Source organism: Vicugna pacos, chromosome 13 (genome assembly GCF_048564905.1).
Source record: "Vicugna pacos chromosome 13, VicPac4, whole genome shotgun sequence".
In the NCBI taxonomy this organism is placed as follows: Eukaryota; Metazoa; Chordata; class Mammalia; order Artiodactyla; family Camelidae; genus Vicugna; species Vicugna pacos.
Window position 1 is genome coordinate 45,918,750 of NC_132999.1, and position 70,259 is coordinate 45,989,008.

The 70,259-nt window shown below is 53.9% G+C and overlaps 1 protein-coding gene across 1 annotated transcript; it reads left to right on the top strand.

Moving 5' to 3' along the window:
* The first annotated feature begins 9,351 nt into the window (after positions 1 to 9,351).
* SDC3 (syndecan 3) lies at positions 9,352 to 46,707 on the top strand. Its single transcript, XM_072974926.1, has 5 exons — positions 9,352 to 9,676; positions 37,324 to 37,441; positions 39,026 to 39,639; positions 41,522 to 41,813; positions 42,758 to 46,707. The coding sequence occupies exons 1-5, from the start codon at positions 9,539 to 9,541 to the stop codon at positions 42,922 to 42,924; spliced, it is 1,329 nt and encodes a 442-aa protein (XP_072831027.1). The 5' UTR covers positions 9,352 to 9,538; the 3' UTR covers positions 42,925 to 46,707.
* Positions 46,708 to 70,259: the final 23,552 nt, after the last annotated feature.

The following is a 70,259-nucleotide window of genomic DNA, read 5'->3' on the forward strand; positions in this document are numbered from 1 at the left end:
GATTCCTCACACAGTTTATGTAATAATCCTTCACCTGGTCACCGTGCTTGACCGTTTACAGAGCACATTCATATTTGTGATTCCTCTGATGCTCATGAAAACCTTAGGGAGGAAGTTATGGTAGACATTATCAGTCTATCATTCAGATGAGAAGTTTGAGACCCAAGCTACACAATGAGTCAATAACCAAGGAAGGATTTTATCTGACGTTTCCTGACTCCAAGTCCAGTGCTCTGTCCATGCCATCTTGCTCTTGCCACCTTCCATCAGCCTGTGCTCTCTCTTCTAGGTGTGTTTCAGGAGAAGCACGAGGCCCTGGAGAGGGAAGCATTTTGCAGTGTAGGAAACCTGTGACTTCATGTATTACCAGTTGTGGCCACACGAGGGTGCTACTGCCCAAAGAAAGCACTATAGAGGCAGAAGCGCTCAAGACTTCAAGACTGGGGCTGGGATAGCTTTCCCCTAGCCTGAAGGGCTCTGGAGAGAAAAGTCCACCCAGAGACCAGAGGTCTGGCTTCTGCCCTGAGACTAAGCTTCCCTGTTTCTTCCCTCCCTTACCAGCTTCTCCTGGGCAGAGGGCTAGTCCCTCAGTCTGGCTTGGGATGGCAGGGTAAGGTCCCAGGTCTGGCTCCCAGACCTTGCTTTGTCTTTGATTCATCGTGTTGTCTCTGGCAAATCAGTTTTCCCAACTGTCACCTGGCGTGGCTACCCAGCCCCGCCACCCTCACAGGGCTGATACGAGGTCAGATGGTTGAGGTTGAGGAAGCTGGCCCCATGCCTCTGTTAATGTGACCCGAGGCCCTGGTGACTCTTTCGGAGCCACATCTCTGGCATATGCAGCAAGCTTTCAGACAACGAAAACTTTCAAGTCCTTTTATGACCCAGGGCTGCCTAGCTACAAACCCCAGGGCACTGGTCCTCTGTGACCTTTTACCCTTTTATTCCTCCCTTTCCTTATCTGGAAAATGAGGATGCTTATAGTCCTACTTCACTGGGTACCTAGGAAACACTGGGCACAGGGCTGGACACACAGCAAGACGTGTATAACAGTGATGATGATGATGACGATGATCTCTGATTTTCCCCTGCTGTATGGGGGCCCTTGCAATTTTCACTAAGGGTGACTGTTTAACTTATCCTCCAAACTGGGACCCTTTTAAGCATGAAAGCAGTTGCACTGAATCAGTCCTGCATGTGGCAGCCAGCCTCCCAGTGGCCCCGCTTCCTGTTGTCCTTACCCTCATGTAATTCCAGCTTGCTCTCGCTGGGAGCACTGGCTCACTGTCTAGAACCCTCTCTGGCAAGGCCCACGTGGTGAGGAATGGAGTCTCCTGCTGTTGGCTGGGCTAAAATTGTCATCTCGCGAGCAGAGACACCAGCCTCCATCCAGCCTCCGAGGACTGCACACCTGGTGACCTGCCTGACTGCAGCCTCGTAAGAGACCCCAAAGCGGAATCACCCAGCTCAGCTGCTCCCCAACTCCTGACCCACAGAAACTGGCAAGAAAGTTGATGTTTCTTGCTGTTTCCAAATGCTGTGTTTGAGGGTGGTTTGTTATGCAGCTACGGATAACTAATACATAGCAGAAAACCTGGTATAGCCCAGACCGTGCCGGGCAAATCAGAAGGCCTGTTTCTCACTTCTCCTGTGAGACACATGCTGCCTCACTCTGTCCTGGCCTTGGAGAGCCTGTCTCTGTCCCTACCCACCCCACCCCCTACCAGCTGCCCCTCACCAGGACTCCAGGAAACTTCCTGGTGCTCCTTGGAGCCCAGGGTGGAGATATGTCTTTGGGAGAAAGGGGCTGGAACAGGGACTCTCAGGAGGCCACAGCTGTCCTGTTCCAGAGCTGCCTCCATCTCTGTCTCTCAGGCCCAGTGGAGAGTCCCCCGTTTCACCTCCCTCAAGCCTGGAGTGTACAAAGCCGGAAATCACCAGAACGTAGTGGCCAAATCAGTTGTGACTGTGGGTCTTGCCCTGAGCTGTGTGCTGCCTGCCCTGCGTTACCTCGTTCACCTCCCTCGAACCCTGGGAGGGGGATCAGTTATTCGCTCTAACTTCCACAGGAGGAAAGTGGCCCCAGGTCCCTGGCCAGGAAGTGGCAGACCCAGGATTTGACACCAGAGTCCCCCAGGCCTCTCCTTAGAACCCAGGGGCCGGAATCCCTCCCTGCTCTTGCCCTGTGCCCTGCCCTGTCCCTGGGGCACTTGCAGGGAGCTGGGAGTTTGGTCTCCACAGATCTGATCCATTTACAGATGGGAAGACAGAGGCCCCGGGTAGGGGAGTGATGTGCTCAGGGCCACACACCTGGTGAGGGCCTGAGCAGGGACCCATCTGTCCCACAAAGATGCACAGTTGTCCCTCAGTATCTGAGAAGGACCAGGACCTGCGTGGATAACAGGATCCATCTATGCTCAAGTCCCTCACATCAAATGGTGCAATATTTGCATATAACCTGCACATCCTCCTGTGCACTTTATTGTATTTATTTATTTTTTATTGAATTACAGACGGTTTACAATATTATGTTAATTTCTGATGTACAGCATAGTCATTCATTTATACATACTATATATATTTCTTTTCACATTCTTTTTCATTATAGGCCATTAGAAGTTTTTTTTTAGTCTTTTCAAATTCTTTTTATTTATTGATTTATTTATATTTAAATTGAAGTATAGTCAGTTCACAATGTTGTGTCAGTTTCTGGTGTACAGCATAATGTTTCAGTCATACATAGACATACATTTGTTTTCATATTCTTTTTCACTATATGTAACTACAAGGTATTGAATATAGTTCCCCATGCTGCGCAGTAGAAACTTGTTGTTTATCTATTTCATATGTAGTAGTATCTGCAAATCTCGAACTCCCAATTTATCCCTCCCCAACCCCTCCCCCCACTGGTAATCATAAGTTTGTTTTTTATGTTTGTGAATTTGTTGCTGTTTCATTACAAGGCATTAAGTATAGTTCCCTGTGCTATACAGTAGGACCTTGTTGTTTATCTATATTATATATAGTAGTTAGTATCTGCAAATCCCAAATTCCCAGTTCATCCCTCCATGCCCCTTACCCCTCTGGTAACCATAAGTCTGTCTCTGTTTTGTAAATAAGTTCATTTGTGTCCTTTTTAATTTTTTTTTTAAGATTCCACCTATGAGTGATATCATATGGTATTTTTCTTTCTCTTTGTGGCTTACTTCACTTAGTGTGACAATTTCCAGGCTGAACCAGGTTGCTGCAAATGGCATTATTTTATTCTGTTTTATGGCTGAGTACTCCCATATACTTTAAATCATCTCTAGATTATTTATAATACCGAATACAGTGTAAATGCTATGTAAATAGTTGCTGCGTGCAGCAAATTCAAGTTTTGCTTTTTGGAACTTTCTGGAATTTTTTTTTCTGAGTGTTTTCCATCTGAGATTGGTTGCATCCGTGGATACGGAGGGTGGACTGTCCTCGTTCCTCTCCCACCTACTGCCCTGCGGTGGCAGCCCCCTCTGCACCCAGATCTGTGCCTGCCGTGCCCACAGCAGGGGCTCAGTAGCCCGGGGCATGGTTTGCCAGTCTCTAGGAGTCTCAAAGACTTAAAAAAACCAACAAGACACATTAAATAGCTCAGTGACAATCCTGCTCACCTGGATTCCATGGTCTTGCGGCAGAGGGGTCTCTCCGGCCCCCTCAGTCCTTTTCCCTCCCCCTCACTCCCGTCTCCCCAGTTCCAGGTCACTCCTCCTCTGGCTTTTTTAGTTGTCACCCAGCTGGGCCGCTCTCGCCCAGGATGAGGTGAGAAAGAAAAAATATTTTTAGAGAGGCTTTTTTTCTTGTCCAGGAAAATGACTCCCAATGTGCAATTTATTCCCAGGAACGGGGGTGTGCTAGTGCAATGGCTTCTGGAATGGCAGTGCCCTCGTCCCCTCCTGCTGCCTCCTCTTCCCCTCTCTCCCTCCCCTCCCCTCTCAGAGGGAGGCGGGCAGGTGTGTGAACACCGCCCCTGGCCCTGGGCTCCCCCGACTCCCCTCGACAGAGCCACTTCCTAGCCCTGTGACCTTGGACTGGCTAGAGTGGGCTACACGGGTCAGTCTTGGGCTTGAATGAGGTCCTGGCTGTCTGGTTGGTCCTACCCTAGGAGTTTTTGCAAACAATAGGGCAACCAATCTAGGGTGCGGGGTGGGGTGGGGCAGGTGAGAGCAAGCCCCCAGGGCAGGGAACGAAGCAGCCTGAATTCTAGTCCCAGTTCTGCCACAGACTGATGGTGTGACCTTGGGTTATTCACTTCCGTTTGGGGGCCTCAGTTTTCTCACTTCTGAAAGGGGCACATGAAGTGGGTGGGGTGAGGAGGGCAACTCAAGGCCCCACATACTGTCCATCTAGGTCACAGTAACCAAACCTCCAGAATGTTCTCAGCCTCATCCAGGTATTTGACATCTGAAGCCTCCAACTTGAGCTCAAGATTTCAGAAGCCCTCCTCCTGGGTAGGGCACACCCTCCAAGTGACCATTTCAGAGGACCCACTCCCCAAGGGCGGCCCGACATGGCTCAGTGGAGAGGTCACCACCACCAGGAAGCCTTCCCATATTCCCTCCACGACACCCAGACCCTCAGAGCGGGGTGAGCCCTCCCTGACCAGTCCCCTGCTGATTCTGCTGGACTCAGCCGATGGTCTCTGGCTGGGCTATGGGCTTCTGTTCAGAGGCAACCTTACTGTAAAGTTAATAAAGGTTAAAGTTTAGGATCCCTTACCAGCCCACCCCCTTCCAAAGCCTTGTTCCTGATGTATTCATGATCCTCTCAAACTGTAGCAGCTTCAGGCTGCACAGAACCAGACCCACCCGTTTCCACCCCTACCCAACTTGAAGTCCCCGAGACCACCTCTCCCCTTGAACAGTTGTTTTAAGCAGCCGCCCACCACTGCCCAGGCTCGGGGTCTCCCCTCCTGCACTGTCAGCCCATGCCCTGCTCTGGGGCGCACAGGTCACTCAGCTCAAACATAATCGGGTTTACTTCCTCCCCCTCCCCCACACCTGCCCCGATGGGCCTCCCAGGAACCCTTTGGTCTCCATCGTTTGCAGATCTACGGCTCACAGACCTAGGAGACGCCTGGGTTCAAATCCCGGCCCCACGCCTGACAGCTGTGTTCCTGGTGGGCATCACCCACCTTTCATTTTGAAAGGACTTGCCTGGCACACAAGCGGCTTAGAAAAGGCTCTCAGCTTGGCTCTTTGAGACCCTCACACAGGCAGGATCCTTGGTGGGCAAGAGGCTCCCACAGAAGGAGTCCAAGCCCTCCCACTGCTGGCCCAGGCCCTGCGGGCTCCCCCCGCAGCTGTTCAGCTTATCCCACGAGACTCCTACTTGCTGGGGAAGCAGACAGCCTGTCTCCCAAGTTCCCTCTGTGGGCTCTCGATCAGGAGCCGTCTTGCCAGAATCCTGTTTCGGTTCCTGATTTCGGGGTCAAGGACCTCAGGACTGCTGTCATTCAGACTTTTCTCAGAAGCAAACCCGTGCTCTGGCCTCCAGCCTGAGTCCTGGGCAAGACTGGAAGTTGTGATGGGAGAAGAGGGTGGAGAGAGGGCCAGGCGGAGGCGGGGGAGGCCCGGGAGGGGCAAAGACTGGTTTTTCTCAGGCTGGTGAGTGTCTCGAGCCGGAGTGGGAGGGCTGGTTAGGATCACAAAGTCCCCTGTGGCCACAGCAAGTCTCCCTCAGCACACCCACTTCCTGGCTGTGGAACCGGGGGCCAGTCATCTGGCATCTCAGGGCCCCCGTTTCCCCAACTGTAAAATGGGGACCAAATAAGGAGCCAACGCAGGCATCACGCTGCCGTGTGCCAAGCTCTGCTAGAGGGCTCCCTGGGGCTAGTGTGTTTGGTCCTTGTGGCAGCATCAACCCTGGGAGGCAAGTGTTTTTGCTGTGCACAAATCACAGGGCTAGAGCGTTTCTGGTAGGTGTCCTGAACAGTACCTGGCAAAGAGCAAGCCCTCAGTAGGTCCTGGCTCTTATTATTGGGCAATGTGAGTTCCAAAGAGCCAGTCTGTTTAAGCCAAACCTCTCGGGGCAGGTGGGTCAGGCAATGACTACTGAGCACCCACTGTGTCCCAGGCCCTGAGATGCAACTTCGAATAAAGTGGCTCAGGCCTGGAGCTCAGAGATGCTGGCTGAGGCCTCCACTGCCCTTTTGCAGCCTTGTTGGAGCCAGGAGGCCCTGCCAAGGGCAGAGAAAGGGCTGCCCGGGTTGGGTGGTGAGGCCTGGCTGTTTGGTGTGCCTATGGAAGGTTTATCTGGTTTCCAGACACATCTGAGTGTGTCCAGGAGTTGGTGGTATCCATGGGACAGTGTGAATGCCCTCATTGACTAACTCATTCAGCAAATGCTCCCTGACATCCTCCGGAGCTGGCATTACAGTGTAAATTTTAAGAGCCTGTGTCAAGGCCTTAGCTCTCACTCACTAGCTTTGTGAACTTGGGCACATCTCCTAACCTCTCTGTGCCTTAGCTCGTCACCTGTAAAGTGGGGATAATGTCAGCGTGCACTCTGGGGAGCAGTGTCTGGCGGATTGTCGGCTCTGCTTGAGTTCCATGACTGTTGTCCATTAGGAATACTGAGGGGCTCCCACTTTAGGGGGGAGATGGACAGTGGAGAATGAAAAATGGAGGAGGGCAAGGATGGACTTGCCCAGGAAGTCGGGAAGGCTCCCTGGAGGGGCCAAGTGGGTGGTGGGAGTTATACTCAGAGAGGGGCAGCAGCAGATGCCTGGGTGGGTGGTGATGGCAGGGGGGAAGACCCTGAGATGCTGGGATGCATACCCAATGCACAGGCAGGCATCGGGGAGGGCAACTCTGCAGAGCACTGGGGGCTGGGACGTGGTGAATGTGCAGCTGGGAACCCCAAGGAGAGCAGAGCGGGGCTGGTGGGATGAAGAGGAGGATGAGACCCTCTGGGGCCCAGCCTGGGCTTAGGTAGGGCTGTGACCTGTATCTCTGAGGACCAGCAGGTGGCGCTCCTGGCCTGCCCAGCCCAAAGGCCCTCCTCCTCAGGGTATCAGGGAAGAGAGCTGAGGCTTCCAGAAGTCTCAGAACTGGCAGAAACCTCTGAAGGTGGGCCGTACTCACCGCCCACCCTGCACACGGAGACTGTCTTAATGGCCTCCCTGATGGCTACTTTTCTGAGCCTTGTATGCCTGTCAAGTCAGAGCACTCACTACCTCTCAGAGTCACCGCTGCCATCTGTGGCCAGCTCCAACTGTTCCAAAGTCCTTCCCTACACGGCGCTGACATCTGGCTTCTCATACTCCCTACCCTAACATTGTTGGCCCCAACTCTGCCATTTGGCAGAACCAACCTTGTTCCCTGGGTCTGTGGCAGTCCTTCTGGGAGGTGACTATCCTTACATCCAGGTCCCTTATTTTATAAGCATCGTCCCAGCTATCTTTACTGAACCCCCAGTACAATGGCAGAAGAGCTCATTTTACCCCCACGACCTGGCATCTGGCACTGGGCCTGGCACACACTGGCACTCACCGTATCTTTGGAGAGTGAATGAGTGAATGAATAAATGCACCCCATGGGGTCATTATTTCCATATTATAGTTGGGAAACTGAGGCTTAAAGAGGGGGTAAAGTCACTCATCTGGGGTAAGGCAGATCACAACTGGCAGAACTGAGATCGGAACCCAGGTATTTGCCCAACCCAGAGCGAGATCTCTCCGACCCCACGCTGTGCTGCCTTGACCAGAGCCAGCTCCCCACCTCCTGGACCCCCCTGGCCCCTCTCCATCCATCTTCCCAAGATGCCCATGGGTCAGAATTCCTGAAGATCTGAGAATAGATGGGATTCCCACAGGCTGAGACCTCAGAATTCCAAGGGATTTTTGAATCTTCCTTCCTCTCCTAATCTCTACCAAAGGGCAGCTGGCCTGGCCTTGCATACCCTTTAGGGATGGGGCTCTCACTTCCTGTCAAGGGCCACCTAATGCAGATCCACCTAATGTCAAGCTGACCTTCGTCCTCTGGATCTCCTCCTGAGGTCCCTGAAGCACGGGTCCAGGTCCCTTTGACACCCCAAAATCATGGCTGGTGCCCGAATCTGTTCCTCCGACTCACCCGGCACTCTCCCCTACTGGCTCCATTTGTCCTCATTTCAGTTCCCTTTTCTTTAGGGGAATTGTTCCAGTTTCAGCTCAGTGATTTCCCATTTCCTGACTGCAGGCCCTGCACTGGGTGTGGGGACACAGGGTCTGAGGGCAACGACCTCCAGCCTGCCAGTGCTGACAAATAACCTCCCCTCTCGGCCTCGGTTTCCCCCCTAGGAAGTGAAGATACTGACAGGACCTGCTTTGTGGAGACACTGAGAGGATGAGATGAGATAAGCCCTGTAAAGTACTTGGCGCCAAGCCTAGCACAGGTCAGGGCTTAAGAAATATTTACCCCTTTCTCCCCCTAAAACACGTGGGTAGGGGTGAGTGGGAGGTGAGTGGGAAACATTCATCGATTCAACAAGTTTGTACTGAGCCACTGCTATGCACCAGGCCCTGTGCTAGTGTTGGGGACACAGCTGTGAACAAGATGACCCACACCCCTGCCCTCCTGGGCCTCACACACCAGTGGCAGAAGACCTCAGTGTGGAAGTGAAGGGTATGGCATGTCAGGTGGGGATAAAGGCACCAGAGAAATGATCGCACAAGGGGAAAAGACCATGGCGAGAGCACTTCCAGTCTGGGACTCACTTCTCACACCACCTACCCTGGGGGTGGGGGGACTGCATCCTAGGTGAGGAATTTGAGTATCAGAGAGATGGGGGCGCCTGCCTGAGGTCACACAGCTGGTAGGGAGGCAGCACCAAGCCAGGAGTGCCCACACGTGGACAAGGTCCAGATGTCAACACCCTCGCGCGGAGGGGAGACGGGTCCCCAAGGGGCCATGTCTGCTCTGCGGTCCCGCTGCCCACCCCTGTCCTGTAGACATCAAAGTCCAGTGGACTCAGATGACCTCTGGCCCCCGCTGTGGACCGACTTGGGGGTGGTGATGGGGGAGAGCCAGTGAACTGAGCCTTTAGCCGGAGGCTGCTAACGGTCACGCGGCTGTGACCCATCTACCCAGGCCCTGCAACGAGCCAGGCCGACCGCCTGCATCCCCACGCGAGGTCCTTCCCCTCCAAGCCCCGCGACGGCCCGGGGAGGCGTGCGCTGCGGGACCCGGTCCCCAGAGCTAGGATCTGCGAGGCCTGCCGCGCGTTCTGGGTCGCACGGGCCGCGCGGGGACCCCGGCGGCGGGGGGCGCTCGGCGGCCGGCCCCGCCCCTCCCCGCCCCGCCCCCCGCGTTGGGGGCGGCCCGGCGGCGGCGGCGGCGGCGCACGCTTCCTGCGGGCGCGGCGGCCGTGGGCGCGGAGCTGCCGGGCGGAGCCGGGCCGCCGAGCCGGAGCCCCGACCGAGAGCGCGCCGGGCCAGCCGCCGGGCCGCGCCGCCGCCGCCGCCGCCGCCGCCGCCGAGCCGCCGCCTCGGGAACAAAGGCGCCCGCCCGCCGCCGCCACCGCCGCCATGAAGCCGGGGCCGCCGCACCGCGCCGGGGCCGCCCACGGGGCTGGCGCCGGGACCGGGGCCGCTACCGGGCCCGGGGCCCGCGGGCTGCTCCTGCCTCCGCTGCTGCTGCTGCTGCTGGCGGGGCGCGCCGCGGGGGTGAGTGCCACCCGTTCCCGCGCCCCATGTCGGCCTCGGCGGGGACCCCGCGGCTGGCCGCCCGCGCCTCCCGGGCGTTCGTCTCCCCGCCGGCGGGACCCCTCCTTGCGGGCGGCCTGGGGTCCGGGCTGGGGTCCGGACGCGGGGCCGCGCTGGGCGTGTCTCGGTCTGAGCCGACGTGGCTTTTGCTTCGTGGGTGTGCCCGGACCGCGGCCACTTTTAGGGAATCGGGTCGCCTCCCACTGTTGGGGGAGGGTGTGCGTTCGGTTCCCCACTCCGAGGGTCGCTGCGGGGGGACCAAAGAGGGGGAGGGGTGGAGGGTGACTTGCATGAAGGTGACCTGAGGGGGTGGGTGAGGGTGACCGCGTGTGTGGCCGCCCCCGTGGAGGGTGCTGGGACCTGTGGGGTGTGTACGGCTGGAGGATGAGGCTGGAGGATGAGGCTTGAGGACGAGTCCGCCCCCGTGGGTGGGAGCCCTGTGCCCCACCTGCGTGTGGTCGTGCCAGGGTGACCCATTGTGCACGGTGTGTACCGGGCACGGGGCTGGGGAGTGTTAGCCCTGCCGGCTGTGCCTGCAGGAGGTGTGTGTGTGGGAGAGACCTCTGTGGTGGGTGTGTGCTCCGACCCATGGGAGTGTGTGTGCGTGTGTACATGCGTGTGCAGGCAGGTGCGTGGGTGACCCTGTGCGTGGGGCATGCAGCCCTGAGGGGGGCTGAGTGTGTGCAGGTAGTGGTGAGTGTGTATGTATGAGGTGACCCCTGAGTGTCCCTTTGAGTGACCGCAGCAGCCTTGGGGTTGAGATGATTCCCAGCTCCATCAGGGGGAGCAGGAGAAGGAGGGAATGGGGAGGAAAGGCCACCTCATCCCCTTTGAGGGACCCAGGTCCCCAGCGAGTTCCCTTGGGCATGTATCTGGAGCCTGGCCTGGGGATGAACTGGTGCATTTCTAGGCCCTATCCTCTTGCTTAGTTCTGTGTCTGTCTCATATTCACTAGGCTGAGAGGGACCCAGGCCTCTCAGGCAATCCCCCAAGTGCTTACTCTGCCCCTGCAAGTGTCTTTGGGCCTCAGTTAGCCAGTCTGTAAAATGGGAGGATGATAAGCGGTGGCTCAGCTGTTACTTCCCAGACAGACAGGCTACTCCTCAGCCTTCCCCACTTTGGGGCTGTCAGCTGGAGGTTGGGGGAGTGTTGAATGCCAGGCCAAGTGCCAGGGTGACCCATTGTGCACAGTGTGTACCGGGGATGGGGCTGGGGACTGTTGGCTATACCTCATCTCCAGTGCCTCATCTCCAGTTCAGACTCAGATTGGGTGAGGAGAAGAGGTCCCTGGGAGGGACAGGGACCCACCCCATCCTAGAAGCTGGGTCACTTTCTAACCTACACTTCTGGGCGACCATCTTTGAAATCAAAGACTTGGAAATCACACAGCCTTGGGTTCAAATCCTGCTCCTGACCCTGATTTGTGATGTGACCTTGGACAAGTTGTCTCACCTCTCTGAGCCTCCATTTTCCTTTTGTGAAATGGAACTAAGAACACCCTCCTGCGAGATCAGAGGAGATGATGTGTGTGATCGCACACAGGAGGGGCTCAGGAAATGTTTGGTGTATAGATGAATGGAAAGGGCGTCAGGCATTGTGCTTTTGACTTGGTACCCAGCAGGAACCCCAAGCTGTATGTTCACCTAGCTGAACAGCTGTTCCTCATGCATAAAAAAGTCCCCTAATCCACACCCCATGAGGTGGTGGAATGAGCACGTGTAAGGTGAAAGGTCTCGATAAGGCAGGGTGCCCCTGGATCTGAGGGTGAGGTAGAGTGGGTATGGCTCAGATCCAATGCTGGGTGGCAGATAAAGCAAACCGCTGCGGTCTAGGCTTTGAGGTAGGTTGACCCGAAGGAGAGAAGAGATGGCACTCCAGATACAGCAGGGGAACCCCTCTCTAGGCTTCACACCTTCCCAGGGGTCAGGCTGCCCAGGACGGATATCACCTCATCTGGCCTGGGAGGCAAAGGGCTAATGAGTGGTGCCAATGACCAGGGGACACCACACCAGAAGGAGAAGGTGATGCCTGCAGCAGGAGGGACCGAGGTTAGACCAGAAGAGCCCCGACCCGAATGGTTCCAGGAGTGGCCTCCAGGGCAGGGTCCTCTAAGGACATCACTGGGATGGGCAGTGGCTGGCTCAGGGCAGGGGAGAGACACAATGACTCCCAGGTCTGTCCACCAGCATGAAAGGGTGTATGTGTGTGTTGGGGGGGCGGGGGGTCCAGGGGCAGCTTCCAGGATGGCCTAAGTGGGAAAGGCAGGTCTCATTCAGATGAGATGTGGTGTGTGCATGTGCGTCCCGGCATCCGCTCTGGGGAGTCCTGTCTCCTGAGACTTGCTGACTATGAGTCTGAGGGACCTCTGCTTCCAGGGCCACTTCAGTTGCTGTACTTAAGTCACCACTCAGAAGGCCCGGAGTGTGGGCCTCCTGGAAATTTTAACTTTGAAACATGTTCCTTAGATGCTCAGGGCTGAAAGGAATTTAGGTACCACTTAGTCTTGTTTGAATATGCCCAGTGATGGGAGTTCACTACTTTGTGTGACCTTGAGAAAATTACTTAACTTCTCTGTGCCTTTGCTTCCACCTCTGAAAAATGGGGAGACTATGAGGATGAAAGGGGTTAATATGTAAAACTCTCAGCACAGTGCCTGGTGCATAGTAAACACTCAGCAAATGTTGACTTCTTGTTCTTTTATAAGGTTGCCATTCTGTGGCTTGGAATGTGGTCAGGATGGGGAATAGAGGGAGGAGGGACCATGGGAAGGGGACATCAATCAGGAAATTCTTTTGAAGCCCCATTCAGGCCTGGTGGTTCCTGCTCCTTCCCCATCCCCACAATTTCAGGCATCTAGAAGCTCCCCACTTCCTTCCAACAACTCAGGTTGGCAGTGAACATTGGGTTGCTAGGGCAAGATTGTGCTCATTGTAAAAATTAAGTGTTAGGGACCCCTGGGCTGTTTCAGGCCAGACCCTGGCGTGGGGATACCACAGGGATCTGTTGTAGTTAGCATCCAAGGTGGCAGGAGCTCTGGGGGCAGAGACTTTGGGGAAAGGATTTCTCTGTTTCAACTTCCTCATATATAAAATGAGGACAGTAACAGAGCCAGCCTCACAGGGATGTTGTGATGAGAAAACGAGCTCCTTGGGTAGACTGAGCATAGACTGCCAGTGAGCTCTAAGGAGTTGGGGCCTTTCCAGGAGGCAACCTGGAGAGGTCAGGGAGGGCTTCCTGGAGGAGGAGGTTTTGAGCTAAGCTATTAAAGTGGTTGCCATGTGACACTGGGCAAGCTGTAGCTTCCCTAGACCTGTCAACTGGGGCCAAATACTTGACCTGTGAAACTGTCTTGGGGTCATAACATTCTCATGGCTGAGCTGGGACTGGAACCTGGTACCTTCTGCTCCCTGGGGAGCAGCACAATGCCCCCCGCTGCAAATTCAGTGTGTTTCTTGCTCCCTTGTCTTGGGGGTTGTTGTGGGGTTGAGCTCTGCTGGACAGAAAAGTAGTTTTGGCCTTTTAAAAACAATTGGCTTCTCCCACCCCGTGGGTTGGGACATGGTGTCCCTGGGACAGGAGCATCTCTGGGCTTGGGATCTGGAAATGCTGGGGCAGCGGTGGGGTAGGTGAGAGGGGTCATTCTGAAGGGGAGGCGGTTGAGACAGAGCTCCGCCTGGAAGCCAGGTCCTGCTGCAGGCCTCCCTCCTGGTCCTCCCATTGGAACTGGGACCATCCCCCAAAGGGATGAGGGATGAGTCATTCTAGAAGGGGCTGCAGTAGGATTCCTGAAGGCTGGAGCCGACTGAGGCAGCTGGGGATGGGGTGGTGGGGAGACCATGCTTTGGGAGGCAGGTTCCATACCTCGGAGGGCTTTATGATCCTATCTGGTGCTTACTGAGAGCCCTGCCTGTGGAGCACTTTGTGTGTATTGGCTCATTTAATCCTCATAATAATCTTTGGAGGTGGGAATTGTTAGAACCGCCCATTTTTCAGATGAGGAAACAGGTACAGAGAGGTTAAGTGACTTGCTTAGTGTCACACAGCTGGGAAGTGGCAGAGCTGGATTGAGCCAGGGCCGGCAGGCTGGTAGAACTGGGCTGCAGTCCTAATTTCACCCTCTCTTGCTGGGTGATCCTGGGCAAGATACCTCACCTCTCTGGGCCCTTCCTACCCTCCGAATTATGCCCACATTACCTGTTTCCTGAATGCCTGAAACATTCATGTCCCATATCTTTTTTTCACTTAATTTTCACCGTAGCCTTGGAGGTGGGCGATGCTACACATGTTGCAGATGGGGGAGGGCTTGCCTAGGGCCTGGCCCTGCAGCCCTTGCTCCTCCATCGCCTCACAAGGCTCTGTCATCTGTAAATGAGCTATTCTGAGTGTCATGGGGAATGGATCGAGGGAGAACTTTATAAACTGTGCAGGGCAATCAACAAAATTGGGGGTGGGTGGGGCTCGTGTCTGGGTCATGCAGTCATGGCACAGGAAAGGGGAAATGTTTAGAATCTTAGGATGAAAGAAGTTTAGAAAGCCACCATTCCCCCTGGACGTGCGTTCGATGCCCCCATTGTTGGGGCTCACTCTGCATAGGTGACCAAGGCAGGCCTGTCTTTAATTCTCTCTGACCCTTAGAATTGTGTGGAGCTCAGATGTACATCTCTACCACCCAGTCCCTGAGTCCTGGCCCCATTGCTCCTAAGGTTCTCTCTGGGCTGAGTTACTGAGGCTCAGAGAGGGACAGTGACTTGGTGGAGGTCACACAGCAGTCAGGAGAAGTGTCAGAAAACTTTCCTGATAGACCATGAGCGCCTTGAGAAAGCTCTGTGCTTGCCCTACTCTTTGCTGAATCTGCAAGGCCAACTTTGTGTCTGGCCCAGGATTGAATGCTTTGAATGAATGAATGAGAGAATGAAGGAAGGAGAGAAGCCAGGACTGTGAGCTTTGGAGCCCAGGCTGGGGCTTTGTGTTCTCTCCTGTGGAGGTGAGTTGGGGTGACAGTGAGGGACAGTGAGGCTGGCAGAGTCCTACTGGGTCCAAAGCATGTGCCCGTGGGCTGGGAGGCGCCAGGGGGCCGCATGGGGTGGGCCTGCGGTCTGAGCGCCAAGGCGTGGTCACCACGTCTGGGTGGGACAGAGGCCCTGTGGCTCTGGGCTGCAGCCCAGCTGCTTGGAGCCCTGTGATTTTGTGTCTGTGGGGGGCAGGGTGGCTGAGCCAGGAGCTGTCCTGGGGCCTAGCCCTGTGCTCACCTCCAAACTGCCCCCTCAAGCAGGGAGCAGGATCTGGGCTGGTCCCAGACCACCTGGCTTGTTTTGCTGTCCTCCTAATGTTCCACCATGTCCTGGGAACATCAGGCCAGCGCCTGGTAAATATTTGTTGACTTACAGCCCCTTCCTTGCCTTGGCTCCCAGCCTCCCAAGATTCCAGGAGTCTGGGTAGCCCTCACTTCCCGCCCCACTCCCTCCAGAGCAGGCCCTGGCCAGTGGGGTGGCCGTTCCCCTCCCCCCACTGACTAGGCCGAGTCTCAGCGCCAAACAGGAAGTCGTGATTACAGGGGGAGTCTGAGCAGCGATGGCTGAAGGCCCAGCTGGGGGAGGGGGCGAGGGTGGCCCCTGACAGAGGATCTGGCCCCTCCCCTACCTGGCTGCTGAGGGTGGAGGGCAGGGAGTGCCTGTATTGGACTTGTATACCAGGTTGAGAAGGTTTTCCAGCCTCCAGGACCCAGCTGGCCGAGGTCTGCCTTCTCCCACCCTTGGGTCCCCACCTGGGCCTTGGTGCTTTGTCTGTCTGGGGCCTCCAAACCCGAGGGCGCAGCTGAGGTAGTAAAAGGAGCAGGGGCCCCAGAGCCAACCGGACCAGGGTTGAAATCCTGATTCTGCCAATTTCTTGCTGTGTGATCTTGGCAAGTTCACTTACCCTCTCTACACCTTAGTTTCTGCTTCTTTAAAATGAACTAAGACTACTTCTGCCTCAGAGTTTTTTGAGAATGAACAGCGCAGAATAATGAAGTGCCTGATAAGAAGCGGGCTGCTCCTACAAACAGCGATCTCTTCTGTTGTTTTACCTGCTTTGGCTTTGCTCTTTTCCTGTCCCTTTCTTGGTCTCACTGAGGAATTACCTTTAGGGGATGAGGGTAAGATTTTCCCTTGGCGAGTGTTGGGAACCAAGTTGGAATGATCATGCATGACCCAAAGCCGGACGCTGGGGGTGAGGGCTACCCTCAGAGGGAGAACTTGGGCTGGGACTGCCAAGTGCAGCAGGCGGGATTTGGGCCAGATTAGAGGAAGCACTTTCCAGGGCCTCGTGGTGCTGGGTTCATGGGGAATTTGGTTCTTTGGAGCGGTTGGCAGCCTGTGGTCCAATCTGAAGGCAGAAGATTGGACTTGACTGTTTAGGCCCTTCCAGCCCCAGAACCCCAGAGAGACCTTGCTGTTCATAGTATTGGCCCAGTACATGGTGACATCGGGTTCTTTCCATTTTCCTCCAAGCTGGGCAGCACCTCAGCTGTGTTCCGTTCATCATCCAGGTCCTGGCCCAGAGTCGGTGACTGTTGATGTTTGCCTAGGACCTCAGAGGTGGGAGAGCGTTAAAGTGACAATCAGCCCGCAGCCTGCCATCTCACAGATGGGAGTCCTGAAGCCTGGAGATGGCCTGGGGCCTTGCCCAAGGACTGGGGCTGGTCCTCCAGCCTTGGGTGGTCTCACGGAGCCTTCTGATGCTGGTGGCATTCCACTCGTTTAGAAGAAGGCTCAGAGATGTCAAGCCACCGGCCAGAGCTCACGCGACCGGGCGCTGGTGGAGCTGGATGTCCAGTTGCTTTTTGCCTCCTCTGGGTTCTGTCTGTCCCATTGCTGACCTTGTCATCCTACCCCTTCAGGGCTGGGGTTTCCTGATGTTGGGGGGTGGGGTGCTGGAAAGGAATCTGAGGCGTGGGGGCAAGGAATACCGCTGACTAGATCCTGTATCCTGCTTCTGGGATGGGCCGTGGGCTTGCTTCACCGTTGGGTCAGCCTTAGCCCAAGCCCTCCTAGAACCCCCTGCGTCCTCCTGCACCACCAGCCAGGCCCCACCTATTCTCCCCCAACCCCTCAAGCCCTGATCACCAGCCCAGACTTTAATAAGGGTAATTTAGAATCAATCACCAGCAGGATCTGGGAAATCTAATTGCAGAAAACTGATTGCCAATTCTGTTGCAGGCACCAGGGGGCTGTGGGTGGCTCATTAGGCCTGTCTCCCTCCCTGGGCTGGGGTTTGGGGGGTGGTGTGGGGGGCTGAGCAGGCAAGGCTCCTGGAGAGGTTGGGAGCTGTTATGCTGGGAGCCGGGGAAGGATATTTTTGCTTCTCGGGGTGCCTGGTGGAACCCATATACTGTCCAGGGCCCATGGCCAGGGCGGGTACCCATGTCTGTTTCGACCCTTCACTCACCTACCACACATTTCCTGCCACCTCCTCCCAGCCAGGCTGCCGTTGAGGGTGGGGTGGGGGTGCCCGCAGCTGAATCCTGCCTGGTTCTGGCCCTCTAGTTCCTCCCTGTATCAGGGAAACAGGTGTGATGATGGTGGTGATGGCAGAGATAATGGCCAGCACTTCCAGAGTGCGGGCTGTGTACCAGGCACAGTCCAAAGTGCTCAGTGTGTTTTGTCTCGGTTCTTACCATGACCCTTTGAGGTAGCCATTGCTACCCATTTTGCACATGGGGACACAGAAGCCCGAGAGATGAGGCAGTTAGCACGCAGCTGGAGTCTGCTTGCCAAGATGCCGTGCTGTTTGTGGGCATCGGGCAGATCGAGGCGGCTCGGGGCAGTGAGGGCTCAGGCACTGGGGCCTGTCTTTTTTTTTTTTTTTTCTCTTCTAATTGAAATATAGTTGATTTACAGTGTTAACGTTGGGGCCTGTCTTTTGATGGATTAGTTTGTTCATTCTGCAAGCATTTACTGAGCACTTGCAGTACGCTCGGCCTTGTGCTCGGGGCCGTGCATGTGCAGGTGTATCTTGCGTGTGTCCTGTGAGTGGACCTTGCTTGGGTGGGGTGCGTGTTTGTGGCGGGTGTGTTGTGCCTGTGTGAGGGGAGGCCCTACCTCCCTCCTGAGACAGGTTCCAATCCCAGCTCTGTCCCAGAAGCAGTGTGAACTTGGACAAGCGACTCCTTGACTCAGCCTTACTCTCCCCCTCTGTCAAATGGGCCCATAGTGCCTCACTCACTAGGCTGGGGTGAGAAACAGGGTTGGGGGCGGTGCATCTAGTTAACTGGTTGGCAGCTAGTTAAGAGGAAGCTGCTGCTGGATAGTTACTTTTATTTTACTTATTTTAATGATTATACTTTCCCTAAGGTTGTTCTGTCTCAGAGGTGCATCTGCTACTGTCTTGTCCGGTGACTGTGGGCAGCTTTTCCCTCCTCTGAGTCTCTACTTCCACATCTATAAAATGGGGAAGTTGGACTGGGTGACACAGGGGTCCTTCTAGTCTTCACATCTGAGGAGCCATCAGAACAACCAGAGACCAGAGAGGGCAGGGCCTGACCTGGGGTGGCCCAGGTGGGAAGGGAGGGTAGGCCTGCTGGGCTGTGGGGAGGATGGGAGGCCTGCTTCCTTCAAGGGGCCTGTCTGTGGTTCCTCCCTGCCCGTCATGCTGAGTGCCACTTTTCCTTCCAGCCTCTGGAACATGATCCCGGCCAGTTGGAGGTGGGGATGCGAGTCTGGTTTCCTGGGCAGAGAGAGCACTGGGTAGGGAGTCCAGTACCTGGCTTCTTGTCCCTACTCTGCTGCTGACCTGCCAGTCAGTTCAGCCACTGTTTACTGATGTCCCCTCTGGGTCTGGCCTGTGCTGAGCACTAGGAACCCCGAGGGGGCTCAACCTGGTCCTTGACCTCAGGAACCCCGCAGTTAGGTGAAGGGCTGAGGAGGTGAGTCAGGGGAACTAGAGGTTGGCTTTGGCTCTGGAGAATCAGGGAGGGCTCCACGGAGGAGGTGTTCTTTGTACCAGGCCTTGAAGGATGGCAGCACATTGACGGGCAGAGGGTGGACAAAGGCTCAGAGATGGGAAAGGTCATGGTATATTAGGGAACTAAAGTGTGGTTAAAAGCAATTCCCAGCTGGGGGCTGAGAGCCACATGTAGAGGTAAGAACAAACTGCCCTTGGGGTGGAGGAGCCATTGCTGTAGGGGTGCTCTTGCCAACAAGAGTGTGTTGCTTCTTGCATTTAAAAGACATTCGCTGGGTACCTCCTGGATGCCTGGCCCCATACCAGTTGAACACCACGGGGCCTCGGCATGGAAGACTTCAATGGGCTTTGAGTCCAAACCAAGACATTGGGTTCCATCCTTGTGATAGAGGATGTTGGTCTGTAAAATGGGTGCATCCCCACGCTGCCCTGAGGGGCTGGCCTGGGATGCCAACAAGAGCGTGGATGCAATGATACTAATATTGAATTATGCCTGTTGAGTGCCTGCCATGCACAAGATATCCTGCCAAATAAATATCTTACATATAAAAGCACACTTAACTCCTTACAATCTTGTGAAGGAGGCACTATTATCACCTTGATTTTATGCTAGAGGAAATTGAAGCACAGAGAGGTTAAGAAACTTGTCCAAGGTCACAGAGCTAGTCAGTAGCACATTTACTAGGATTTGAACCCAAGCAGTCTGGCCTCAGGGTCGTACCTGGTGCACAAGTGCTGCTTCCTGCTACTGCGTGCACTGCAAACTGGGAAGTGTGGTACCCTGAGAGGATGGATTTAAGACTGAGCCTGTGTGGCTGCTGTGGGGAAGCCATGACCCAGGCCCAGGTACTCTTGGCTTCCACACGGGTCTTCTCTGCTACATGTTTTCTGTTCAGGTTGGGCCGTGGGCTGAGGCTGGGGAAAGATTAGAGGACTGAAAATAATTTCAGCTGGAAGGGCCCTTGGAAACACTCTTGTCCACCTTGTTCATTGTTCTGAAAGGGAAATTGAGGCCAAAGAAGTGATCGTGAGTCATGGTGAGGGTCTTCTGAGAGCTGCTGGTTCAGCCTTTTTATTTTACATATGGGGAAATTGAGGCTCAGAGAGGTACAGTGGCTTGCCCAAGTAACACAGCAAGTTGGTGGCTGAGCTAAATGATGTCTTCTGGCTCCTAGGCAGGGCACTGTCCCTTGTACCATGTTTCTTCTCTTTACTTTTCTTTTTCTGCCTAGGCTGCATCCCGGCTCCCACCCACCTCTCTCTCCCAGGAAGCCTTTCCTGACCCAGTCCCAACTGCCTTCATGCCCAAGACTCTGCCAGATTGATTCCCTTCAGTGCACCCAGTGTGCTTCTCCAGTCTTATCCCTTTGCCCCACTACTACCACCTGAGACTCCTGGCTCTTCCCTGTCTCTCTTGCTTTCATGTCTACCCACATGCTCTTCACTCTCCATGGACTGTCCTCTTCTCCAGCAAACTCCTCCTCATCCTCCAAAACCCAGCAGAGATATCTCCTCCCCTGGGAATCCTCTGCCGACCTCTCCACCCAGCTCACAAGCATAGTGAGCCCTTCTTCAGCCCCTTCTCTCCTGCCTCCCTGTCCTAGATTCCCAGGCACTGCTCTTTTACATGTTAGGATTCTTCGCTAGGCCCCAGTTCTGTTCCTTTGCTTCACAGTGTCTGGCTCCCCACAGGGTTACATCCTTACCTCCTTGGAGCCCTCACTTGGATACATTGTTGCAGCAGCTACTCCCCCATTACATCATCTCCCTGATCAGTCTCACACATATTACTTTGTTTCATTTCTGCAGTTTCTGACATTGCTACATTGTTTCTTCTGCATGCTTTTGCGCATCCTCAGTCTGTTTGCTTCTAGTTCTCCCCTTTTGTCACACCTTATCCTTTCTCTCTAGCCCTCTGCTCCTGTGATCCTCAGTCTTGGAGAAGAGGAGAGTCGAGGCTGGAGCAGGCAGGGGTTAGGGGTGGGGAGTGAGGACACATTTCCTGCTTTATTACCAGAGGCTTGGGCTTTGTTACAAGATTCTTCCCCCTCTGCGCTCTTTCTCCCTCCCTGGCCATCTTCCTGCCCACCTCCTCCTCTGCTCACTGTTCCTCTTCTTCCCTCCCAGCCTTTTCTCTCTCCCCTGAGGCCTCTGCCTCACTCACTCCCTGGCTGTGTGGAACCTCTTGTGTCCCTGGCTGCGACTCAGTGGGGCCAGGACCTGAAGGGTCCCCTGGGTAACGGGTCTTGAGGGCCGAAGGGGTGTTTACAGTCAGGGCTAGAGGGGCTCTTCTTTATGCCTCACTCTCTGGGCCCAGCATCCCCCATCTCTTTATCCGCCCCTCCAGAAGTATAGTTTCTAGGGCTAAGAGCCACAGAAAATCAGCCCCACGCTTTCCTGTTCAGATGAGGACACTGAGCCCAAAGACAGAGCTTGGCTGTTCAGGGTCCCCAGCGGGGAGAGGCAGAACAGGTCCCCCAGGGCAGTGGCCCCTGGGTGGCCTCTGGGAACTGATCCCTGGCTTGGCTGAATCCTTTTCTCACTGAGACTTGGGGAGCCGAGAGGCCTGTCTGGGACACTCTCAGATCCAGAAGAAGGGGTCCTGGCTCTGTGTTTGGGGGACAGCCTGTGAGGCTATGGTTGTGACCAGGATGACCCTTCATCTGTGTGGAGCTAAGGCCATGTTTCTGTTTAGGTTTGGGTGAGGGGCTGGGTTTGTGTATGCACATATGTGTGTGGTGGTGTGTTGCTGTGGGTCTGTGCTGCTGCCCAGGGGCACTGGGGTCTGTGTTGGGAAGGACATTTGTGGCCTGCTCCTTTGCCGTCAGCTGTTTTAGTGGCTCAAGGTGAGGCCAGGGGATCAGGAGGCCCCAGCTAGCTGTCTCTCCCCCTTTTCAGCTTGCTTCCAACACCTGGGGTGGCCCTGAGTATTAACAGCTCCTGGGAGGATAGCAGAAGGAGTTGGGAGACACTCCTACCTCGGGGTTGGGTGGGGAGGTCGATGGACAGAAATATGTGCACTTGCGGACCCATTTGTGTACATAAGGAGCACACAGACCTGAGCACACACCCTGTCCTGTGCACATACATGGAGACACAGACCCATGTACACCCCCAAACACACGCAGGCACTCAGAGACAGGGACCGCCCCCCTCCAGGTGCGCATGGACCACTCACAGAGATGCAGCCTTTGCACTCACACAAACACCCACACAGACCTACACAAGCATCTAAGCCCACCTAAGATGACCCGCAGGTGTACACACATGAGTGCACCTGCACGCAGGCCCAGAAACACCCCTGGTGTGCTTGCAGGTGTGCACCTGTGTGGCTGCATGTACGCACGCGCATTGCTAGGGCTCTAAGCTACCAGGAACGTGTCCGTCTTTAATCCCAGCTCTTAATCCCAGAGTTGATGAAGCCCAGGCCAAAGGGGCAGCTGGTCATCTGGCCTCCTTAGAGGTGATTAAGGCAAGGGCGGGGGCGGGGGCGGGGGCGGAGAGGGACTCAGGGCTTTGTCTGCCTCCAGGGACACTGCAAACTCAAAACTTGGGTTCCTTCTGAGATTTGGTTTCATGTAATTTACCAAGCCCTGGATGCAGATGTGCTGGAAAGGGGGGAGGGAGGTATGGCTGTGTGTCCCTGAGGACAGTGACAGCTGGATCAGAGAGGCCAGGGGAGGCGGTCCCCTCATTTAACCATCTGCCTGCTGTGGGCCCTGAGTCAGAATCCTCAGTATGAGGCAACCTGGGGATTCTGATCTCTGGGAATCCTGGGTCTGGCCAGAACATTTCTGAACTAAATGGGAAAATGAGGCCCAACCAGGACATGCTGAATTCAGGGCCCTAAGCAGGGAGGGGGTGGTCACTGGGACAAGGGTGGGATGGGGATGCTTCTAGGTGAAAATAAAGGCTGAGCTGGGCACTGAAGGTGTCAGCACCTGGGGCATTTGGAAATGCACAAGGACACTTTTGGTTGTCACAATAATGATGGTGCTGCTGGCATTTCCTGGGTGGGTGTCAAGGCCGCTGAATGGCCGCAGTGCCTGGAGAACTGTCCTGCCCAGATGCCCGCAGTGCTCCTTGCTGTTAGGTCGTGCAGCATGGCCAGGGTGTGCCTGGTGGGAGGAGTCAGCATGGACCACCGCTCAAGGGGAGACTGTCCCCAGCACGCCATGGGAGGGAAGACATCCACCCCACCCAGAGCGCTGCAGAGATGCGCCGAGGTTGTGCGGGCTGAGTCCTCCCCATCTGGATGCATGTCTGTGTCTGTAAGGACTGTGATAAATGGGGAAAATAGGATGGTTTGAGCAGCAGCTCTGCTTGAGCTCTGACTTTGACCTCTGCTCATCAGCTGGGTAGCCTTGGCCAGCTCACCCGTGTCGCCTTGGCCAGCTCACCCATGTCCTCCGCAAGCTGGTCGGTAACCATGGTGCTGTGGGGTAGTTTTGAGAGCCCAGCGTGTTGTAGTGCCCAGGGCTGCTGACAGTAGTGGTCAGAGTAGGGTCAGTGGTTGTGAGAGGCCTCTGTCACTGCAAAGGTGACTACCACCACCCCTGCCTTTTTCCCAGGATTTGGGGAACAAGACTGGGTCCCAGGAACAGCCCTTTGCTGCATGTCCATCTTTGAGCCCTGCTTTTCCAGCCCAGGTCCTTCTCTCCACAGGCACTGTCTGCTCTAGTTCTGGGGCTGGATCTCTTGGGGCTCATTCATCTGGACATCCCTGGGGTCCTGCTTTGGCTGGGGCTGGCTCTGGTGGAGCCCCCTCTGGGGGAGGGACAGGCTGGTGTGACTGGGGCTCACACCTTTGGGGTGATGGCAGAAGCCCAGGGCAGGGACTTCTCACCTTGCCTGCAGAGGGTCTGGTGGTGGGTTAGCTGAAGGAGTTTTGGGTCAGAAAATCCATGTTCAAGTGACAGGAGAGTAGGGTGTGCCTCATCCCCAGGCTACAGGGCGCATGGAGGCCAGGAGCTCAGGGTCCCTAAAGCCCTGTGGGCGTTTGGACTCCATCTGAGCTGGGTAGGGGTCAGGGGGAGGGAAAACCTATGGCAGTGGGCTGAGGATGGACTGGCTGGACACAAGGATGTGCTGGACCTGCAGGAAGCTGGTGAGGATGCCAGGAAGAGGAGGTGGGGTGCTGGGGTTTTCTCTGGTTCCCTCCACCCATTGCTGGGATTGAGGGGCAGGTGGGGGGTTCCTCATGGCGTTCTTGGCTTCCCCCTCCTCAGGATTCGTTGCGGCCCATGCACTGCAGTCTGTGCTGAGAGGCTCTGTGAGGTCACCTCTTCCTCTCTTAGCGAACAGATGGGAGGCGAGAGCCAGGGCCAGCGAGACTTGCTGAGGTGGTGGCCTGGAGGCAGGGAGCTAAGGTGGTGCAGGCTTCATACCTGGATTCAGCCCGGCAGAGGTGTCAGGGGTACAGAACACCTGTCGGAAGCCTGGCCACTCATGCCTAGGCCCAGGCCTTGGGACAGACGGGCCTCCATGCAGAAAATAGGGAACGGAAACCAGCCTGGGGCTCTGCGGCTGCCAGCTGGCCTGAGTGGAGGCTGTTGCCCCGGAGCCAAGTGGAGGCGGGTGGGGCATGGGGGGTGGGCCCCAGTGACGTCTCTGTCCTCAAGGCTGTCCTAGGTAGCCATGGTGGGGGAAGGGCGGGGGGAGATGGACTTGTCTTCAAACTTGGATGTGGTTCACCACTGGGGCCCTGCCATCCTCCTGGCCCCTTCCCTGGCAGGGACAGATCCTCATGTCTCCTCCTAAGGGCAGCCAGTGGCCAGCCACATGGACAGAGGGCCTGGGTGGGGACATCCTGGAGCCACTGAGGGCTGGAGCTGGGGACTCTGGGGTCTAGCAACGGAGATAGCAGCCAGTCTGAGTGTGGAGTTGCCTCCCTTCTCTTGGGTTGCTCTGGGCCATGCCTGCCCCCTGCAGTGGTCCCACCTGACAAAGTAACCTTTGACAAACACAGGGGAAGCAGTTGTGCTACGGGCCCACTTGTGGTCTTCGAGTCATTGTTTGCCCTTCACAGATGGGGGCTAGGCAGGCTTCTCCTGGGGCTTGAGTGGGGTTACTCAAGGTGAGGTGAGGAGATGAGGACAGATAAGGCTCACCTTTACTCCTATCTGAGAATTGAAGTCCAGGGTCTGCTGTGTGACCCTGGGCAAATATCTAACCCTCTCTGAGCCTCAGTCACACATTCATTCATTTTCCCACCTAAATAACAGCTTTATTGAGATTAAACTCATATGCCATACAATCTACCCATCTAAAGCATATAATTAAATGGTTTTTATTTTTAAATTTTTATTTATTTAATTGAGGTATATTCAGTTTACAATGTTGTGTTAATTTCTGGTGTGCAGAAAATACATACACATATGTATATATATATATTCCTTTTCATATTCTTTTTCATTATAGGCTATTACAAGGTATTGAATATAGTTCCCTGTGCTACACAGTAGGATTAAATGGCTTTTAGCATATTTACAGAGTTGTGCAACCCTCACCAATTTTATTCATTTTTATTGCCCCAAAAAGAAACTCGATACACATTAGCAGTCACTCTCCATTTCCCCCCAGTCACCCTGCCCTAAGCAACCGCCAGTCTACTTTCTATCTCTGTGGCCTTGCCTATCTTGGACATTTCATGTAAGTGAAATCATACAAAGTGTGGTCTTTTGTGACTGACTTCTTGCACTTAGCACAGTATTTTCAAGGGCACCCATGCAGTGACATGTATCAGTACCTCATTTCTTTTTTTTTTTGTCAAATAATACTCCATGGTAGGGACATACCACCTTTTATTTATCTATCAGTTGATAGATGTTTGGGTTATTTCTACTTTTTGGCTGTTATGAATAATGCTATTTTTAAATGTGTGGACATATGTTTTCACTTCCCTTAGATAAATATACCCTAGGGGTAGAATTATTGGACCATGTGTAACTATTTGAGGGCCTGCCAGACTTTTCCAGGATGGCTGCACTGTTGTCCATCCCCACCAGTGGTATATGAGGGTTCCGGTTTCTCCACATCCTCCCCACTATTTGTTATTTTCTGACTTTCTCATCACATTCATCCTTGCATCCCTTCATCCCTCAGGTATTTATAGAACACCTGTGTATTTGACAAGGCAGGGTGCTCACTGCAAAACCGGGAAGAGAATTTATCCCTTGAGGTGTTGTTTAGAAGATTCAGTGGCACTGTATCTACACTTAGTGACAGGAGATAAAGCTTCTCAAGGGGAGAGGCAGAGGGTGGTCAGAAGTCATGGGGCCCCATGGGAGCAGAGGAAAAGAGAAAGGAATCTGTGTGTTTTGACCACCTGCTCTGTGTCAGAATATTGCCTTCAGTCCTCATGACCCTCTGGGCTGTAGTGTGGCCCCATTTGCAGATGGGAGAACTGAGGCTTAGGCCAGGCAACTTGCCCCAAGGTTGCCTAGTCAGGAAGTAGTCAGGCTTTGAGCTGACAGCCTGTCTGGATAATCTGATTTCATCTTGCTAACCTTTTGAGGTTGGTACTATTATTATGCCCATTTAGTAGGAGAAGAAAAAGAGGCTCAGAGAGGTGGACCTGCTTGCTCAGGTCACACAGCTGCTGAGGGCCAGTGATGGGATTTGGACCCAGGCAATCTAGCTTCAAAGCCCCTGCTCATTGCAAGGCCCCGCCTGAGTCCCAGGACTCAGGAGATGAGGGTAACAGCTGGGGTATCCATCCGCCCCTCCCTCTCCGGGTCCCTCCCATGTCTCACAGAGCACCAGCTTGGGCTGGATGGGTCCTGGAGGCAAGTGTGGTCCTAGGCAGGCCTCTGGGGCCTCTGCCAGCCCCTCCTCCAGTCTTTTGTCTGACTCCTTGCTCTGCACCTCAGTTTCCCATCTAGGCGATGGTGGTGGTGGCCCCGGAGGCCCCCATGACTCGCATGGAGTCTGGCTTGTTCTACCCCTTGAAGCCAGTGGGATGGTCCTGGGCTGGGGGTGGGGAGTCGCATCTCCACTGTGCGTGAATTTGTGCTAGTTATAAATAACTTAGCAAATGGGAGGGTGAGGGAGACTGCAGCCGGACTTCTCAGGAGGCTGGGCCTGGATACGCACTGGCACACACACAGATGGACACGTTTTGGGTATGTGTGTGTGTTGAGTGTTCTCGGGTTGTGTGCATAGCATGTGCCTGGGGAGGCTTCAGGGAGGATGTCAGAGATGTGCTGTGTCCCCGCACAGCTAAAAGGGCTGGGCCAGCCTGGTTTGCTGGAGGCCCAGCGGAGCTCCGGGGCTGGCGAGGTCCCTGGAGCCCCCTCTCCTGGCTTAAGGTGGCCACTGTGATCTGGCAGATGCCCCCTGTGCCCTTTGGTCCTGCCTTTCCTTAGGTTCTGTCCTGTGGGATGAGAACCAGACACACCACACTGGGGTCTCTGTCTGCTCTCCCAGCCTCTTCCCCCTTAGCAGGCCCCACTCTCCCCAGCCTTGCCCCTCTTAGCTCCATCCTGACTCACCAACCGAGTTCTCTATAACCTCCAGAAAGGCGCCCTGCCAGAGTGTACAGAGTAAGAAGGCCCTTGCACCCGGTCCCATCAGTAAGGGGCCTGGCGCTTAGTAAACGCTTCTCTCCTCCCAGCCCGAGGCCTGGTTGTAAAGTGGCCAGAACTGTACGCTCCACCAGGAACCTGCTCACCTGCATGCTTCTGCATATAATTTGCATTTGTCGTTTTATGAAAAACTGCTGGAACCGGTCACAGTCTCTGTTCCCTCCTCCCAGGTCAGTTGGAGTCCTCCTGGTTGGATTTTGGAGGCACCAGAGAGAACCTTGGTCCAACTGCCTAGTTTTACAGATGGGGAGACTAAGGCCAGAGGTCAGGGCCCTGCCGAGGATCACGCAGTGATTAGAGGCAGGATGTAGGTGATGTGGGTCTCTAGTGGGTGATCCCATTCACAGTGTTCACTGAACAAACATTGATGGAGGCCGACTGTGTCCCAGTCCCTGCCCCCAGGAGCTATTGGAAGGAGCGAGGCATCAGACAAGGAAGTAAGTGAACATGCTAATTTCAGGCAGCGGTGAGCTGTGAGGAGTAAGCCCAGTGTTGACAGGGCGATGGGGTGTGTGGATGGATTTTGTGGTCAGGGAGGGCCTCTCGGAGGGGGTGAGCTGTGAGTAGGGACACTGTGCCCCACGCAACTGCTCAGCATATCACTGCTGCTGTCTTGATGTGTTGGGAATCATTCCCATTTTGTGGGAGGGCAAACTGAGGCCCCGTGAGGTATAGGAACTGGACCAGGGCTGTCTGGAAGCCAGGACCAGAGCACTTACCCCCATACTGAGTTGTTCCTGGAGACCCGGGCCCCCGGAGGGCAGGGGCTATTACAGAGCCTGAGACTCCGTTCCAGAGGCACCTGCTGGTGAGCGCACGGGGTGGCGGGTGGGGCTGCTCACCTGAGCTGGGTCCCCTGTCATGGGAGCAGGGCTTGTCCTCCATTTCTACTCATCCTCAGGCACTCGGTCACTCTGTCTGCCTGTCTGTCTCCTCATCAGTAGATGGGGACAGCAGTACCCACTGCCCGGGGCGGCCAGGTGGGTTCCGTGAGATCTGGTGGAAGGGCCCACTGGAGTGATGGGAGATGGTTGGGGCCCCATCCTGCCCCAGCAAATGACAACACGGTGGAGGTAGAGTCCCCAAGAAGGGACTTCTTAATTCAGACCAGGCAGGTGGTTGGTGTGTGGAGGCCTCACAGGGGAGGCAACGTTTGAACTGCCTGAGTTTCCTGAGCACATATCTGCCTTGCTGACTGTGGGACCCTGGGTGTCTAGAACAGTGCCTGGTACACAGTAGGTGCTTAATAAATTACTGCTTGTTCTGGCTTACTGGTCGAGTGGGTGCTGGCCAGGCAGAGAGATGCGGAAGTGGGTTCCAGGAAGCAGGAACAGCTTGTGCAAGGCCTGGAAGAGAACTATAAAGGATTCAGTGTGGGAGGAGCGTGGAGGGGTGGGCAGCGAGAGGGCCTCCAGTGGGTGGTCCTGCTCTCAAACATAAGCCTGGGGACAGGAATAAATGAACAGTATGACTCAGGGTGGCCAGGAGGGTGACGCTAGAGGACAGGTGGCTGGGATGAATGGAGTGGGGATGGGCTGTCTCAGCCTTGGGTCTAGGAGGGGGCTGGTTTTCCCAGTGCTGCCCTGTCATCCTCTGTCCAGGTGTAGGTGACACGGGTGAGCAGCTGAGGAGTGGCTAGCCTGCACTCCGGGAGTGGCGGGGCTGGCGGGGCTGGGAACTAGGCTGACGGATGAAGACGGCGGGTGGGCGGGCAGGCGAGGTGTCTGGACACTGTAAGCCAACTGTGGCCGCCAGCCGGTGATGCCAGGGGAGGGAGCCAGGCCCGGCCAGTCCCGCCTGTCTGCAGGGAGGCGCGGCTACGTGGGCACTGGGCCACCGGGGCTGCCAGCTCCCTCGGACGCTTTCGTGTTTATTTCCTTTCTGCTGGTGCCTCTGCTTGCTCATAACCAGCCCCAGTGGGGTCTCAGCAGAAGGAAGGGGTCAAGGAGTTCCACAGACCAAGGCAGGCAAGGTGACTCAGAAAGAGTGTGCTATTTCTAACAACAAAAGTCCTCTGAGTTTATTGTAGAAAATTGGGAAAATATAGATGGATCCTGAGTAAAAAATAAAAAACTGTCTGTAATCCCACCACTCAGAGAGAGCTTCTGAGAACCTTTAGTAGAATTCAGTGTTTAGAAATACACTTTGGTATTGAGTTCAATAAAACAGGATCAAGTTCTACATATTTTTGGGTAACTTATTTTTTAAACGTAATGATGATAATAGTATTAACAGCCAGCATTTATTGAGCAGTTCATCAATATGTGGGCACCCAGCATCTCCTACAGTGAACCCCATGGGGTGGTTATTATTTGTTTACAAGAAAACCAGGCTGAGAGTTAAGACCTGCCAAGGTCAGCCAGGTGGTAAGAGGCAGAACCGTCTGTGTGATCCTATCAGCAGTCGTGCAGCGCTGCCTCCTGACAGCCAGTGTGTCCATTTCCCTGTGTCCTTGCGGATTCTTTGAAACAAGTTAAAAGAAAAAGCCTTTTGTTATGCATTTATGCCTTTTAATGACCTGATTAGACAGTGTGGATTTGTGAAAACTCAGTTGTCGACAGCTGAGTAATATTCCTTGTTGTGGTTGTGCCCTAATTTACTTACCTGGTCCCCTGATGCTGGGAAGGTAGGGTACTTCCCCCCTTTTCTCTCTTGTAAATAACACCACCCTGGCTCTCTTTGACCTGAGGGCTGAATTTCTTGGATGCCCAGAGTGTCCGATTCAGAAAGGGGCTTAAAGCACCAAGCTGACTGTTCGTTTCCAAATGGGGCAACGGAAGTGCAGAGAGGTGGGGTGGGCTTGTCTGGGTCTCCCAAGCCGGGATGCTGCCAGCTCTCTCGTCCAGGGTAGATGAGGGCAGTGCCACCGTGAGGAAGGGGGTTCTGGGGAGGATGGAGGGAGCACAGGGGTGGGTGGTGGAGAAGCTGATAGAGGGGGCGGGCTGGAGCTGATGGAGTACGGGTGTGGGATGGGGGGGCTCTGCTGTCAAGATGTCTTTTGCAGAGTAGTTGGCTGGACCCAAAAGGGTGTTTCCTGCCCTCTCAGCTGCCCTTGTGGAAGATCTGAGGGTGGGTATTTGGAATAAGGGTGACAGGAGGGTGTGTCAGTGACAGTGTGTGTGTCTGGGCTCTGCTAATATTTTTGGGGGGGAAGGCTGGTCAAGTGGGTCCTCTCAGCCCTTCCTCTCCCTGCTCCTCCCCCAGGCCCCTCTGCTCTCTGGGGCTTGGGCTCTGTGGCCCCCTCCTAGCCGATGCAGCCTTTGTGCCCCACCCCCACCCCCAGCAGCCAGTGAATGTGACGGGTGCTGGGTTCCCAGCCAGGGCAGCTGTGGACGGCTAGGGGGTGGAGACCGAGGCGTCCCCCTTCCCGGTCCAGGCTCTCCATTGTGTAGCCCCCTTGGCTGTCCTGCTGCCCGGAGCCTGGCCCCAGCCCACATTCCTGTGGTGACGCTCTGGGTCTCCGGGTTGGAGCTGGTGAGCGTGAGGGGCACTGAGTTCTCACAGGGCTGAGGGCCTTTGGGGATGGGGACCGGCAGGGATAGAGCCTGTGGGGAGACGGGGCTCTGCTGAGCTCCCTAGCTTCCAGAAGCTGGTGTTAAGTTGCTGTGTGTCTTTGGAGAAATCACTTTACCTCTCTGAGTGCTGCTTGACAGGCTAATTCCCTACCACCTACCCTTCTCATTCTCCCTCTGAGCCTCAGTTTCCTCCTTTGTGAGAAGGGAGAGCTGAATTCAGTAATCACTAAGGCCTTAAGGTGAGGCCCAAGGTGGGAGAAATGTTCCATGGTAATACCGACAAATGGTTCTCGGGCGCCGACTGTGTGCTCGGCAGCGGGAGTACTTTTAGTGCATCATCTCACTGATTGTTACAACAGCTCCCTGAAGTATAGATTATTATTTAACCAAACAGGGGCTCAGAGAGGTTAACTAACTTGCCCAGAGTCACCCAGCAAGTAAGCAGAGCTAGACTTGAACCCAAGACTGTCTGAACCAAAATGTGGGCTCCTAGCCGCTGCTCACAAGCCTCCAGTCGCCAGGAGAGTGGAGCCTGAGTCTGGCTAATGTGGGGAAGGAAACTCGGGCAGAATTAATTATACTGGATTTTATTCTTAGTTTTGCAGCATGATTAGAACTGCACAGTGTGCTGGGCTCTGGCCCCCCGCCGGCTGACCTAGTTTGTGTGTCTGTCTGTTTCTGTAACTCACCCTCCCTGCCCCCCACCCCAGTCCAATCTCTCCTTCCTTCTCTCTCTGCGCTCTCCCCTGCTGTGTGGCCTTGGCAATGCCACTTAGTCTCTCTGGACATTAATAACCTCATCTGCAGCATGGGTGGAATCATCCCCATTCTTCTTCCCTCGGGAGGATGGTGAGGCTTAAATGAGATAAAGTCTTCAGAATTCAGAATGGAAATATTAACATATAACCAGCAATAATCGCAGTTACATCATGTGTTTGGATCTCAGTCATGGGTCCTGTGCTCAGCCCCATTGCCTGCATGATCTTATTTGAGGCTCCGAGCAATGCTCTGAGCCACAGACTATTTTCATCATCCCCATTTTACAGATGAGAAAACTGAGGTGCTGAGAGATTCAGCGGCTTGCCTGACATCGGATGGGTAGTGAGGGGAGGAGCTAATTCATTCTGGCTTAGCCCTTGGGTTATTCTGTTTCTCTGGGAAGGCTCATGATGGGGGAGGGTGGGGGTTGACGATTGGCAGGAGAGACCCCAGACTTCTCCTGGTTGTAGTAGGAGGGAGATGCCCTGGATTTCTACCTGAACTTGTGAGTGAGTGGGTGGGGAAGGGTGGCACTGGAAGTAAAGAGACTTAACCTGACATCTAGCTGATTTGTGTCACTCACCCACCTCGACCACTTTAAAACCATGGAGAGGATCAGGTTGGGGCAGGTGAGCTGGGAGTGGGTGGTCACTGCTGGACCTAGTCCCATCAGGGTGGGGAGCCTGAGGGACTTCTTTGAGTCAAGGCTGTGGTCAGCTCAAGGCAGGGTGGTGGCAGGGGAGCAGGGAGGAAAAACGGCAAGGGGGTGTCAGTCTGTTGGGAAGGGTGCCAGGTCTCACTACGGCTTTGCGTGTGTACTTGTACGTACCCCGGAGAGGAAGCGTGCAGGATGTGTGCGTGATGCACGTGTGTGGAGGCGCATGGGATGCAGGTATTAGGGGCTGTTGGTGGGTGACTGAGAGTGGGGTGTGTGTGTGGGGCAGTGGGTCCCTTTTCAGGGATGCATGGGTGGAGCGTGTGGGGAGTGGGAGTGGGTGTTTGCCATGTGCTGGTGTGTCTGTGCATGGCATGCATGGACAGTGGGCATGCAAGGGTGATAGTCCTGAACTGAGGTTGTGCAGGAGCTGTGGGTCACATGTGTAGGAACCCTGGCTGAGCGGCACATTGGGGGCGACCCTGGATTGTTCAGAGCAAGGGTTCCAGAGGCTGAGGACCCATGCTCATGTCGCAGTTCTAAACCCCAGCCTCAGTGTCTGCATCAGTGAAATGGGGATAACAGAATGCTGGGGGGCTGTGATGGTCAAAGGCAGCGGTGCAGGTAAAGTGTTTCCAGTCCCTGACCTGGGGCGAGGCCTCTGCAGCGGTGGGCAGAGGTCTCTGGAACTCCCTGGAAACTGCTCCCCTGGGGAGCTCACACCTCCAGGTGCTTGGAGAGCTCCAGCTGGGTGCCTGTGGGGCCGGGACTGGTGGGAGGCAGAAGATGCGGGAGCGTCTGTAGTGGGCTGTGTGGTGGGTATGGGGCTGTGAGTGTGAGGAAAGGTTGTTTACGAGTTGTGAGTTTCATGTCATTGTCCGAGGGTGTCCCTGACATGGGGAATGTGGTCAGTGATGAATGACTTAGGGGACATGATCTAACGTGGGAAGGGTCGGTGCCCGCCACTCACGTGGTTATGGGATCTTGCTGAGGCTGTGTGGGGTGTGTGGAGTGTATTAGAGGAGGAGAGGGGTGCAGCTGTGTGTCTGTGTGTGTGCAGTGAAGGGGGCAGTAAATGGGAAAGTCCTCAATGACATGTGCTGGTCTGTTGTCTCTGAGCTGTGGTGGGTGCACAGGTTGGGGTCAGTAAATGGGGATCCAGACTGTATGTGTGTGTATGCTGGTGTGTGTGGGTGTGTGTGCGTGCACGCGAGCGGACTTGTGTTGGGTGTGTGGATATGTTTATCAGGCACAGGAGGGTGTGCTGTTTACCTGAAGGGGGCGCAGTGAGGGTCAGGGGAAGGCAGGTATTTGGATTCAGTTCGCCATTAAGGGAATGGCATGGATAATTATGCAAATTATGCATGGAATTATGCAAATAGAGAGGTCATTTGGGGGTCAAAGACTGTCACCCTCCTCTTCTGGCATTTTGTGACTTCTGAGGCTTTCCCTGCTGCCTCCCAGACTCAGTTCCCCACCCCCATCTCTCTCCTCCTCTCTTCTCTCTGAACCCCTGGCAGCTACAGCTACCACACCCCTATAGTGTTTCTGGGAGGTTCCCATGAGCCTTGGCCCCGCAGGGAGGGGTAGAGCTGGCACTTAGTAGGCTTGGGGGGGACTGGGTAAGATGGTATCCTGCACCCCACCCCACGGGGCTCAGGTGTCCCCAGCATTGAGTTTCCCAGGGTGAGCTCAGGGGTGACTGGGTTATTGGCCATTCTTCCCTCTACCCTGTCTGGGGGCTGCTTATTATTTGGAAAGAATGTTCTCTTGGATGCAGTTTTGGAAAATCACTGAGATGGCCCCTTCCCCAGCTTTGTCTGATGAGAGCGTGAGGCTAAATTAAGATGTGAGAGAATTCTCTCTCTCAGCCTCCCACTCTCGCTTTCTCTCTCTTTCTCTCGCACACTGAATCCTCCCTCCACTCCCGCCTCCCTGCACCCCCTCATGCCCCTCTGACCTCGGCTTCCCTCTGTCCTTGCATCTCTGTCCCCATCCAATGACTCTCCCTCCCCCCCACCTCCGTCATCCTCTATGTTCCTCCATGATCTCTCCCTCTCCTGCCCACCCCCGCCCCCATCTCTGTGGGGAGCTGGAGCTCCTGGTCCTTAGCATGGAGGAGATGGTCGTCATGGTAACGGTTGTCATGTCGATGGCTACTGAGCTAGGGATGAATAGTATCTAGGTGAGAGCTACCTGAGTGGGGACTGATAGGTTCACAGGAGACTCCATACTTGTCTTTAAGCCTCAGAGCCACACAGTGTGCGCCCCCATCTAGTGCCTACCCCCCATGCCTACCCTATTTGCACCCAAAGGCATGCCAACATGCCATACCTCTCTGTGGCTGCCTTTAGGTGAGTGTGTATCAGGGTGTGTCTGTATGTGTTCTTTCTGTGTCTCTGGGTGTGTTGTTTCAAGGCTCTGTGTGGCTTTGCTGGGGGGTGCGGAGGTCTTTGAATTTGTGCAGACCTTTCTAGGAGCAGGGTGTTAGGGGCTGGTGTGTGGTGCTGGTCACTGAGGAATCATGAGGACTCCTTATTTTGAGCCCCACATTTATCCCAGTTTGGGGGTCTCCAGGGACCACAGACTTCTTAGAACTCCTCCTCCCAGTAAAGGGCTTCCAGCCTTCCCTGGGCTGCCTGGAAGGATGGAAAAAGTGAAGATGGCCCCGCTCAAGAGAGGCATTCTGAGCCCCGGTCCCTGCTTGGTCCCCATCCTGCTGCATGTCTTTGGCTTCTGGCTGCTTGCCTAAGAGCAGAGCAGAAAGTCTCCCAGGGACCCCAGCTTACCAGCCCAGGCTGTAGAGGCTGGTAGTATGGGAGCGTCTGGCCCCCTTACCTCAGGTCCTTCTGGGCAGTGGGGGCAGAGATGGGAGCTGGGGAAAGCTGGGTGGTAGCTGCTCTGAGCTCCTGAAATGTCTAAAACGGAGGAAGACCCAGCAATTAGTCACGGAGCAATTACTCTAATTGTTCCACTCCATGACTCACTGGTAGCAAGTAAATACTGATTAATTCATTACTTTGAGACTGTGTGTGTGTGTGTGTGTGTGTGTGTGGTAACAGGGGTATGGTGGGGGGGAATCTCTTGGCTCCCTGCCCTGGCCTCCTGCCCTGCCTGGCGTGGGTAGGGTTTTGGAGCAGGTGGTCGAGGCGCAGGGCCGGAAGCCAGGACTGAGATCCTCTCTCTAGCTCCCTGCAAACTCCAGAAGGGGGCCTGTCAGGGGTGGGAGTGTGAGACGCTGAGCACAGAACGCAGTGCCGATCCAGCCCCTCTCCTGCTCACACACCTTGCATGGCTCCTATGTCAGTCAGACAGCGTGGATGCTCAGACACCACCTCAGACCTGCTGAGCCACTGAGTTTTCGGAGTATTCTGAGATACAGTCAAGGTAAAAAATGACCAAGAGTTTCCAAGAGAAAGTTGTCAGCAAGGGCCTCTGATGGGGCTTCCCCAACCTCGGCACTGGCTTGTCCTTGCCCCACCTCCGCCCGGGAGTTATTCACATCTCCTAGCTCCAAGCCTGTTCCTTAACAGATACTTCCTGATACCTACTGTGTGTCTGACATGGTCCTGCCCCCATTGAGGGATAGTTCGGGACAGAGGGGTGGGCACAGTCACGGAGAAAGTATGTACCCAAACAAACACGGCTCACAAGTAGCAATAGATGTGAATTCAGAAGCACAGGATGCTCTGAAAGATCCAGATAGGAGGGCTTCTTGGAAGAAGTGATAGGGGAGCAGGAGTCAGCTGGTGGAAAGGTGGAGGATGAGGGAATGGGAAGGAAGAGTGTTCTAGGTGGAGGGAACAGCATGAGTGAAAAGGGCAGGAGAGATCAGTCCTGTTCCAGGAACAGATGAGGCCAGAGGCTGGAATCCAGTGATCGAAGGGGTTCCGAGGGGCCCTAGATGAGGCCTTCAGACCTGACTCTGATAGCGTAGGCTGTACTTCCCCAGCTCGGAGCCTTTGCTTATTCTGTTCCTTCTGCTTGAAATGCCTTTTTCTCAGTTGATTAAGATGCAAGTGTGAATCCTTCAGATCTGAGCACCAGGTCACCTTTCTCTGAAAGCTCTCAGCGGGTAGGAACTGTGGCTGGCCTCAGTCTGGACAGGGTCAGAGGTGTGGTTGGGAGTTTGTGTGCCTGCCTTGGATGTCCTGAGTGCTGGCTGTCAGCCCAGGGTTGCAATAGGGAGGGGCGGTCCCAGCCAGGAGCCGCAGCTGCCGGCGTTCCCAGGTTCTGATTCTGGGAGGAGTCTTGGGTCTGGTGGGCTGGACCCTGGGAGAAGCCCCTCTCATAGCCACCCCCCGACCCCCAGGAGACCCTTGTGGCAGAGTAAAAGTGGCCTCAGGCCCTGAGCTGACTCTGGACATTGAGATACTTTGGGGGGAGGTGGAGACAGGGGGGCTGACTTTGTTTTGGGGAGGACCCAGGGCCAGGGCTGGAGCCCACTCCCTTCCCTCCTCCCCCTCTTATCCAGGATACTTCCCTCCCAAAGCCCCAAACCTCCCCCACATTCAAGTCTGTCTGTTGGGACTAACTGCACTGCCTTTGGGATTTTGAGATGTGAGACTTTGGGTCCCCAGCAGAGTCTGAATCATATCACATCATGTGTTCTCTGGTAGCCTGGGGCAACAGGGCCTCAGACACCCACTCTGTGGAAGGGACTGATGGTGCTGCCCACACTGAGGGTAACGCTAACCTGTGCGGAGCACCTGCTGCTGTGAGGTGTGCTCAGCACGTGAGCGCGCTGCATGCTCCCAGCAACCCGTTAATGAGTAATGTGTAAACCAGGGCTTGGAGAGACTAAGTAACTTGCCCTGGGTCACACAGTTAGTAGGTGATGGGGCCAGGACTCAAATCCATCATTCTGGCTCTAAACCCAGTTCTGCCACCTGCAGTTCTGTTCAGAGGGTTGAGGAGTGATGGGGTTTCCAGTGGTGGCCGTCAGACAGGAAGGTGGAATTGCTTCCCTGGCCTCCGGGTGGGTGGAAAGCAGTAATCAGACCTACCTGGCTCTCTGTTTGTCCCCGTGGAGGCCACATCCTATGCTGTCCTTCCACTGTCACCTGGCCCATGAGAGTGTCTGTTGTTCCTCTGGCTGTGTCCAGGCAACTGGCTTCAAGTGCTGAGCCTTGTGCCCGATTCTGCCCTCCCCAGGCTCAGCGCTGGCGCAGTGAGAACTTTGAGAGGCCCGTGGACCTCGAGGGCTCGGGGGACGACGACTCCTTCCCCGATGATGAGCTGGACGACCTCTACTCTGGGTCTGGCTCGGGCTGTGAGTATCCCCTTCTCTTTCCCTGCATGTTGTGTTGGCAGTGCCAGTCTGCCTCTGGTGCCCCATCCGAGGCTTTGATGGCAAGGAAGAGGAACCCACGCAGGCTCACCTGAATGGTGGGGTTGGGGAGGGGAGGTCCAGCAGGGGCAGCTCATGGCCTCAAGCACAGGAAGAGCAGGCCAGCCTCTGCGGAGTGGAACCAGGGCCTTGAGGCCCCAGAGCCTAGCACACCTGCTCTGCATCCTTTCTGTCTCTGCATCTCTTTGTGCACTGCTGGAATCTCCCTGCAGACCTCTGACTTCTATCGGGGAACACAGATCCCCCTCAGTAACTGAGTTTTCAAGTACAGTCCTGACCACTTGGAGGAACTTAGTAGCCACTTCTCAGTTGCAATGGCCAGTCCTCAGCAAAGACCATCTGATTGGTTCAGCTTGGATCAGGTGGCCACCTTCTGTCCAATCAGCTGTGGCCAAGGGCAGGCTTAGGGCAGTGATGGTAAAGGGCAGGTGCCTCCAGTGGTGCCTGGGACAGCCCAGTTCCGTGGCCCCGCCCAGAAAGGCCAGCAGAGTCGCATGACGTAAGGGAGGAGCACTGAGTTCAAATCCAGTTTCACCACTTAATAGCTGTGCCACCTTTAGCCATTTTCCCTCCCGTGAGTCTGTATTCTTATGGTGAATGGAGAGCTTTCTTCTCAGAGCCTCTGGAAGGCTTCTGTTTAAGATGTCAGGGTCTGGCACAGAGAAGGAGCTCTAAAAATAATAGTGAAAAGGGGTGTGTGCTGATATTGGGCCCCCTGAGGGAACAGGATGGGTCTGATGGGATGGTAAGAGGTCTGAGTGCCTCTCACTGTCCACAACCCCCTGCCTTCAGTCTCCCCCCTTTAGCTTGTTCCTTTAAGCCTCTTGCAAGTTAATCTTCATAAAATCCATCCTGATGGGTCACATCTCTACTCCCAAAACTCCCTGGCTCCTCCCTACCCCTCCTCTGCCTGGTTCAGGTCCCATGGGAGCTACTGTGGCCTCTCTCTGTCCTCGTTTCCTCCCAAGGCCCTCCCTTCACCTGTCGCGGCTTGGAGTGCAGATTACTCCAGCATCCCCTGTGGGAGGGGCTGGTTCTCCCTCTTGCCCCCTGCTTGTGTCTCTGGAGGAGCCCTTGGTGTACCTGCCATCTGTGCTCATGTAGAGTGTACCCAGGTCTGACTCCTCCCAGAATGCCACTCCTCTAACTTCCCTAACCTCCTGCAAGATTTGCCAGTAGGGGCTGAGTTGCCACTGTCTAGATTCAGCCAGCGAGAAGCTACAGGCTGGGTGGCTGGAATAGTCAGGGAAGATGTCCTGGAAGAAGTGGTCCCCTAGAATTTTTGGCTAGGCAGAGAGGATCTGGGAAACATTCACTAGCCATCAGCCAGCTGGTAACCTTTGGCCAGACTGTGCCTTCCTCCTTTCCCTCATCTTGTCTTAGGAAAGTCATGTAAAGGGTGGGGTTTGGGAGCTCCCCCATTTTGATGGCCATTGCTTACCTGGGATCTTCATGCCCCTCAAATCACCCAGCTCCCTAGCTCTCTCCTCTCCCCCACCCCCTCAGACTTTGAGCAGGAATCGGGCATTGAGACAGCCATGCGGTTCAGCCCAGATGTGGCCCTGGCAGTGTCCACCACACCCGCAGTGCTGCCCACCATGGACATCCAGCCTGTGGGCACCCCGTTTGAAGAGCTGCCCTCTGAGCACCCCACCCCGGAGCCAGCCACCAGCTCCCCATTGGTGACAGATGTCCCAGAAGAGCCCAGCCAGAGAGCCACCACCATCTCCACTCCTGCAGCTACTACTGCTGCCACAACCACAGGGGCCCCAGCCGCAGCCACAGTGCCCTCCACAGTGGCCACCGCCATCCCCAGCATCCCTGCGGCGCCTCCTTCTGCGGCCACCACCTCTGTCGTAAGGACCACCGGCGTACGGAGGCTTTTGCCTCTTCCACTGACCACGGCAGCCACCGTCCGGGCCACCACCCCAGCAGTGCCCTCACCTCCCACCACAGTGGCTGTCTTGGACACAGAGGCCCCAGCACCCAGGCTGGTCAGCACGGTTACCTCCAGGCCAAGAGCCCTTCCCAGGCCAGCTACCACCCAGGAGCCTGACGTTTCTGAGAAGAGCACCCTGCCCCTGGGGACCACCGCCCCTGGACCCACGGAGGTGACTCAGGTGAGCAGGTTGGGAGAGGACAGGGAGTCAGAGCAGAGGAGGATGGGTCAGGGCCTTGGGGAGTGAGGACAGAGCTGGGCAAGGGTGAAATCTGGAAAGTTCTGGAGATGAGCCAGACAGGGATGGGGAGGGGGAGAGGCTTGAGGCTGGAGGGCCAAGACTGGGGCAGGTCACAAGATGAGGACAGAGGTCAAGATGGATGGAGATGGTTGAGGGACCAGGCCTGGGTCTTCCGATGCTGGGACAGGACATCAGTTGGGGAGGAATGGGGTGAATGGGAGGGTTGGTGGGGGGAGGGGCCAGGGCCCATGTGTTGCAGTTAACAGCACAGAAATAGGAGCCAGGCGGCCTGGGCTGGAATTCTCCCTCTGCCACAGGCTACAGTAAGTCACTGATCCTTTCTAAGCCTCCATTTCCCTATCTGTGAAAAGGACGAAATAGTGGAATACAAATCATAAGACTGAGAATTAAGTTTCTTGACATACCCAAGTGCTTAGGACAGTGCCTGGTGATAGTAAACGAAAAGTTTCCCTTTTGTTATTGTCATCATCACTGCTGTCATTGCTGTCACCCACCTGAGGGTGACTGAGAGTGGGGCTGAGCGGGAAGGATGCTGTAGCTCACTCTTGGGGAGCGCTGCCTGGCGGGCAGGCTCAGTGCTGGACACTTTACCTGTGTCCTCTCTTCTCACCCTCCCACCCACCTCATGAGGTGGCACCGCCATCAGTCATCCTTCTACAGGTAAGGCCACTTTCCAAGGCTTACAACAGTGGCAGAGTTGGAATTTGAACCAGTCAGCTCCAGAGCTTGTGGGGTGTGTGTGTGTGTTTTATTACGGATGGGGATGGAGAGTGGAGGATTGAAGGGAAGAGGATGAAGGTGTCTGGAATACCGGGATGGATGGATGGGATCAAGGAAATGGCAGAAGTAGCCTGGTCCCTGCAGGGTATGCTGGGCAAGGAGGGGATCTAGTGACATGGACTAGGGTACTAAAGCCCTTGCAGCTACCTCACCGAGGAGGGCCTCAGGCTCCGGAGCTGCCTTCGGGTCAGCGTCAGCCCCTTCAACTCCCCAGCCAGCCCTAACACGTCCTAGGCCCTGTTCTCTGCTCCTCTGAGCAGCTGGGGCAACCTAGTGTTTCATGCATACTTGTCTAGACTGGCAGGGGAGACAGTGCTGGAGCAGAGACCAGGTCACTGGTGCAGACCCTACACATGGCCTCCCCTCGGCCTAGGCACCAGACCCACCCTCTCCATGCCCACCTGTGAAGCAGCCAGCTTGCCCCAACCCCAGCTCTGGTCCTGCCTCCATGTGGTGGGAGCCATCGAGATTTTTGGTGCTCTTGGACTGACCTCCATGCTAAGGGACTCACCCCTGCCTCAGGTACATGGGTCCAGGGTCAGGCCCAAGTATGTAACAGCTGCACCCAGCAGTCCCCAAACAGCCATCCCCGATAGGAACCCCTAAGGACTGTGGCAAAGGCAGCTGAAGCAGGAAGTGATGGAGATGGGATGGGGACCAGGTGAGAATGGAGGCAGTAGAGTGTAGTGGGTAGGAACACAGATTCTGGAGTTGGATCTGTAGTTTAGTTCTGCTTCTGTCATTTACTAGCTCTGTGTCCTTGGGCAAGCCACTTAACCTCTCTGAGCCTATTTCCTGCTCTATAAATTAGGGGTAATAATAACTGCTTTATGGAAATATTGTGAGGCTGAGATGCCCATGATGCACTTAGCCCAGTGCCTGGCACATGGTGAGAGCTTAGTAAGTGTTAGCCCCACCAGGGAAGTGGAGTTGTGATAGGGAGCTTCTGTGCTGTGTGTGGTTGCCCAGTGGCAGGGGCTGCTGGGGCCTGGCTCCTGGGCTCATGCTACCCTCCTTACAGACCCCAACTCCAGAGTCCTCTCTGACCACGACCCGGGATGAGCCAGAGGTGCCGGTGAGCGGGGGGCCCAGCGGGGACTTTGAGCTGCCGGAGGAAGAGACCACACAGCCAGACACAGCCAATGAGGTGGTGGCCGTGGGTGGGGCTGCGGCCAAACCATCGCCTCCACCCGGGACGCTGCCCAAGGGTGCCCGGCCAGGCCCCGGCCTCCTGGACAATGCCATCGACTCGGGCAGCTCGGCGGCTCAGCTGCCCCAGAAGAGCATCCTGGAGCGGAAGGAGGTGCTCGTAGGTGAGACTTAGGGCCTGGGTGGAGCCCATAGTGGGCAGCAGGTGGGATCTCAGTTCACCCTCCAGGAACCCAGGAGGGATGTCAGGGTGTGGGTTTCCTAGGAGCCTAGTTTCCTAGGAAGGGAAAGCTGGGGACTTAGGGACCCCAGGACCCCCCCTCTGGTTTCTCCCCTGACCTTCCCCATCCCAGGGTTTAACCCTAACTTCTTCCTACCTGCAGCACTTTCCTCAGCGCCCCCTTATCCATCCTCAGACTCTGCCCTTGACCCCTGCTTCCCTGGGCCAGGCTGGTTGACCCCTTCTGGACCTTAACCCCTGGACCCTAATCTCCGACCCCATCCTTGGCTTAACTTGCTCCCACCCTGAGGGCCTGTCCTGGCCACATCTCCTGAAGTGTCTCCTGACTTGTCCAAACCCTGCCTCCTACTTAGGAGCAGTGTGGCCTCGGGCGGGTCCTTTTCCTCCAGGCTCCCTTCTCCTCATCTGCAGAAGGGGAATGATTTGCACTGTATCAATTCTCAGCGCACATCTGTTCATATGTTAACTCTTCTGCAGTTGGGATGTGTCCTAGATTAGAAGGCAGAGTTTTTTCTTTCCTAATGGTATTTAAAATACTGGAGCGTCTTTCAGTGGATGGCACCTTACATTTGATGAGGACCATAGCACAGCACCTCCCTCATAGTGCCGTATGAAGGTTGGATGTGTTTGTGTGCACTAGGGAAGTAGGACAGTGCCAGGCTGCAGCGAGGGCTGTAAATGGCAGCCAGTGCTGGAGTCTTAACATGGACTCCAAACTTCACTCCAACTCTGTGGTCTCAGGTTCGAGCTTCCCTGCCCTCTCTGGACCCTTGCCTCCGCCCCTGCAGGGCCCTCCACCCTTTCCTTAGGCTCTGAGCTCATCCCACCCGGTCTCTGGCCCTTGACCTCTGCCCTCTTCGTCCACAGCTGTGATTGTGGGCGGGGTGGTGGGCGCCCTCTTCGCTGCCTTCCTGGTCACACTGCTCATCTACCGCATGAAGAAGAAGGACGAGGGCAGCTACACGCTGGAGGAGCCCAAGCAGGCAAGCGTCACGTATCAGAAGCCCGACAAGCAGGAGGAGTTCTACGCCTAGCGGAGCCACAGTGCCTCCCTGTAGCCTCAGTGCCACCCCTTAGCCCAGTCCCCGGCCTGGTGCCACCAGCCCCAACCTGGGACTGGGCCTGGGAGGCAGCCTGGCCCCAGTTCATCTCTGCCACCCTCCCAAGGTCTGCCCAGACTGCCAGCCTCACACAGCTCTTCCCCAAGTGATGGTGGGGGGGCACTGCCATCTGCCCTAGACTGTGCCCTTATGAGCTCATCGTTTGTAACCCACCAGCCTGGGGCTTCAGGACCTCATGTCAGATGGACAGGAGAAGGGAAGCTCCTGATTGGCTGGTGGAAGAAGGGGTGGGGCCTGAGTCCCAACCTGGCCCCACAGGGCCTGCTGGCTGAGGGCAGAGAGGCACTCAGGCTGATTTCCAGATCAAGCATTTGGCAAGCTCAGCCCTTGAAACATTGAGACGTTGGGCCCCTCTCTGCCTGGGTGAGCGGGTAGCCCTCACGGCCAGCCTGTTTTGTCCTGGCCTCTGTGGGGTTGTGTGGTTATTTTCTCTCACCCCTGCCTGATGCACATGCACCCGCAGGCTTCACCCCCTTCCCAGTCTGCCCCTGCGGAATTGGCTTCCCGAGAGTGGCCTGGCAGCCACTGGTGAGGAGGGGCTGGGCTGCTTGGACCTCCTCCTTCAGAGTGGACTCTGCACAGACACCGTCTCCCACATGATCACCGGTATTGTCCCACACTGACAAAAGCATGTGATGACAAAGTCACATGCAGAACTGACCACCCGGCCAATCCAGACATGTCACAGACACACGTTCTTCCAAAGATGTTTATTCTCATGGGTTTCCCACATGTTCCCCAAATGCTTATGACAATGCAAGTCACTAGTCATCGTCACCCAGTGGTGACGGTGTGGCCTGCCTCCCTCTTGCCACCACACCCCCCACCCCCACCCACACACACTCCGACACCACACACTGGCAGGAGACTCCCTGCCTCCCCCTCCAGCTTTCAAGCTCACTGGGGAGGGTGCAGTTAGGCCAGAACAATCAGCCCATATTGGGTCCCCTGGGTTGCCCTGTCACACTCAGCCCTCACGACACCCACACCAACCACATTGCCACCGAGCCCGGCGTGTCAGATGCAGTCCCACGTGGATGCATGGCCTCACCCACACAGCCTCAGTCTCACAGTGGAAGAGGGCAGGCAGATTAAGTGAGGTGTGGGAGACGTTGCCACAGGCCCCTCAGGCATTGCATACCGCAGGGCCTGGGCTCACCCTGTTTCCCGCCCCTCTGTAGCCTGCAAAGGGCTTGGTGTGGGGCCAGCCCCCACTTGCTGAGGAAAGCAGGCTGGTTCCTGGAATTTAGCCTTGGGCTGGGGAAGGGGCTTGGGTCTCCTAGGACCAAAGGCCCCAGGTGGGGAGGGGGCATGTGTTCAGGCTCCTGGTATCCCTGCCTCCCCCTCCTGCACTGAGCTCGGGGGCTGACTCTGCCTCCCAGGACACAAGTCTCCAAAGTGCCTGTGAGGGTGGGCCCTGCCCCTGGGCCCTCTGCACCCTCTCCCTTCGGCCTCGCGGGGCCCACCTCAGCCTCACCCCTGGCCCTCTCGTGGACACCCATTCATGTGGCCAAGCAACCTGGCGGTTCTTCTGGCTGCAGCTGGAAGCAGCCTGTCCAGACACACGGCCCCAGGCCGAGGGCTGAGAGCAGGCAGGGGGGTGGGGGTGTCACAGACCCCAGCCCACCTCCCCCTTCTTTGTTACCTTTACAAGTGGGGCGACTTATGTAGATATTTTAAATGTGGGTCACAAATCTCCTATGGGGGGTGTGCTTTGTGGGGGCTCTTGGAGCCAAGGGATGTGGTCTGAGTCGTGTTGGCTGGGGCTCACACCTCCACCCCTTGCCCACAGCCCAGATTGAAGTCAGGAGCCCAAGTTTTCTGTTCCCTTTTCAAGACTCAATGGCAATAGACTTCTGCAGGGAGAGGGCTAGGGGCCTGAGGGTGAGGGTGATGTGCCAGGGAGTGTCCACAGCCTGTCTCTTCCACTGGCCTACTTCTGGGCTGGGGCTCCATCTTTCAGACCCAAAGGCCCCCCTTGGCAGGGCCTGGAGGCTTGTGAGGAATGCAGCTGGTCCCAGTCTGTGAGCAGGAGCAGGGAAGGCATCCTGGGCCCACGACCTGTCGGAGGTGACCTGGCCTCAGTCATCCCTGAATCAGAAGGGCTGAGAGATGAGGGAGACCAAAGGTCCAACCTCCCTCTACCCTGCTCCCTGGTGGGCTGCTGTCTTGGGACAGCAGCTCTGGTGAGAAGGCCTGGGCAGGCCGAGGCTGAGAAGCTAGGGAGCATGGAGGAGAGAGGGCCTGGACCACCTGGGGAAGCCCTGGGATTCTGGGACTGGGGCAGGAGCCCCAGCAACGGGCGCAGCCTGGGCTGGAGCCCATGGTGGGGGCAGGGGGCCGGCACAGCATGGCCGGCCGGAGCAGGCTTGGAGTAACCACATGGGTCCAGCCTGGCCTGACTCCTCACCTTCTGAGGGTTGGATTCTAACCTGGGGCCTAGGGCTTTGCCTCCTGGCCCCAGCCTTTTCTCTGTGTCCTTAGCATTTGAGAGAAGAGGCCGAGGCCTCGTTCACGGAGCCCTGGACCAGAGACAAATGTCCAGGCTTTATCTTCACGATATTTAACACAGTCCGACCAGCCCAGATCCACTCCAGCCAGCCTGTGCCCGCAGGGCAAACCACGCACGAGAGAGGGAGGTAAAGGATGAGCTGGAGCTCTCCTAGGTGCCGTGTGATGTGTGCAGGGCCTGCCCAGATAGGCCCCCCCGCCACCCTGGGGTGCTCCTGGGTAGGGTGTCCTGCAGGGCCCCGGTGTTTCTGGGGAAGTGGGGCCAATTCCAAAGGAAGAGGGAGCTTGTGTGCTTGACTGCCACTCTGGGGCCTCAGCTACCAGGGAGCAGGAGATGGGTGGGGCCTTTTGCCCGCTATGACGTCTAGAGCCTGGGCTCTGTCTCCTCAGGGGGCCAGAGAGGGGACCTCCTTGGAAGGGTCAGTCCTCTTGATCACCGGAGGCAGATGGGTGGTCACCGGGGCTGGGCCAGGCAGGTCAGTGGGCAGTGGCTTCCGGTGCTCAGGCTGGACCCCCCAGGGGTCGTCAGCAAAGCCACCTGTCTGGCCTTCGAGGCTGAGGCCCTGGGCACGGGGAGCAGACCCACCTCTGCCTCCACCTTGGCGCTCCTGAATTTCTCCTGACAGCCACCACCCCGGACTTGCTTCCCCAGGCCTCCTGCCTGTAAATAGTAGCCCACAAACTGTGTACAGATTTACAGAGATGCCGAGGCTGGGCCCCAGAGTCACCATCTAAGGGCTGATGGCCCCGGGATCTCCGGGCGCCGACTGGACAGCTCAGTGCCCCGGCCCCAGCGTGGCGAATGCATGTAAATATTTTTCGTAGGCAGCGTGGCTCCAGAGAGCCCCCTGAAGTCAGTGTCCCTCCTGTGTGTCCTTTCTCCTGTACAGAACCCTCCAAGAACCCTGTCTCGGGTCGAGGGGGAGTTTGTCTTTCCCTCCCCCAGGCCTCCCCTGCCCTTTCTCTCTCCCATAACCTGTCTATTAACCGTACCCGTCCTGAGTTCATGGCCAAAACTTTCAACAAGAAAAAGCGGTGGAAGAAGAGACCAAGGCACCTACTCTGCTGTGGGTGCTTACCTGTCCCAGCTTTGTGAAGGAACTGTTTGGTTTTGGGGTTTTTGTTTTTTAACACTTCCCGTGCTGTGCCCATTTATAAGAGGAAATAAAATTAAGCTGAAATGATGCACTGTGGTCAGAGTGTGAGATCAACATGGAGGTCCTGGAGGGAGGGACAGACCATGGTCCCCCTCAGGCCTCAGCCATGTTCCCATTTAAAAGAGACTGAGAAGCAAGCAAGGAAAATTGACCAGCAACCCCTCATGGGAACCATTATGGTAAAAGCTGCTGTCGGTTGAGAGTGTTTGGAAAACCACGGAGCTGACTGTGGCGAGGCTGGGTGGGACTGTGGTTGGGTGGGGGTGAGCTGTGGTGGCATTGGGGGCCCTGTGGTCCAACCCCCAGGGGAAGAACTGTGGTTTGAGGCCACAAGGAGAGAATCTTGGGGCTGCAGGATACTGGAATTGGACCGACTGAGATGGGATATCTTTGGAGTCTGAAGGGCCTGGTTTCAAGCCCAGGTGACGTTTCCTAGCTCTGACTCTGCAGAAGCTACTTGGCCTCTCTGAGCCTCAGTGTTCTCACCTGAGAAATGGGATACCCATTACCAACATCCTCTAGGTGGGATGCAGCAAGGATTCGGTGAGGAGGCCGACTCAGCACAATGTCTGGCACAGCAGGGTCTTGGGTGATGGCATCAGAACAGAGCAGAACCCCGGACCAGGAAGAGTTCCAGGGCCTGGAAGCACAGATTGCCTCCTGGGATCACAGGGAGCTGGGAGGGCCAGCCCTGGGCCCCTGGGGTAGAGATCCCTTCTTGGGGATTTTCCTGCCCCTGCCCACACATCTCTTTGTGACAGGGGCTCGGTGCATCCTGGGGACCAGTGGGTCACTCTGCCTGTTGAGAAGTCCTTTATGTCCAGCCAAAATCTGCCTCTCCGTTGTTTCCCTTCTCAGGTCCTCACTGCCCTCCGGAGGTGCGCGGGGCTCTGCCTCCAGGCATGGCTGTGGCCTTCCCTCCTCCAAGGGAAACCTCCGCGCATCCCACGAATGTTACCCGTAGAGACGTGTTCTCTTAAAATGTGATTGTCACAGAGTCCTGATGGTTCTGGGGAGAGTTGGAGTCCGAGGCTCTTGGATTTGGTACACAATCCTACCCCTCCCACCCTTCACTGAAGTTTCTTGAGTGCCCACCCTGTGCCAGTCCCTGCGCTTGGAGCCGGGGGACGAGAGGTCTACAAGACAGACCCAGCCCCTGCCCTCACAGCGCTTACAGTCTATTGGGGAAGGAGCCAACAACCAGAGCCTCATGACTCAGTAATGACACTGGTCTGGGGTGGAGAGTGTCTCCTCTCCTCAGCCACCACCCCCAGCCGCCCCCTGCCAAGCATCCCCCTCACTGCCGGACAGTTCAGGGACAGAGCCCCAAGGCCCGGGTCCTCACTGCAGGACCTCAGACCATGTGTCCCCTGAAAGTCTCAGACTGCACAGAAAAAAAAAGGGGGTGAAGGGGCCAGCCTTGCCATGTGGAGGTTCTCACAGAGGACTGGGCCCCAGTTAGACCTGCTATGATGTGAGGGATTGGTTTGCACCATTCAAGTCCCAGCCCCCGTTGTGGTCCCTCCTCCAGGAAGCTTTTGGAAGATGATCGCATCCTGTCTGAGTTCCTCCAGCCTGTAGTTACCTCCCAGTTGGCGAGGCCACCCCCACTTTCTCATTTGAATTCGAGTGACGGACATCTGTGCTGTATTCTCAGCCTGGAAGAGTAGAAAGAGTCTGATCTTGGAGTCAAATAGACCCAGCTGTGTGCACTTGGGTACAGTGTTCTATCTCTCTGAACCTGTTTCCTCACATGCAAATGCGGACAAGAAGGTGGATATTTGGAGACTTTGGTGAGAATTAAATGAGATAACATACTGAAAGCAAATAGCAAATCTTTGTTCAAACCCCAGCTCCACCACTGACTTGCTACGTGACCTTGGGCGAGTTATTCAAACTTTCAGTGCTCAGTTTCCTCATCTGCAAAATGAGGGCAATACTAGGACCTGGTCATACAAACGGTGCCCAGAACCATGCCTGACATACAGTAGGTACTGTATAACTGTGGGCTATTATTCGTATTGTCATTGCTGTCTTGATTATTATCATTATCTCCAGGGCGCACAGCATGCTGCCTAGTGCATGAGTCAGTGACACGGAACCTGAGTGGAAATCAAAGTACTGGTGTCAGCTCTGGTGTGAACCATGACGTAGGCTGAGGCTTCTTAGAGTCAAGGCTGATGCCTGGAAATCCTCCCCGTAGGTTGTGCAGATGGGCTGGGATCTGCTGGGAGCTGGAGCATTTCTCTCTGGGCCCCTTTGGCCCAGGGATGAGTAACAATCAGAGGGAGAAGGAGGAAGAATAGCTGATTGTTTCCCAAAGCTCAAGAGGTCACAGCTGCCTGCCAAGCTGCCCCAAGAACAGAGTGTGCTCAGCTTCCGAGGGCCACCCACCCTGTCTCTTCTGGCCTGAGGGTGGGCTCGGGACAGACCAAGGGTCCAGATTTACCACCACTGGATCCTTGAGCTTTATCCATACTCAGGGAGGAAGGAACTGGGCCAGAAGTGATGAGGTGAGGCACTGACTGCCAGGCACCTGAGACCAGCTCTTCTCACATTACTTCGGTTTAGCCTCATGCAGGTCTGGTCTCCAGGCTGGTTTTTGCAAAGGAAGAAATTGAGGCTCAAAGCACAGAATCCGAGGCCATAAAGCTACTAAAGGGTGCAGTGGGATTCGAGCCTGGGTCTCCGCATGGAGTCGAGGTCAATTCCACCCTCCCTTTCCTCCCTCTACTGTTAGCTAGCTGTCTGAGTGTGGGCAGGTTACTAAGCTTCTCTGAACCTCAATTATATAGAGCATCAGACAAACAGAAGCACAGGGTATGGAATGGCTTGGAAGATACATGAACACATGGCAATTGTGGGTGCCTTCCAACTGTCAGAGCCCATTCACAGACATATCTCATTTCACTCTTGTACCCCCACGAGCCTGGGGCTTCAGGACCTCATGTCAGATGGACAGGAGGAGGGAAGCTCCTGATTGGCTGATGGAAGAAGGAGTTGGGCTTGAGCCCCAACCTGGCCCCACAGGGCCTGCTGGCTGAGGGCAGAGAGGCACTCAGGCTGATTTCCAGAACAAGCATTTGGCAAGCTCAGTGCTTGAAATCATTGAGACATTGGGCCCCTCTCTGCCTGGGTGAGCGGGTACCCCTCACGGCCAGCCTGTTTTGTCCTGGCCTCTGTGGGGTTGTAGGGTTATTTTCTCTCACCCCTGCCCTGCTTTACAGATAAAGACATTGACCCTGTGAGCAAAATCCACACCGTGGGACACTTCTATGGGACAAACGACCTGACTTCTTCATTTAATAAATTGTAAGGAACGGGAAAGAAAAAGAGATGGAAAGGGAATTTATAGATAAGCTTAAAAGGCATGTTAAATGATCAATGTGGAAATTTGATTTGGATCTTAATTCAAACAAATCCTAAAAAAAAGAAAAGCTAATTATGGAGCAGGTGGAAATGAACACTGATTGCATATTTGTCGTAAAGGAATCGTTGTCAATATGCTTAGCTGTGATAATGGCCCTGTAGTTATTATTTTTTTTAAAGAATCCTTATCTTTATATAGACTGAAATATTAACAGATGAAGTGATAAGATGTCTGGGATTGGCTTACAAAAATATGGGAAAGAGTGGGTGGAAGAAGAGAGAAAATAAAGACTTGAGTTGATAATTGTAGAAGCCGAGCAGTAGGCACCTAGGGGGTACATTATATTATTCTGTTGACTGAAAGTTTAAATTTTAAATTCTTCATAATAAAATGTTTTAAAAAAAGAAATCGATTCCTAGGGGACATGAGTACTTGCCAGGGGTCACACCCCCAGCCAATGCAGAGCTGGGTCTTCTGACTCCAGGTCCCTCACCCCATCCCTACTGTGGACTCCCATGATGCCATATTTTCCCTGACTTAATGTCATCCACGTCCAGATGGCCAGCACCTTCAGGGCCCCACCCCCTCCCTTTTAATGGAAACTGACACTCATACATGGCTCTGATGAAGGAATTCACACGAAACTGTGATGACTCATGAGGCTTCAGCGCTCGCCTTCCCCAGCAGTTGCCTTTTGCCAGAGGGAGTACAGAACTGGCCCTTCTCAAGTGGGCGATGTGTCATGGCTTATGGAGCACTTTCCAGGGAATCCGTGGCCTTGTTTACCATTCACATTCCCAGGAGGTGGGCTGGTTGGGATTACTTCTCCCACTTTGGATTTGATCATTTCTCCCCGTTTTCAAGTCTCCAGCCCAGTCTAGATCTTTATTATGTCTTGCTGGAAATACTGACATAGACTGGACAGATGTGGGTTCTCCACCAGTCTCAGTGAGTTCTTCCTGGATTGTCCTGGGGAAGCCACTTTGCTCCCTGAGTCTTGGTTTCCTCCTTCATATAATGGACACAGTGAAGACCACTGCAGAGTGTGTGGGGATCCAAAGAGCTGGCAGATCTAAGTGTCCAACACAATGACTGACACACAGCAGGTGCACAATGGTAAGAGTGATGGTCTTCACAGTAACCACAAAACACACGGTTTGTACTTCCTGGGTCCTGGGCATGATCTAAGTAGTTTTTAACATGTGTGATGTTTTGAAAAGTGCCTGGCACATGGTAAGTACTATACAGGTGTTTGTTAAATAAAATAATTTTTGCATTCTTGGCATATTTAATGCTATGGACTGAATCGTCTCCTGCACAAGCTCTAAGCCTCCAATGTGACTGCATTTAGAAATGGGGCCTCTAAGCAAGTAATTAAGACCAAACGGGGTCATAAGAATAGGGTTAGTGTCCTCACTTGATAAGAAGAGACCTCAGGAGCTCGCGGGCCCTGACCCCTCCCCATAAGCACGTAGGAAAGCCTGTGTGCAGATACAGTGAGAAGGCAGCTGTCTGCAAGCCGGGAAGAGAGCTCTCACTAGGAACCAGCCATGCTGACAGTTTGACCTTGGACTTCCAACCTTCAGAACTATGAGAAAATAAATGCCTCTTGTTTAAGCCAGTAAACCCAGTCTTTGGTATTTGTATGGCAGCCCAACCAAACTAATATATTTAATCTTTACAAAAACCCGGAGAGGCAGTAAGTACTCTTAATACTTTCATGTTTACAGATGGGGAAACTGACACATGGCGATTCTCAGAAGGCTGAGGGTGTAGATAAGGAAACAGTACAGTGAACCTTGACTCTCCCTCCACTCTTCTCTTGGCAAATTCCTATGGGTCCTTCAAAGCCCTACTCCAACATCACCCTCTTGGGGAACTCCCTGGCAGCGTTAGTCCTTGGGGCTGGAAAGGGAAAGAAGAGTGGCCAGGAGGAAATACTTAGACTTGGAAAAGCAGAGGATTGAGAGAAAGAGGGCCTGATGGAGACAGTCAGGGGAGCAAGGTGGTAACAAGAGAATCTGAAGCAGAATTGGAGGCTTGTGAGAGAGTCTCTGGCTTGGCTGTTAGGAAGGGTGTGAAGGGAAACACTCTTGGTCCTTCTTCCTACCATAGGTGCCTCTGTCTTGTGTCTTGTCCTTCGAGGCCCACCTCGGCCTTCAGCTTTCTCAAGGTTACCTGTGTGGCATACAAGTTAAGAAAGAGAAGGGGGCCACACTATCCTGGTTTGAGTTGTGGCTCCTCTATTTATTGGTTCCATAATCTCAAGCAAGTTAACCTCTTATGCCTGAATTTCCTTGTAGGGATAAAATGGGGATGAATCAGAGGTTTAATTAATACCTGACACCTAGAAAATGCTTGATAAATATTAGCTCATAGAGTCATCTTGGGCCACTTCCCTTCATGGTGCTCTCCTTCCTCTGAATTCCAATGAGCTTACGTTTAAACCATGCAATTCAACCCAGCAGGAATGATAATAACCAAGAGTCATTTCTGGCCACGTATACTTGGCCAGGCTCAACGCCTGGTCCTTTACATACATACAAATGTTCTATTTAGATAGCACAATAACCCTGGGAGAGTGATACCATTAATAAGCCCATTTTACAGATGAGAAAACTGAGATCTCTTAAAAATGTGTCTGAAATGACATAGCTAGCACAGGGGAGAATGAGGACTTGAGCCTAGGCAATCTGACCTGGAGCCCATGTGATTCATTCTAGTTTGTTAATCATTCACCCAATATTGATAGAAGCCTACTGGGGGACAGACACTGTGCTAGGTACCAGGGATATGGGATGGAAAGTCATGCAGTCCTGGCCCTCAGGGGACTCACAAGCTGGAGTGAAAAAGATAGACCTGGAATCAGATATCTGAGAATATTCATGATGTGGCAGGAACAGGGCTGAGCCTCACATCTGCATTTGGTCCATTAGAGGCTCTATTTTATTTAATCACAGACTGACAATTACTGGGCACTTGAGCTATATAATAAATAATGATCCTTCTTCACAAAGAAAAGGCAGGCAGATTTCTAGAGTGAAAAAAATGGCACAAAAAGCACAGCTTTGACATTATTTTTAGACTCCCAAGTGAATCTGAAGTTGTCAGATATGAGTACTGCTGGCATTGTAGTTAACCAGCTCCAGTTCTTAGAAAGCCCAGCACTCCTGCTAACTGCCGATGCTTTCTAGCTGGCTTCCTTCTGACACGAGGGATGCATCGTAAGTCAGAATTCAGTGATGCCAGGTGATGCAGGTATGTACAAAACTTCTGGGAGCACAGAGGAGGGAACAACTAACCTTGGGGCTTTTAGGAGGAGAAAATATTTCGTTTGAGTTTTTAAAGCTATATAGGGATTTTCTGTGAAAAGAAGAGGGGAAATACTCCTTAAATGAGGAGAAAAGAGTGACAAAGGCACCCAGGATACTTGGGGATGGACGGAAGTTAAGTGGAGCTGGAGTATTGTGCTCATGGGGGTAGAAAGGGCAGGGGAATTTCTGGGCCTGGGACAGAGAGGGCCTTGAATGTCATGCTAAATTGCTTGGAGTTTACCTTATAAGCAATGGCAGGGAGGCAGGGGGCGCGCCATGGAGCATTTTAGGGAATGATATGGTCAGTTTTATGGTTTGTGAACATGGCTCTGGCAGCCTGCAGGGAGAGAGGTGAGAAGTTGGTGCCAGGGTGATCAATCCCCCAGTCAGACTGTAAGTTTCTTGGGTGGGGTGAAAGTCAACATATTTCCCTCTGGTAGTTTCCATAACAGCTAGCATGGCTGGGGCATGCAGCTGGTGCTCAACAAATGCCTGTTGTATGAAATCCATGCATGCCAGGACACGCACGCGTGCAGGTGGATTTTGCGGCACCCAGAGCCTGCCCGTGGTGCTGTCCATGGTACTAATATACACTCAAAGGCTGCAAACCCCAGTGGGCTTCCTGGTGGCAGCTTGGGTGGGGGAGGGTGTGTGTAGAATGAGGTGGGGGAGGGGACCCTCAACATCTGTCTTTTGGGATCAAGGCAAGGCCCCAGCTGTTCCAGCCTAAGAAGGGCTGCCCAGACGCCCACATAGTCTGGGAAGCACATCCTCACTTCACCTAGTCAAGCCTCAGTGCGTCGATCTGAGGTAGGAAATGAAGCCAGACAGAAATGATAGGACCAGAGTTGGGGATGGTTTTGAATGCCATGCTTGAAAGTCAAGATCTGTAGAAAGAGAGTGACAAGGTCACATTTGTATTCCAGAAAGATCACTCTGGTGTTAACAGGGAAGATAGACTGGAGAAGAAAGGAGGCTCCGGAGTCTCTGAGTCCCACATTAGCACCCAATATCATGCAACAGGACCTCGGAGAGAGAGGGAATCAGTGAGGGTTAGAGTAACCAGGTGGGTCTTCCTGGAGGAAGGGGGACTTGAGCTGGCCCTTGAAGGATTCTTAGAGAAAGAGGAAGAAGGGTGTGCCAGGCAGGGCAATGGTACCAGTAAAGGCAGAGAGGTGAGACTGGCTAAAAGAATGAAAAGACACCTGACTTTCTGTTCTCTCTTCCCCACCTCCTTGCTGGTGCCCTTCTGAGCCGAGAGGGGGTCTGCTCTGAGACTGAACTCAGCTGCACTTCTGGGTGTCGCTGGCTGAGGGAGGGGGCGGTCTGGGTGCAGCTTTGAAAGGTCCTTCCATTGTGTGAGAGGCTGGGCCGGGCCAGCGGAGGCGGGTCCATGGGGCCCTTTGTCTGCAAGTCACCCCCCAAGCACTCTGGCGGCCTCCACAGTCCGGGCTGGCCTTGGACCCAAGGCCTGTCATAGGGACAGGTTGTTCTGCCTCGGCCAGTCCTGATGTCATAGCTGAGGGAGGGGGCAAGCACAGGGGGTGGACACTGGTGGCCTTCAAGGCTGACTGAGGGCTGACAAATTGCCTCTTGCCCTTGACGTTCAATGAATCACCAATTCAGGAAATCTTTTAACATTATGATCACAGATGGATACATGGAACCTTCCAGCACCTGAGAATCCTAAAATAATGGAATCTTCTTTCTAGGGCTACGGTGAGGATAAGATGAGATATTACATGACCAGCACATAGACCAGTCCCGGAACATTGTGGAAGCCTCCCAAGTGTCAGTTGTTGTCTCCATTTTGAAGAAACAGTCCCAGAGAAGTGATGCCACTTCCCCAGGTGCACGCAGCTAGAGAGTGGTGACATAGAATGGCAGTGGCCTGGATGGGACCCCAAGAGGGCTGAGGCCCTATAATGCAGAGCCCCCACACCCCCCCATGTCTGAGCCCAGCTGATTCTGTGTCTGAATTAGGGTCTCAGAGCAAGGAGTTCACTGGTGGGGATGAGGGAGGGAGGTGAGAATAGATGGTCAGGACTCCAGGCTTTGAGCTAAATCTGGCTCTTTGCATCAATGCCTGTGTGATTTGGGGCAAGTCCCTTCATCTCTTTGGGCCCCAGTTTCTCCATCTTCTAAAGAGGAATAGTATTTCCTTCCCTGCTTCCATCCCAGGGGGAGGGGTGTGGCAGGCTCTGAAGTTAGCCCTCACGTCTTAGCTGTGTGTTCCTGGGCAAACGACATCACTTCTCTGAGCCCATTTCCTCATGCATGCAGTGCGGAGAATGGTTCAAATCACCATGGGGGCTGAAAGAAAGCTCTTTGAGGCACTAACAGGTCCCAGCTCTGATGCTCATGGTTCATGCTGAAAGTTTGCAGGGGCCAAAGTTTCCTCAGCTACAAAATGGATAGGACACGAATACTGGTTTAAATTAAGTGTGTTAATGCAAGTGGAGCACTTAGACCACCACTCACTGTTACAACGTGAAGTTGAACCACTGTGAGCAATTATTGGTGGTCAGTGAGGCGCTTGGACAGGGTTGCACAATTATGTGCACGCCTGAGTGTGTGTGATGATCTTATTAAAAGCAGAGCCTGTGGCCCAGAGTTGAGCTGTGTGCCTGGAATAGCTGCTTCTCCTGGCAGCCTCCCCGGGGACGGGAGCATAATGAGTGTTTACGGAGCCCCCGCCAGGCAGAGCTGAGAGGCGCTGAGACAGCTTTGGAGCCAAGCAGCGGCTGGGAGCCCAGTGTTATTATATTAACAAGCATCAGGGTGATGATTACCATTAATGAGATCTTTCACCAGGCGGCCTCCCCCTTCCCCAGGCCTCCTGCCTCTGCGAGGCAGGCAGACAGGCATTCTCTGCCCTGTCCCTCTCTGTCTTGGGGAAAGAGGAGAGGATTCCCTGGGGCCAGGCATGGTGCCAAGAGCACGTGACAGCCTCGTCTCACTGTCTCTCCAAGTCCCCGAGGGCAGGTCTTGGCACCCCCGCTTTTCAGATGAGAAAACTGAGGCTGAGTGAGGGTGGACTGGGATACTCTCAGGCCTGCCGGAGCCCAGAGCACCTGTATTTTCATTGCTCCTTTATATTTTCCTCCATCATTTACCAAAGCAAGCCCTGGATTGGCACCGTGCATGGATTAACCCTTCAGTCTTCACAACCACCCCATGAGGAAGGTACCAGTGTGCTCGCCCTTCACAGCAAGGGAATTAACACAGAGCAGTTGAATGACTTGCCATCCATGTCACAGTGTCTTCTGTGCCCAGTAGGCCCCTCTCCTCCCAGCAGTAGAGATGAAGGTGGGGTTCCCAAAACCTTCGTTTTTCTTTATGTAGCAGACTGAGCTCAGGGCTCTGTGACCGGGGGCTGGCAGGCAGGTTTCTCCTCATCCCTCGTCCCCCCGGCCCCTCAGTCAGGCTTAGCCCTGGGTCAGACTCCTGATGCCACCTGCCATGCAGCGCTGAGGCTGCCACCTACTCACTTACGTCACACACACTACCCTGATCCTCTTTTGAACCAAAATGTCAACCCCTTTAATACACTCGTAGAGGTCAGGCTCACTCATTTAACTCTCACTGACCAGCTGCTGCATGTCAGGCACTGTGCCAGGCCCTGGGGACACTGAGAGAGACCGACCCACCTTATGGAGTTTTCAGTCTTGTGGACAAATCTGTGTGGCCACAGGATTTAATTACAGTTGGATGGAGTGCTCTCAGGGGCAGGACCAGGAGCCTGTGGAATGGGGGATAGGGGGCTGGAGGGGCTGCCCTATGGTGGTGGGGAGGGTGAGTCAGGGAGGACCTCTCTTGGAAAGTGATATTTCAGATGAGACGAAAAGGCTGAGCAGAGCTGGACAGTCACAGAGCGGGCAGAGAGCATTTCAGGCAGATGGAATAGCACATACAGAGGTGAGATCCTGAGATCCCGAGATCCCAGGGAAGCCCTACCTGCCTAATCAGCCCAGCGTCAGTGCACAGGTACCTTCCCAAGTTCAGTCATCCATTCAATCAGTAATCATTTATCAACTGAAAATTTCTAATTTAGACAGACCACTTCCTCATTCATTCCTTGATGCTCTATTCCCCTTTCAGGTTTGGCACTGGGCAGGGGGACAGAGAATTAAGTCAGTTGAGGTCCCCGCTCCCAGTCTAAGTTGGGACAACACCGTGTGATCAGCGGACACTGAGAGCCTTAATTCAGGCTGGGGTGGTGGTGGTCAGGGAAGTCTTCCTGAAATTGGAGGCAGAAAAGGGGAGGTGGGCAAAGGTTCACAGCACACACAAAGGTATGAAGCCACAGAATAAGGCTGCTGAGAAAGGCCCTGAATGCCAGGCTGTGGCAGAGACTGGCTGTCTCCTGATAACCATTCCCCTTTCCTTCCACAGTAATGGTACCTGGATGCTTGGAAGGAAGACTACATTTCCCAGCCTCCCTTGCATCTAGGGGAGCCATGTGACTAATGCGGCCAATAGGATAGAGTGAGAGTATTGTAGGCCGTTTCAAGGTTGCTCTCTTAAAGGGTAGTGGTCTGCCCTCTGCACTACCTTTTTTCCTTCCCATTGGCTGGAAGGTGAACATCGTTCCCTGTTGGACCGTGAGGATGAAGGCAACAGCCCAGGAATGATGGAGCAACAAGCAGAAAGGAACCAGCCACTGGTTGGTTTATGTGTGAATTATTATATGAGGGACAAATAAACTCTCTTGTTTAAGCCAGTGTTATTTGGCACCCCTGCCTTAGAAGCTAAACTTCTATCCTAGCTAATAGCCAGGCTAAAGGCTGTTACCCCTCAAGCACAGAGATTGGTCAGAATTCTGCAGGGTTGTGGGGTTGGGGGGATGAGTTTGACACTGTCAGATTTGCATTTTTGGAAGATCTGTCTGGCTGCAGAATGCAGGATGGGTTGGAAGGGAGAAAGATCAGAGACAGGAAGATGCATTAGAATGAGGCAGAGATACCCAGGCCTGACCCAGAGCAGACCTGCTCTATACGTCCTTGCTGACAGAGGGAGGGCCAGGTTCCTCATCCAGGCCTGGAAATCAGTCCTGCAGATTCTGGCCTTTAGCTGCATTTGGAGCCCTAAGATAGCTCCTTCTGAGGAGGGTAGAGGGTGCAGGGCTGAGGGTGGGAGACAGGGAGACTGGGAGGATGGATCTGGGGAGGCGTGAGAGGTAGGCGGGTGGTGCCTGTAGTGGGGAGGGATCTGGGTGGGAGATGGTGATGGCGCAAGGGCAGAGGAGAGAAAGAATGAGAAGGGGGACTGTGCTAGTCAGGTCTCCTCTAGTGGCAGGTGGCAGAGACCCAACCAGACCAGTGAAAAGGGGACTTCCCGGGCTCTCAAGCCTAGGAAGGATGCACCTGGATCAGAGACGAAGTTGCTGGGCTCCAGTCTCTCTTTCTCTTTGGGGCTCCTCCCCTTCCACTGCAGACAGCCTTTCTCCATGCTGGGGGCGAGAGGTAGACATGGCCACAGGCAGCTTAGGGGTCATATCCTTTTTGCTCTTGAGGCAGGAGACTGAGACTCTTTCTTCCAGCAGCCACCGTACATCCTAGGAAAGGAGACCGATGGCCAGGCTGGGCTCACCTGCCCATCCATGGCTGATCACTGTGGTCAGGGGGATGGGATGGAATGATAGCCAGGCCCAGATCTCTCGTCCAGCCTGGGGCCAAGGGACTGGGGTCCTGGGATTGTGCCACTCACAAGGAATAAGGTAGAGGAAATTCCCCTAAGGAAGGAAGCATTTTTCTGCTACCTGTCTGGGTGGACAACAGCAATCACGAGTGACTGCAGACATGGAAGGGAGAGGGGACTTATGGGAGGATGTCAAACTATGACTGGAGATGGGGGAGGCTGAGGGCAGGGAAGCCTGGGGGAAGAGGCGGATGGCTGTTTGAGGTGAGATCTTTCTGCGCTTCTCCTCCCACAATGAGCACACTCCAAAATGCACTCCCAACCCCTCTTCCTGTCTCTGGACTCGTGTCTCATTTATTAGGAAAGAACATACAAAACCAACTCCTGTGAGTATGGGGGACTGAGAAATGCCAGGTTCTTTCTAAAGCCCACCGTGCCACTTCCTCTGGGAAGCCCTCCCTGACCTCACCTCAGTCTGGCAGAGCTGGTGGCTCCCTCCTCTGGGCCCTACGCTCCTGCTGTTGCCCTGCGCTCCCCCATATCCTGGCCTTTTGAAGCCCATCTCTGCCTTCTTTTAGTTAGCAAATCGCTCGCCTTCCCCAGGTCCTTCTAGCTCTTGGGTGTCTGAGTGTCTCTGTATATGCCCTCACGTGAAGACATGTTTGTGTGTGTCTGTGGTCCTGGGTGCGTGTCTATGTCCATCCTTACACCTACATGTGTATAAGACTGTGGATGTGTAGTGTGTCTGTGTGGGGGTTTCTATGGGGATTTTGTGTGTCTGCCTCAGTGTGACTGTGTATGTAGGATGGTCTGGGACACCATCCCCCTCTGGGGCTTGGTAACCTTGAGGTGCACACACACAAATACACACATAGACCCGCACGGACGTATACACAAAAACAGATGCACAGTTGAACACACACAGAGAAATAGAAACAGATACACTAGTCACGTGCACACACCACATGCACGCCTGTCTGGAGGCCTCTGTGGCCCTCCCGGGGCTGGCTCTGCATGGGGCCACCCTCCGGAAGGAAGGCCCGGAGCCCTCCCCCCGCAGGCTGGCCGGAGTGGACTCCTGGGGCTTCCCCTCCCTGATGGGAATGTTTCCTTGTGCCCCGGCAGTGGCTGGGAGCCAGCCCGTCCTGTGACTTTCATTTCCACCCATGTAGCCCCACCTCGACAGCAGGACCACCGGCCAGGCCTGCGGGCCAATAGTTCTGGAAAACACAGAGGTAATGGGGCCTCGGAAGAGGAATTCTCACCCAGCTCTCTTTCTTCTCAGGCAGCACCCCTGGAGCGCAACAGCCTCTGGTTACAGCATCTCAGACATTTGTACGGTTGGACCTGCAGGGGCAGGGCCCTGGGGCAGGTGCTGTGGGACACGCATACAGGGCTGGGGAAGGAGGGGAAACGGCCCATTATTTATTGGGTGGATTCTGAAATATGCCAAAAGGTTTATTCGTGGCTGTATCCCTAATCCTTAGCACAGTGCTTGGCACGTAGTAGGTGCTCAATAAATTAACAAAGGAGGTGATTATTAGCTTCATTTCACAGACATGGAAACTGAGGTTCAGAGAGGCAATTTGTTTAAGGTCCCGCAGCAACCAGGAGGCAGAGGTGGGATCTGAACACAGGAACCGTCAGAAACTCAAGCCCTAGGCCAGGTACCAAGCCCCACTGCACATCCAAGCGCACTCAGACTGAGCTGGGTAAGCTGTGAGTTCATAGCCTGGAACCCCAGAGGTCCTCCCAGCCCATCCTCATTGCTTATTCTGAGTGTCAGTTTCCTCATCTGTACAATGGGTTGGGTTATAGGATATCAGTTGTGCGGGCATAAAATTAGTTTGTAAGAAATGTAGCTTTTTTTTTTTTTTATTGCTGATGTGGATTTGTATTTTGAACTCCCGTTTTGCTGAATGTGGCAGAAATGTAATCCCAGTTGTTTGGGCATCCCTCCCTGGGGGTCATGCCTATTGGGGAGAGACGGCAGAGGGGTTCTTGTAGTGGCAGGTGCTGGGGTTGGGGGAAGCCCTCTGGGACATCATTACCCAACACTGGCCCCCACTGAGCTGCACTTCTTCCTGCCTGGCCTTTGAGATCAGCCCTCAGATGTCACAGCTACATGGTCCCTTGTTCCTGGTACCCAGCCTTCCAGTTTTTGCACGCTCCCAGCATCCCCCAGAGGGCATGAGGTTTGTCTTGGACCTGGGTGGTGCTCCCAGTCCAGCTCCAACCCTTACTTAGCAAATCTCTTAACCTCAGTTTTCTTATCTGTGAAATGGGGATAAAAGTAGGTCCTGCCTCCTAGGGTTACTTGTCAGTGTAAACAAATTAATCTGCACAGAATGCTTGGAACAACTCCTGGCACATCCTAACTGCTCAATTAAGGATTTTTTTTTTAGCGATTTCTGTTACCTGTCCTGTTTGGGAGATCAGCTCAGGGCAGAAGTGGGGACAGTGGCCTTTGTCTCAGGTCACTTCTGGGCCTGCCCTCTCCTCCTGACTAATGAGGACAGAGGGGACCACCCAGCAGGTCCAGTCCTGGTGACGAGGCAGCACATGGGGGGCTGTGCCTCTACAGGGGTGGAGGGGCCACTGGCAGGAAACATCAGCCCCTGTGCCCTTCCTCTGCAGCCAGTTGGTGACAGCTTTCTCTCCAGAGCCAGCCTCTTGTCTGTCTCTGCCCCACCAGACAGCCTGAACTGCTGGACGGAGGGTTTCTACGGTGCTAGCCTGATCGTGTCCCAGCCCCATTCTCATATCCCCCACTGATTCCCATCCAGATGCCTTAGTTTGTTTTTATTTTTTAATTTTTATTTTTTTAAATTGAAGTATAATCAGTTACAATGTATCAATTTCTGGGGTACAGCATAATGTTTCAGTCATACATATTACATACATATATTCGTTTTCATTTTCTTTTTCCTTAAACGTTACTGCAAAATATTGAATATAGTTCCCTGTGCTGTACAGAAGAAATTTACTAAGATGCTTTAGTTTGGTTTTCAAGGCCCAGTGTGACCTTCTGTTTCACCTTGTGCTGTTCTTTATTCAGTGTTCATCCCTGTGGCTTAACTTGCTCCCTGCTTCTGGACTCTACATCTTTCTTTGTTCTGATTCCCTAGCTGGACTGTCCTCTCCTCCGGCTACACCTCTTCAGATGTAGCCTTTCCTTTGAGATCCAGCAGCATGGCTGGCCCTGGGCCTGAGGTGATGTGTGCAGCCAGGACGGGGTTGGCTGAGCAGTGAGAGAGACAGGGACAGGGATCCGGGCAGACCCCCTCCTCCCAGAAAGATGCTTAGGGAAGGTTTCTGTGATGACAAGAGGAGGCTCAGGCAGGCAGGCGGGCTGTTGGCAGGTGACTTGGTGGGGTCTGGGCCCAGGGACTGCTGTTTGGGAGGCTGGAAGGATGTGTGGTTAAGTGAGTTGGACTCATTAGGTTTGAATCTAGCTTCTTTTCTAGTGGGTGACCTCAGGCAAGTTCCTTAACTTCTCTGAACCTGTTTCCATCTTTTTAAATGGGGGTTATAGTAGTTGCTACTTCATAGGAAATTCTTGAGGACAGAATGATAGGATATTTGTATTGTTCATGGACAGTGCCAGGCTTACAGTAAGAGCTCAATAGATGGTAGCTCTTATTAGTGCAGCCTTGGGGAGTTTGACTGGCACGAGTCAGGATTTCAGACCTACAGGCACGGGGCACCAGGCAAACAGTCAAAGCTGCAGCTCATTGCTGGGATGGGACAACCAAGGACAAAGAACCGCCTGTACTGCTCAAGGACTTTCTATGAGTCTGACTCCGGGGTGGGCATCTTACAGGAATTACTCATAAGATCTGCATCCCGATCCAGCACCACAAGTATCATCTCATGGCCTCTTTTGTGGATTGAATTGTGTCCCCACAAAACACACGTTCAAGTCCCTGCTACCTGTGAATGTGACTTTTTCTGAACAAAGGGTCTTTGCAGATGTAATCAAGTTAAAGTGAGGCCATACTAGATTAGGGTGGGTCTTAATCCAATGCCTGGCACTCATATAAGAGAGGGAAGTTTGGTTACACACACACGGAGGGAAGACGGCCATGTGAAGATGGAAGCAGCAAGTGGAGTTATTGCTTCAGACCAAGGAAGATCAAGGATTGCTGGTAACCATTAGAAACTGGGAGAGAAACCTGAAGAGATTCTCCCTCAGAGCCTTCAAGAAGGAACCAACCCAGACATCCAGATGGCCAACAGGCACATGAAAATGTGCTCAGTATCACTCATTGTTAGACAAATGCAAATCAAATCTACAATGAGATATCACCTCTCGCCAGTCAGGATGGCCGTCATTAAAAAGTCTACAAATAATTAATGCTGGAGAGGGTTTGGAGAAAAGGGAACCTTCTTACACCACTGGTGGGAATGTAATTTAGTGCAGCCACTATGGAGAACAATATGGAGGTTCCTTAAAAAACTAAAAATAGACTTACCATATGATCCAGCAATCCCATTCCTGGGCATATATCCGGAGGGAACTCAAATTGGAAAAGATACATACACCCTAGTGTTCATAGCAGCACTGTTTATAATAACCAAGACATGGAAGCAACCTAAACGTCCATTGACAGAGGACTGGATAAAGAAGATGTGGTCTATATACGATGGACTACCTACTCAGCCATAAAAAGAATGAAATAATGCCATTTGCAGCAACATGGATGGACCTAGAGATGATCAACATTAAGTGAAGTAAGTCAGACAGAGAAAGAGAAATATCATATAATATCACATATATGTGGAATCTAAAAAAAAATTGTATCAATTACAAGCCAGAAAAAAACCTCACAGACATAGAAAACAAACTGTGGTTACCAAAGGGGAAAGGGGTTGGGTGGGGGCATAAATCAGGAGTTTGGGATTAACATATACAGACTATTCTATATAAAATAGATAAACAACAGGGTCCTACTGTATAGCACAGGGAACTCTATTCAGTATCTTGTAATAACCTATAATGGAAAAGACTCTGAAAAGAATATATATATAACTGAATCACTGTGCTGTACACCTGAAACTAACACAACATTGTAAACCAAGTGTACTTCAATTAAAAAAGAAAAAAAGTAGGAACCAACCCTGCCAACACCCTGACTTCAGACTTTCGGCCTCCAGAACTGTGAGAGAACGAACATCTGTTGTTTTAAGCTGCCAAGTTGGTGGTGCTGTGTTTATAGCAGCCCTCGGAAACTCATACAGCCCCATTTCACAGATGAGGAAACTGAAGCTCAGAAAGGTGAAGTCACCAGCCCGAGGCACACAGCTGGCAAATGCCAAGGTCAGGGTTTGAACCCAGGGCTGCTTTGCTCCAAAGTCCCTGCCCCTAATCAATGGCATGTTGGCCACCTTGTTGTGTGGCTATTTGTGCCCAGGTTCCTCAGTGTGGGTCCCTGCTTGCCCAGGTGGGTGGAGGGGCTGCTCAGTGTGATCATGCTAAAGGCAGACAAAGAGGTCCAGAAGGAGACCCCGAGCCTTGTGCTTCAGGGGGGCCGGCCCCTGAGTCACGTCATAGGTCATCAGGTCACTGAGGGCTTGCGCTCCACGCTCTTTCAGTGTCTTGTGGGTAGGGCCTGGGGGAGAGGCCAGCTGGTGTTGAGAGTCCTGGATGAGATTGGCTCTTGTTTTCAGAAGACTCAGGTTCTAATCTCAGCCTTACTTGTCTCCAGCCTTGTGACCTTGGGCAAGTGATCTCATCTCCCTGTGCCAGTTTGCTCATCCAGAAGATGGACATGTGGCTTTGGGGGCTGGGGGCTGCAGGGCAGGAGACAAAGGACCATTGCACCTGGCACTTTCCTCATCCCCATGGCCGACGATGTGGGGAAGTTTGCCCCAGTGACAGGAGGAGGTGGCCCTGGATTCCCTCTGGGAAACAGGAAGCCCAGGCGGCCCAGGCCACCGCCCCAGCTGCAGGAAACCAGCTGATCCCCTCCTCTCCCGTCCCAGCCCAGGAAGGGACTTGCTGTCCGGTCAACAGCCCTGCCCAGCTTCTGAGAGCAACTCTCAAAGCTGCTGGGGCCCAAGATAGCAGCGTTCAGCCCTCTCATTTCATAAGATGAGGTGCTGAGACCCAGAGAGGGGAAGAGACTTGCCCCAGGTCACACAGCGCCCAGGGGCAGCAGGGGTAGGACTCAGGACCCATGACTCTCAGCAGCTTAGCAGCTGCAGCGTCAGTCATGGGTCTTGGTCGCTGACTTTCTGTCGGACTCTGCTGCATACGTTACACACAACTGCTCTTCCAGTTCTCACAACCTACTGGGTAGATGCATGTTATGGCCCTTATTATGTTACAGATGAGGAAACTGAGGCACAGGTCACAGAGCTAAGAGGTAGGGTTTACCCCCAGGCAGTCAGAGCCAGATAGAGTTCTATAGTATCTGGCCCAATCCTTCTGGTTTTGAAATGGGGAAATTGAGGGTTCGAGGTGTGGAGGGCTATGCCTGAAGCCACACATATTAATGGCAGGCAAGGATTGGCCCCAGGCCTCCTGTGGCTGACGCAGTTACCAACCCTCCTCTTCTTCATCTTTACTCAAAGGACTCAGACCTTCTTCGTGGTAGCAGTGTGCCCAGATTAGAAAAAAACTAAATAATTTTTTCCATTCTCCCTAGCATATTGGGTTGTCAACGTGACACGTTCTAGCGCATGACATCTAAGCATATTCATTGGGTGAGGCTTCCGAAAGAGTCTTTAAAGGGAACTGGTATGGCCTTTTAGCTCTTTGCCAGTCCCTTTCTTCCTGTCCAGAACACAGACAAGATGCTGGAGCAGGAGCAGCCATTTTGTGACCCTGAGGATGAAGCCACATGCCGAGGGAAGATCAGTAGAGAGAGGGTGGGAGCCCAGTGACACTGGGGTGTGTATCTCTCAGCCTGGGTCTGCCTCCTTCTGGACTTCCTGTTACGTGAGAGCAAGAACACCCCTCTTTGATTTAAACCCCAGTTCAGTTTTTTCTTTTTCATTTTATTACTTGCTGCTAAGTGTTGTTCTGACTTACTGGGTTTAGATTCTGAATCTTAAATTCTAATCAAGTTGATGTTAGAAAGACTCTGAGGAAATATCCAGTTCAGTGATTTGCAAATTTTGTGCTGAGTCTATGCTTTAGGGGACCTGCAAAACCACTGATTTGAAATATACATATATATTTATACATATACATACAATTATCTATCTATCTATCTATCTATCTATCTATCTATCTATCTATCTATCTATCTATCTATCTATTTATCTATCTACCTACCTATCTACCTACCTACCTCCCACCCTCCCTCCCTACCTATCTAATCTAATAATCTATCTAATCGCTTTCACTTCATCTCTCCATCTATCTCAACTTCCATGCACTATTGGGAGGATCCCATCTCCTTGCTGAAAGGAGCGCAGCTCTGTTTTTCCACTGCTAGAAAAAGGTCTAAAGGCTGCCATCTCATCAAACTCTTATATTTGAATGTGGAGATTCTGAGATTCAATGAGACAATGCTTGACTCGAGCTGAGACCGGAAGGAGTGGGGATAAAGAGGTCTCACTTCTCCCTGCAAGAAGGAGGCGGCTGGCAGGGAGGGATGATTCTGAGATAGGTAGTAACCAGCCCCTTGAATGCAGGTGCAGACAGGGAGCGAGCAGCCAAGTCTCAGATGCAACTTGATAGAGAAATGAATGGTGACAGAGATGGAAAATGGGACAGTGAGGTAACCCTGGGCAGCAGTGTGACATGGGATGAGCAGTCCCAGTTGGCACTCTGTTCTCGGGGTGGATGGGGATGTATTGTGAGCAAGACAGACACAGTCCCTACTTCAGGGAGTGGCTGAACCATGCGCAGACATGGGATGTCCAATAGCTGAAGATCGCCAGCACCTCCATCCCTAATGGTCACTGATGTTGGGAAGAGCCTTTGAGAGTCGGGACATGGTTTCCAGTTCCTGCTGTGCCATGGCCTTGCTGTGTGGCCTGAAACGAGTCTTTGCCCTCTCTGAGTCTCTAGAGTGTGCGGGGGACCCTCTTTTCCAAGACTCTGTTTGCTCTGACATCCGGGGAGTCAGGTAATCGGAATGATACCAGGTTTGACTGTACCTATGTGTTTCTTAACTGCTTTTATGTAACACTCTTCCTTTTCAGCCAGAGGCATCCAGGGTCTTAGAGACGAATAAGAGTGGGTATCAGGAGCACAAAAGGGAAGAATTGATGTTCAGCTTTTGACTGAATAGGATCCTGCAGCCCTTAGCCAGATAATGGTCTTGAAAGCCAGGCTTTGTTGAGAGAGAGGAAAAGCTTTCTAAGTCCCCAAAGTCCTCTTTGCATGTCAGGAACCAGCCTGGCTGCCTCTGAGATCACAAGAAACGCGTGGAGGGGCTGGAGGAGAGGAAGAGAGGAAAACCCCTGCAGGACAAGGGGGAGGGATGGAGGGTCTGCCATGATAGAAGGGGAGACAGGGATGCTGGTGAGGAGGGACCAGGGTGAGGACCAGGCCTAGGTCCCAAGGGAAGACCCAGGGGCCCACCCTCCTGGGCATCAGCCTATGGAGAGGATGTGACCACAGATACTAGGAATCCTACACTGGGTCCTAGGTCATCAACTGAACATCAACAGAACTGTCAGTGCTGACAGTTCTTTTTGCCACTTATCCAATGTGGGGAGGGGGTGGGATTATGGAGATGGGAACACGATGGTGCTGGGAGGGAGTGTCTGGTTCAATGAGGCTGATCCAGCATTGCCGGGTCCCCATGACCTGGCTAGGGTGACAAAGAGGTCAAGCATCCCAGCTCGCTCCCAGGATCAGGAGACCAGCAGAGGGGGCACTTTGTGACCAGGAGCAATTGTGTGTGTGGGGTCTCTCTGGGCCACTTCAGTGGAGGCTGGCTCAGATCCAGATCTGCTGCACCAGTGTTATCACCAGCAGCACCAGTGTGGACTGCGGCCAGTGCTGAGACAAGCAGCGTCTTCCGGGCCATCAAATGGGTGCCAGTGTGGACCAGGTGGGCAACACATTGACAGGAGACCTCATCCCACTGCACCCAAGATGCTCTGTCAACTTCCCCTACTTGCTTCTACCCCAGCTGCCATATTTGGAAGGAGAGATGGAAAGGGGGAACCCTGAAACATTGGACATTCACCCCAAGGCAATTGATAATCCCCAGAGAGACCATATTACATGGGAAGGGGACAGAGTCATATTTAATTGGTGATGAACTTGCCAATTAAGGGTCCCTCTCTTCTCCCATAACCCCCACCATCCCTGGGATGGGCGATCGAGCAGGGGATGAGATCATTTGTTAAAAGTGTAAGGAAGCTACATTGACTTTACCTTCGTGCATCCCAGTTACAGTGTGCAGTTCTGAGCTGCTGGTACAAAGCGCAGGCCCTGTCCATCTTTACGTTTGTCCTTCTCTCTCTTTGGTCAGGCTTTGCTTTGCCAGTTTTGTGAATGGAGGCTGGCCACGGTGGGAGGCGGTATCCAGGTGCTATCTGCCTGGTCCTTTAGGAAGCGTTGTCACATGTGTTGTTTTATTGGATAGTATTAAGGATGGTCACTGCTATTTGGGGTAACTGAAGCTCAGAGAGGATAAGTAATTTGTCCAAGGTCACACAGCCAATTGGAACTGAGATTTGAACTTGGATTTTTTGATTCCAAGTGCTTCTCGCTTGCATTGGCCCTTGGGGAGCACCACGACTGTGATTGATGATGGTGGTTCTAAGGCCATGATCTACTTGGGGGTCCTCCCAGCATGTGACAGGAGACATCAATGATGATTAGTCAGGGGCTTTATGGGAACTGCCTGCCAGCTTCCAGGCGTGTCACGACAGCGTCTTCCGGGCCATCAGTCTTCCACAGTGCATGAGGAGGCCCAGATGAAAGCCTCAAATACGCCTGGCAAAGTCATGTGCAGGAAAGAATCATGCATCTTGCTCCAATTAAGGTGGTAGAAGAGAAGAGAGTGTAATTGTCCCACAATTACCTTTATTTGTCAAACTTGGAATGAAGTGCGATTATGAAGTGTCTTGGGAGAGCTGCGTGGAGTTGGGGACAGTTCAGGCTCTGACTGGCATCCCAGCCACTGCAGGAAGGAAGGCCAACCTGTGTGGACATCTTGGGAGGGCCTCCCAGGCTCTGTGGATGAGCAGGGTGAGGTCTGGCTCCTGCCCTGCTGCCGATTTGCAGCAAGCTTTGAGTCTGTCATGCCCCGCTCCTGGTCTGAGCCTCTTCTCGTGGAAAATGGGGCGAGCTCTCTTCCCCACTCATTTCACAAGGAAGAAAGGAAGGCTGAGACTCAGCAAGCATCTATCCTGTGCTTGACGCTGTGCCCCGCCTTTCACACATGCTGTGAAATCCCTTTTCCATATCACAAGTGAGGTATTATGTAATCTTCCAAACAGGGCTTGACCAAGATGTCACCTCCCCCAGGAAGCCTTCCTGGATCCTCAGTTTGGTTCAGTTGACCCTATATCTCCACTCCCAGACCTTGGCAGCATCTTTACCATCTTGGGGATTGAACTGTCCATCCCTTGGCCTGAACTGTGAGCTCTGCAAAGGCCAAGATAATTTTGGACTCATGCTGGCATTCCTAGCACCTGGGACAAACCTGTAGTAGATTCTCCATAAATGTTTGTTGACTCGATGAATGACAGGTCAGGAAACTAAGGCTCATGGGGGTTCAGCAACCAGCCTGAGAACACATAGTTAATAATTCACAGAACCAGGAATCAGTCTTTGACTGACTGTTTCATACTAATGAGAGGAGAGAGTTTCAGTGCTTTGGAAAGTGTACAGGACCAAAAATAAGCCTAGGGTACTGGCATTATCATTGCCCCATCACATGTCCACGAGAGAGGACCACTTGGATCCATGAGAATGAATATTCAGAAATGAAAGAGTGAATGAGCTGACGGTGTGAGATGCAGACACTCATGAATCATCATCTCTATGTTCAAGAGACCTAGTTGGGGAGACAGATGGAGAAAGATAGTAAATGCAGAATTTCAGGGTCCTGTGTGTGGTTTGACTGGGGAATGAGGGGACCAGGAAAAGTTTCCTGGAGTATTTGACATTCTGATGAGTCTTAAAGGATGGGGGGACAGGGTGGGAGGGATGGATAAACCGGAGAGCATAGCCTGTGCAAAGGCACAGGGGTGAGAGAATGCTGGCTCTGCTGGGATGACCTGGCAGTCCAAGAGAGCACCTGAAGCTGCAGGATGGAAGGTGCCCTGGCCGTCTCCCAC

Bases quoted from the DNA above. Each gene is read 5' to 3' on its own strand.
- SDC3 (XM_072974926.1), top strand. From the start codon at position 9,539: ATGAAGCCGGGGCCGCCGCACCGCGCCGGGGCCGCCCACGGGGCTGGC. The intron at 9,677-37,323 runs GTGAGTGCCACC...TGCCCTCCCCAG, and splicing joins TGGCGGGGCGCGCCGCGGGG to GCTCAGCGCTGGCGCAGTGA. The intron at 41,814-42,757 runs GTGAGACTTAGG...CTTCGTCCACAG, and splicing joins GCGGAAGGAGGTGCTCGTAG to CTGTGATTGTGGGCGGGGTG.